Source organism: Parambassis ranga, chromosome 21 (assembly GCF_900634625.1).
Source record: "Parambassis ranga chromosome 21, fParRan2.1, whole genome shotgun sequence".
In the NCBI taxonomy this organism is placed as follows: Eukaryota; Metazoa; Chordata; class Actinopteri; family Ambassidae; genus Parambassis; species Parambassis ranga.
Window position 1 is genome coordinate 19489288 of NC_041041.1, and position 71720 is coordinate 19561007.

At 41.4% G+C, this 71720-nt stretch overlaps 5 protein-coding genes across 5 annotated transcripts; 4 read left to right on the plus strand and 1 right to left on the minus strand.

The window, feature by feature from the left end:
- The first annotated feature begins 276 nt into the window (after positions 1–276).
- On the plus strand, positions 277–23959 carry fn1a (fibronectin 1a). Its single transcript, XM_028433795.1, has 49 exons — positions 277–577; positions 1347–1472; positions 1571–1705; positions 2124–2255; positions 2438–2575; positions 2918–3076; positions 3475–3672; positions 3755–3937; positions 4016–4192; positions 5630–5785; positions 5963–6091; positions 6284–6427; positions 9309–9430; positions 9533–9701; positions 9800–9985; positions 10073–10201; positions 10364–10453; positions 10539–10733; positions 11861–12139; positions 12221–12484; positions 12562–12656; positions 12905–13073; positions 13161–13247; positions 13328–13519; positions 13875–14147; positions 14694–14808; positions 14893–14969; positions 15049–15138; positions 15240–15506; positions 15600–15716; positions 15804–15968; positions 16051–16206; positions 16288–16401; positions 16490–16759; positions 16874–17085; positions 17179–17266; positions 17356–17541; positions 17639–17728; positions 17845–18036; positions 18142–18231; positions 20217–20322; positions 20452–20671; positions 20757–20927; positions 21004–21142; positions 21234–21401; positions 22175–22300; positions 22387–22493; positions 22585–22704; positions 22802–23959. The coding sequence occupies exons 1-49, from the start codon at positions 448–450 to the stop codon at positions 22868–22870; spliced, it is 7512 nt and encodes a 2503-aa protein (XP_028289596.1). The 5' UTR covers positions 277–447; the 3' UTR covers positions 22871–23959.
- Positions 23960–24323: 364 nt separating this feature from the next.
- On the plus strand, positions 24324–29219 carry umps (uridine monophosphate synthetase). The gene is made up of 10 exons (XM_028394487.1): positions 24324–24473; positions 24892–25045; positions 25561–25685; positions 25782–25969; positions 26446–26537; positions 26607–26767; positions 26847–26964; positions 27166–27341; positions 27436–27550; positions 27833–29219. The coding sequence occupies exons 1-10, from the start codon at positions 24324–24326 to the stop codon at positions 28009–28011; spliced, it is 1458 nt and encodes a 485-aa protein (XP_028250288.1). The 3' UTR covers positions 28012–29219.
- An 8689-nt stretch (positions 29220–37908) lies between these two features.
- On the plus strand, positions 37909–40639 carry cryba2b (crystallin, beta A2b). Its single transcript, XM_028393522.1, is given in 6 exon segments — positions 37909–38047; positions 38050–38137; positions 38762–38977; positions 39633–39774; positions 39859–40001; positions 40255–40639. Coding segments are annotated over 6 exon segments (876 nt in total). The 3' UTR covers positions 40403–40639.
- A 3344-nt stretch (positions 40640–43983) lies between these two features.
- fev (FEV transcription factor, ETS family member) lies at positions 43984–46904 on the plus strand. Its single transcript, XM_028393555.1, has 3 exons — positions 43984–44091; positions 44643–44714; positions 45508–46904. Exons 1-3 carry the CDS (start codon positions 44043–44045, stop codon positions 46044–46046), a joined length of 660 nt encoding a protein of 219 aa, XP_028249356.1. The 5' UTR covers positions 43984–44042; the 3' UTR covers positions 46047–46904.
- A 7386-nt stretch (positions 46905–54290) lies between these two features.
- Positions 54291–56651, minus strand: LOC114426473 (cyclin-dependent kinase 5 activator 1-like). Its single transcript, XM_028393903.1, has one exon. The coding sequence runs from the start codon at positions 56394–56396 to the stop codon at positions 55491–55493; it is 906 nt and encodes a 301-aa protein (XP_028249704.1). The 5' UTR covers positions 56397–56651; the 3' UTR covers positions 54291–55490.
- Positions 56652–71720: the final 15069 nt, after the last annotated feature.

Below are 71720 nucleotides of genomic sequence, written 5' to 3' on the forward strand. Positions count from 1 at the left end.
CAAAGATCTTCTATAAAACAGATGTCTCACTCTGTTCTGATCGCCCACGTCATTGCGTGTTTGCGTATACACAAACATACATGTATAGTAGCATGATGGAAGGAGTGATGTGTGTGTGTGTGTGTGTGTGTGTGGGGGGGGGGGGGGGGGGGGTGCTCGGAGGGGGTCTCGCCCAGGGAGTAATTCAATGTAGAACCGCCACTGACTGCGGGGGTAGTGTCAACCTCACTTTGTTGGACCTCCCTCCGCCTGAATCTAAGCCGTGCCCAGATAAATCACTCCCAGCGCAGTGGTAACCTGCGCAGTGGGGCCGCAGACTGGAGAGAGTCAGGGTGAAGGAGAAGGCTACAGCGCGGCGTTAAAAAAAATCATTACAAAGAAAACTTTCCCGGTGGATCACCTGCAGCCACGTCCAGCAGCAACAGAGTGGCTCATTTTTTTAACACTATGTCCGGCAGCACTATAGCCAGTGTGCTGGTTGCTCTGTGCATCGGGAGCGCGGTGAACTGCATGCCCAGAGGGACGCACAGAAATCGGAGACAGGGACAGCAGTATCTCCCTACCTCGGTCTCTCAAGGTAAGCAGTTTTTCATTTAAGTCACAGATTACAAAACCAGTGTCCGGGGGACACAAGAATTAACCCATCAATTGAGATTTCCTTTTTATTTTGTAATCTAGATTAAATCCAATTTATATTTAGCCGAGGTAACATCTTTTGTTATAATCCTGTTGTGTCCGTGCATTTGCACATATTAAGTGATGCCTATTATGAGTTTGTACTGGACCCACAGGGCCAGTAAAACTGAATAACCTCTGATCTTGGGGGGGTCACTGGATTAACCTGAATTTCCCTCAGCTTTATTCATGTGAACACTCTGAGATCCAAGTTCACAGGGCAAACGAAAAGAAAAAGACTCTTGGCATCCTTTTGAAGGTTTGCAAGGTTAAAATAAGAGCAAGGAAGAAATGTTCATGCATGTGAAGTCATGAGATGTGAACAAAGAACTGCCTTAGTGGGAGAGAGAGAGAGAGAGAGAGAGTAAAAGTGGATAGCTATTATTCTCTGTGCAAATGATTTATCACTCAGCTTAGGGCCCCTTTGAAGTCAAGTTAACACATCCAGAGCCAATTTCACAGACATGGGTGAAGCCATGTCCTTCAATAGAATGTTTATTCCAATTTAGGCTTTGCTTGTTCTGCAGTGCAGCTCTATGTGTGCTGTGGTTAAGGGCTGGACCATTTTCCAGTGGCTGCGTTTGTCTTTCCAATTTGACAAACCTCCTGCTGCTATAGTCTATAAAGTCATTTTGTATATGTGTTTTCCTGCTCTCTTCCTGTCTGATCAGATGGTTGCACAGAGAATGGCCAATTGTATGGCGTCAATGACCAGTGGGAGCGTCAGTATTTGGGCAACACTCTGATCTGTACCTGCCATGGAGTCGCAGGAATCAAGTGCAAAAGCAAACCTCAAGGTTAGTCTGTGGGCACATCACATCCCTCTCTCTCTTTTTGCATTAATTGTTTTATTTCTCTTTAAAAACATCTTTTCCATCGGTTTGTTTTATCGTAGAGGAAAGGTGCTATGATAAAATCAACCAGCAGGAATACACTGTGGGAGAAACCTACGAGAGGCCCAAGGATGGCATGATCTGGGACTGTACCTGCATCGGATCGGGGAGGGGCAAGATCAGCTGCACCATTGCTAGTAAGTCGATGACTCTGTCACTGCCTGCTCCAGCTACACCATGCATGCCCCTTACGGTTAATTGTTCTAACCTCAGACCACACATCCAAGCTTTTGTATACCCTGGTCTGCCAGACTGATGGCAGTAAACGCTTTAATTTCCATATTCTCTGCAGCTGATTAACAACTGGTTCCATGCAGCTGTTTGCAGTTAGCTGGGGCGGTTAGATAATGGGAGAAACGTCTCAGTTGTTTCATTTCCTATGCTGTCTTAAGGCCTTTGTCCATAATTTAATCTGGCATTTGATGAAAACATTTAACCACACTGACTGTGATGTGTTTGCAATACAAATAAGACGTCCTCTTGCTCCTTTAAAGGAGAGATATTACATATTTTCTGTACAAAATCCAAACCTTTTTACCCCTTCTGTCTACTCAGACCGCTGCCATGAGGGCGGGGCTTCATATAAGATAGGTGACACCTGGAGGAGACCACACGAAACAGGAGGCTACATGTTAGAGTGCGTCTGTCTGGGTAACGGCAAGGGAGAGTGGACCTGCAAACCTGTGGGTGAGTCACGAAGCCAGCCGCTGACTAACACACTATTTACTGCACCTGGTTGGAAGACTGCAAGCAGAATGTTTTGCTACCGTTATGCCTGGAAATTTATGATAATTATATTTTATGTGCAACAGTCTATGCCAAATATTACTGTAGTATATGTTTGTAAGTCAAAAGTGTGTTTCCTCCAGCTGAGCGTTGCTATGACAATTCGGCGGGGACATCCTATGTTGTTGGGGAGACGTGGGAAAAGCCGTATCAGGGATGGATGGTAGTGGACTGCACATGTCTGGGAGAAGGAAGTGGACGCATCACGTGTACCTCCAGGAGTAAGAACTGAATCTTTTTGTTAGTCCTTGTATTAAAATCTGCTTAAAAATCATTGCCAACACATGCACAAAATCTAATGAATAGCTGCTGTTTTTTGCTTGTGATTTGCCGAGGATAAGTTTACCTGTTGTGCTGCCATAATAAACAACCCTGCATTAATTATTCTAACTGATGTAATGGATTGTGCTGACTGATATTGACCATTTGCTGCATGCAAGACTTCAGGGTGGCCTTGGAGCTTTTATCAGCAAACATGGAAACAGCTAGCAGCACTGCAGAACTTTGCACCAAAAGCCTCATAGCTGACTCACAGTTTCCATATTAAATTTCTCCTCCCTTAGATCGCTGCAATGACCAGGATACTCTTTCCTCCTACCGCATTGGAGACACTTGGACTAAGACAGATGCCCGAGGCCACCTGCTGCAGTGTCTGTGCACAGGCAACGGCAGAGGGGAGTGGAAGTGTGAACGCCATGCCTCCCTTCACACCACTGGACTGGGTGAGAACTGATAATATCCCCATCTGCCCCACTTTCTGTTCTGCTTTCTCACTCTCTGTGTGAAGAGAGGAATGTATTTCTGAGACAGATGTTGTGAGTAGGGGGAGAGATAAGAGGTGCCAAGTGTCCAAGTGATGAAGTGAGAAAGACACGTCCTGTAAACTCGTGACCCTGACCTCATGAGAGAGGGAGACAGACATGGCAAGATAGGAACAGTGAGAGAGAAATATGGGAATGTGTTTGAAGTGATTACGAGGTGTAACACAGAAACATATGCTCATTGTGATTCAGTAACAAGTCACATGCAAGTTATCCCAATATTTCTGCTCTTGCGCATTGGTTTAGTATATGCCATTATGCCGTACAATATCTGATTTGAGTCACGTGTTTCATTTTAGCCACTGGCTCTCGTGTGATCACAAACATCCAGCCTGCGGTGTACCAGCCGTCCACTGTGCCTGAGATTCCCCAGGAGGGACCCTGCCGGACGGATTCAGGACTGTCATACTTCAACGGCCAGCGCTGGATCAAGACTCAGGGAAATAAGCAAATGATCTGTACCTGCCTTGGCAATGGAATCAGCTGTGATCAGTGGGGTGAGAGATGGTTTTTTTCTGGTTTTCTTTACAAATTTTCAGCCTTGCCAAGACAAGTAACATTGTGTATTTTGTCATATAGATGGACCATCTCCAGTGTACGGTGGCAATTCCGGAGGGGAGCCCTGCGTGTTCCCTTTTGTCTACAAGGGGAAGACTTACCACTCATGCACGTCCGATGGCCGCAGCGACGGCCAGCTGTGGTGTTCCACCGCTTCCGACTTTGAGACTGACGAGAAATATTCTTTCTGTACAGAGAAGAATGGTGAGTAGAATTATTAAAAACCTAAATTGGATAGCTTACCTCACATTTCACCAACTTATGATTTTTTTTTCCCACCAGTGGTCGTGGCTACCCGAGGTGGAAACTCTAATGGTGCTCTGTGCCAGTTCCCTTTCCTGTACAATGGCCGGAACTATACTGACTGTACTGCAGATGGGCGCAGAGATGGCATGAAGTGGTGTGGCACCACAACAAACTATGATGGGGAACAGCATTTTGGTTTCTGTCCCATGGCTGGTAAGTGAAGAGAGGGAAAATATTAGGGCTCACCATGATGATAACTAATGTAATTAGAGGTGCTAATTGCAGAGTCCTTCCCAGTTTAAATGTATCTCCACCCCAGTCTACATCAAGATGCTTTGCATGACAGTGAAAAGGTCTGATAGGTAATCCTATATAATTAGCATTGAAGCCGGAGTCTGCCTTGATGACACAGACAAAATCTCATTTACAGCTCCGACACCTTTTATGGTGTGGCCACATTAAAGTCACCAACATGTGTTGTCCTACCTAGGTGTCAATTAGGGCTGTATGGGTAACAAAAGGAGGTGAAGCCAGTGAAACAGCAGGGGGGTTATTGACAGTGCACTAATGTCTGTGAGGGGGTGATGAAATGGTAATGATGATTCCATCAAGGAGGAATGCAAACTCCACTAATCTAATGAACGTATATACATCACTGCTGTTAAACACTCATATATTACAGTCATTTCATGATGGACCATAATATTTTAATGCCTACCTCCCTCCTGGGATCAATTGGGTTTATTAATGCACTCCAGTCGGGATCCAGGCCGTTTGTCCAGCAGCCATAGAAGCAGGGGGTCTTTCATATTGACATTAATGACTTCACCTGGATAGCCAAAACAAACACGGTTGTTGAGATGTTAATGGGGATGTTTCAGCTGGTTCACCTGAGGTTTATCTGCTGTCTGCCATGAGCCCTTGGGATGGTAGAGAAAAAAAAACAGTCTCCAGCTGTGACTCTTCATACAGGATTCAGCTCCAGAATCATTTACAATATTAGATCCACTACTAAAACGTATCAGCAGTGAATCAAATCAAAGTATAATCCCAATCCTATATTAATACTGCATATGGTGCCCACAGGATTAGGTATCAGACAATGGAGATGATCCATGGGTACACTCTATTAACTTCAATTCTGTTTTTAATGCAAGCCACGTCATGCACATGCAGCAAGCCAGTGCATATGTTAAAGGCATGAAGCCAATTGTCAGAACTGTAGGCTTCTATATGCCCTTTTTATACAAGATATAATACAAGGGTTATTATACTAGGGTTAACACAAACGAGGCTAAACTGAACTGAAAAGATGCTCTAGGTGTTTTGCTTACATCACACATAAAGACAGGTTTCTACTTGTCCCTCCCACTTTTGCAAACTTTATAGCTCTGATTAAAAACTGCTCACTGTGAACACACTAATTCAAACACACAAGGCAGCTGTTTCTAACTTTTAATCAAAGTGTTTTTTCCTATAGTCACAGGTGTTCTATGAGGGCTGTTTCCTCCACAGACTTATAATTGTAGGGCAGAGTCAGTGATTCCAAGCGGAACTGATGCCAACATGCTGTTTGTGTCACTAAGTAAATATGTGTGAGAATTATGAGTTGCGGTGAATCGACTAATGTTGTGTCTCTGTGTGTCCCAGCTCATGAGGAAGTCTGTACAACAAGTGAAGGTGTCATGTACCGTGTCGGCGATCAGTGGGACAAACGCCACGATGTCCTAGGTCACATGATGCGGTGTACATGCGTTGGAAATGGCAGAGGAGAGTGGAGCTGCGTTGCTTACTCCCAGCTCAAAGGTGTGTTTAACAGTGAGACTCAGAGCTTCAGTGTTTCCCCGTCTTTGTGTGTGGCACATAATTACAGGCAAATATTAGGATTCCTTGAGTGAAGAGGTCAGGCAGCACACCTGCATTGTATGGCCTTAGCTGCACCTGCACTGCGCACACATTCATCCATTTGTGTATCTGTTGCAGACCAGTGCATTGTGGATGGCCTGACCTATGAGGTCAACCAGACCTTTACTAAACAGCATGATGAAGGATACATGATGAACTGCACCTGCTTTGGACAGGGACGTGGTCGCTGGAAGTGTGACGCTATCGGTATGTTTAGCACTCAATGCTGTTTTCTGGGTCATACACACCTTTTTCCTGTGTAGTGCTAGTTAAAAAAATGTGATAATTCTTAACAGCTGCAGACTCGGACATATAAAAAATGATATTTTACAGGAGAGGCATTGGTGCCAGCACTTAAAGTCTTGTTGTTGAGCACTGTTTGACTGTTTCTGCCCTCAGACCAGTGCCAAGAGCCAGAGACCAGAGCTTTCCATCAGATTGGAGAGTCTTGGGATAAAGTCATCCATGGAATCATGTACAAGTGTTACTGCTATGGCAACGGTGTTGGAGAGCTTAGCTGCGAGCCCCAGCAATCATACTCTGGTAAGTTTACAAGACTTATTATGCAGTGTTGCCATATGAGGGTAAGTGTACAGCTGTGGAGCATACAAAGCCCTTCTTTATAGAATGGTGATCCCTGAGCATCCTTCTACATCTAAGGAATGAAGTGCTGATCTAAGGTTGCCAAATCAGGTGAACAAGTTCAAATCTGTACTCCTGGATGGCAGCCATCCACACTGTGGACCGTGCTGATTTGCATTTTTTTAATTACCAGACACATAATAACCACAATTGTTATTGACCTGAAATGCTGACCTGCATGTGCATGTAAGAGCTGTGTGACTCATGCTGCCTCAAGCTGCTAATATAGCAACAACCCCATGAATAGGCTTCCATTCATTATCAGATGTTTTGTGATATTATGGCGTCTTGGCAATTCAGACTGTTGTAACCATCACTTCATGATTTGACTTTGTTCTTGTATTTCCCAGTCGGACACCTTTTTGCATCCGTTTCCTAATTTCACAAATTGTGCTGCAACTCTTACGTGTTTGTTTTAGTCACCTCAAAAATGAGGTCCTTGACTTTGATGTTAAACAGGCCGAGTTAAGGGAGGGAGTGTCATTTCCTTTTTTTACAAGTACACCCCCCACTTTGAGCCTTTGTTCCTGCCAGCATGTGGTACATCCCCCCGGGTTGTTGCCACAGCTGTACAAAACACCACCATGAGTGTATAAAGAAGCCTGATACACACCAACGAGCTGCAAAGCTCATTGAACACCAGCTTTGTGGATTTTGATGATCACTTTAAATTAAATCTTGTTAGTGTTTAAGCCTATTAGACAGCATTATTTGGCACATAGTCGTGCTTTGGTGTATATAATGTAGCCTTAATTGTTTAGTTACTTTATTCTTAATGACTTGAGGCCGAGCTTGGTTAATGACAGACACTTGCACCAGTACGTTGGATTCATTGTTGTCATGGCAACATTGTGCTACCCAGAATGCAATTTATTTAAGTATTCATGCACAACTAAATGCATTCCACAGGTCTATTAGAAAGTAGTGATACACGTGTAAAGACTTTTGTGGTATATTTTTGGCATTTTGACATATGTGTAAATCCTGGTGAGGCTGTGCGAGCGTTAGGGTCACCTGGTCTTATGCAAAGGTTACTGCTTGTTTGCTCTGTATGTGAAGCAGGTTGACGGAAGACACAAAATGTAGGGCACTATTCTGCCGTAAGTGGCCATAATAGCTACCAGCTGTGAACTCGCTCTGAGTGTGTGTGTGTGTGTCTAGGCATACAAAATACAGCATGCAAAGATTTAAGGGCAGCCAGATCCAGACTCAGCTGGCTTACTGTGTGAAACACCATAAAAGGTAAAAATGGAAAGTCTTAACTGAAGGATTTTTAAAGGTTTTTGGATTTAGCACATACATCGATAAAATCTTGTAAGAAAAATGTTTTCTTGTCTGCTGTCTGTGTTTACCTCTCCTTGCCTGAGGTGTAATTGAATCTTTATTGTTAGGATGACTCACAACATGACTTCCCTTCCCTTTACTGTGGTCCTTATCACCACTTAGCTGTGCATGTATGTGTATCAAAAAAGAAGAATGTTATGTCTGCATGAAGCGATGTGAGCCATAGATGAACGTGCATGAACATGTTCATCTATATCCACTTCAGGCATGCATCCGTTTTCACCCCCCCCCTCCTCCTCCTCCCACATTTGATTCTACATAACCCTTACCCTCTCCAGTGGCCTGTGGCTCTGTAATAGGCAGTAATTGGTCCCAGATTGTTTTTGAGGTTTGTGTATCTGCTAGCAACTTCTGGTTAACCGAGCCACTTGCTCAGAAACTTTTATTACAGGTCTGCTATTTGGAAAAGCGGTTAGAAAACCTCAGTTCTTTATAGACGCTACCAGTTTCTATCAGCACAGCTTGTCAGGAGTCTGCTCGCCACATGACTTCTGTTTACATTAAAGATGACTTGATACCCTTTCTTGTCTGACAATTCTGCTTACATCATTTGTCTTCTTTTGTGTCTACTAAACTGCTAAGCCAACTATGTTCTCAGCACTTTTTTTGGAAACTCGTATGCTTCCAGTGGGTTGTCAGTTGGAGTAATGACCAACACAACCCACCACTGCAACTTCTAGCAAGGAGTCAGCTAACTGCTGACACTGATGAGATGGGACTCCTATTATTTTGTTTGGCAGCACATAGTGAGAAAAGGGTAATTAAGCAATGAAATCCATGTTTGTAGGATGGAAAAGCACAGTAAATTCTGTTATCAAGTTTTTTAGTATTGTTTTTTTGGGGGCTTTTAGTCACAACTATTTACTGGCTCTATCATTTTTATTTGTTTCAGCCTGCTTCTGGGCATCTTCTACTATCTAAATTAAAGGAAAAATGATGCCTGTTACGGAAAATTGTGCAACAATTAGGCGTTGAATCCAAGACAACAGCAAAGACTAGAAAACACGGTGGAAACACAGAAAGTCATAGGGAGTAGGGAAAGCAGAGTATAGGTTTTCTCCTCTCCAGCAGTTGAAATTTGTGGTGGAATCTCACAGGGACCTGCTATTTTTTCCTCTTCTCCTTCTGTGATCTGCACAGGAAAATACTTCTGCACACTCTCACCTCCAAGCAAGGTTATGGAAAGCTATAGATATTTGGAATTTGTTTTATTGTTAGTCAATAAGTGTGCTCTGAAACTGTGTGCCTCTATATTTGGCCATTTGTGTTACATTTTTTTACCGTAATGTTTTTGTGTTGTTCATTATTTAACCAGCTGTTACCCAACATTTTGATTGCTTTTCTGACTACTTCAAAAACAATATTTTTTTGGTTATCAACAAATGTAGTAACTCACCTGCTTACTCCTTGGCTTGTGTTATCTCTCTTTGTCTCAAAGGTGGTCAGCGCCCCGTCCAGGTGATCATAACAGAATCTGGAAACCAACCCAACTCCCACCCTATTCAGTGGAATGCCCCACCATCTGCTCACATCAGCCAGTACATCCTCAAATGGAGAGCGGTGAGTATTCTGTGTGAGCGACAAAGACATGATTATTTAGATACAGACATTTTTAACTGAAATCCTTTTTTTTTTTTTTTTTTACACCTCATCGCATTACAGAAAAACACTCATACACCGTGGAGGGAGGTGATTATTCCTGGCCATCTCAACTCCTACACCATCTCTGGTCTAAAACCAGGCATCACATACGAGGGTCAGCTAATCAGTGTTCTGCGCTTTGGACGCAGGGAAATCACACGTTTTGACTTCACCACCACGTATGGATCATGTGAGTTTTTTTCATACTGCCTTTTTCAGTGCTTCCAGGCATTATTTTATATGCAGCAAGTAGCCAACTCACTACATCTGTCACTGATTCTCCTTTAGTGGCCACATCTCAAGGGGAGACCACCCAGCCTCCACCCATGGTTGACATCTCAGAGTCTGTGACCGAAATTACCTCCAGCAGCTTTGTCATCTCATGGGTTTCTGCGTCCGACACAGTTTCTGGCTTCAGAGTGGAGTATGAGCTCAGTGAGCAGGGACAGGGGACTGGACAGCCCATTGTGCTAGGTAAGTGCAGATCAATACTTCGGTTTGGAGCCGGAGGAGTGTCAGAAATCACTTTTTTGTGTTAATATAAGATATTTTCCCTCTCAGAGCTGCCACGAACAGCTACCTCAGTGAACATCAATGAGCTCCTGCCTGGAAGGAAGTACACTGTTAACGTCTATGAGGTTACAGACAGCGGAGAAGACAACCTCATTCTTACTACTTCACAAACAACTGGTGAGCAGACACACACTCTCTCTCTCATATTTTATTTTAAAAATGACTGCTGCTGGACTGAAATATAGTTTTGAATCTGCGAGCTGAATATGTGCCAGAACTGCAAATCAAGTAACACAGCAAAAAAGTTCCATTCTTACTAACATCTCATTTGTGCCATAGCACCTGATGCTCCCCAGGAGCATGAAGTGGAGGAGGTGGGAGAAACCTCCATTGTAGTCAGCTGGGAAAAACCACTGGCTCCCATCACTGGTATGCACAACACTACAAAAAAAGTTTTACTATTTTATGTGTGTTTGAATTGTCTCTAATCCTAATGTTCTCCTCTTCCATGCAGGATATCGTGTTGTCTACACACCGTCAGTAGAAGGTGAAAGCACAGAGCTGACCCTCCCTGACACAGCCACATCTGTGACTCTGAGTGACCTTCGACCTGGGAAGATGTACAACATCAGTATCTACGCTGTGGAGGACAGCCTGGAGAGCGAGCCTATCTTTGTACAGGTCAACACCAGCGGAGACCCACTGCCAGGTACATTTGTAACCTGTGAACGTGTGTCACAGGCTGATAGTTACCAGAACTATGAAAAAACATGTTTCTTTCCTTTAATAAGCACCAGGGCACTGCTCCACTACATTTACATAAATCTTACTTGTCAACCTGCAAATCATCTTGTGGCCTATTTATGATTAATGCTGAAGTTTCTAATTCTTAATACTAGATGTCAGAAGAGTTTTCCAATGGAAACTGAAGTCACTGAGTTCACAGCTGTTGGGCTGTGATACTGCTTGACTGGAGTTCTGTAAAGACCTTCAGTCTGCCAGGTGGAACGTGCTTGTTGGGCCAGGGGTGCAGATGTTGGAGATGTGTGTATGATTGTTTGGACAGTTTGTGCGATGGGCTAAAGATGCATGGCCTAGTTGGGAATGTATGTGCTGTCATCTCTGGACACACAAGAGAACTCATCCACCACAAATTAGTGCAGTTGGAGCAGCACTTGCCACTGGGTTGTTTTCAAAAGTGCAATGTAAATGTACTAATACCATGTTATTTATATAAATGTCAAGCCCATGGCTGATATGTCAGATGCATCTGATGATTTTGAACAGTGATACTAATTATTTTGGCAGTTGAGCAGTCACTAAATGAAACCTGAAATTCAGAGCTACTGTGCAGACTTTGACCAGATTTTGTCATTATATATTTAAAATACTGAAGTCCAAAACCAAACATTCCCATGCTTGAAAAAAGTTCTTTTTAATTTTAATTTTTCGTCTTTTTTCCTTATTGCCTTCATCCTTCAGTTTCAAAATATTTTTACTGGCAATGCTAAAAAACTTGATTACATGATTTATGATTTACAATATAAATGCAAAAGCACTGAATGACTCGATCTCCTGCAAGACAAATCAAAGCCATGAGATCATGGAATTTAATTTGATTTCCGCGTACCTAACCTTGTTAAGCACACAGTATGGCAAATATGACTCAGTGGCTTTGCTATTTTCATTTCATTTTAATTGCCTAAGGCAATTAAAGGCATTATCTTCTATGTTAGGTCATATGGGACTTTACCATTCAATGTTTTTAACTAAATAGAGATTTGAAGATTGAATACTGAAAGACATTCATTTGAATTTTGTTTTCATCACTCACAGATCAAGTGATTTCCCCCACCGACCTGCAGTTCTTTGAGGTGTCCGATAAGAAAATCGCTCTGACATGGTCAGCCCCAGGAGGTGACGTTTCGGGTTACCGTGTCACTGTGGTCCCTCTTGACCAGTCTGGATCTCCTCAGACAGAGATGACTCTTCCTGTCACTCAAAACGCCTACATCGAACTGACGCATCTGCAGCCAGGCACACAGTACCGCTTCAATGTGTACTCCATTCACAATGGAGAGGAAAGTCTGCCACTTTCTGGAGAGCAGAATACAAGTGAGTGTGACAGTGTGGGCTCAGGTCTACAGTTACACTTCAATATTATATTATATCTAACAATTGACCTTTTCTTCTTAGAGCCTGATGCCCCCACTGACATCCACTTCAACAATGTGACTGAGGACAGTGCGGTGGTGCTGTGGTTTGCCCCACGTGCCAGAATCACCGGTTACCGTCTCTTCCTCACTGTTGAAGGCTCCACCCCCAAGCAGCTGCGCCTGCCTGCCCGCCTCACTCAGTACACCCTCCTGAACCTGAAGCCTGATACCGAGTACAAAGTGACACTGCACTCAGACCAGGACAACACTCTGAGTGAAGGGGAGACCGCTGTGTTTACCACCAGTGAGTGTAATAAACTCCCACACATAAACGCACTTTCTTGCCTGAAACTGAGCAGCTTTGCTTTGTGTGTTTTTCAGATCCACCAATGGGTAATGCTCCTCATTTCAACACTGATGTAACTGATACCTCCATTATAATCTCTTGGACTCCAACACCTCACATTGAATATAAGGTATGTCCATTGCTAATAATAATAAAAAGTTAGGAAGTGTGTATAGCTTGCTTATTTCAGCCCTTTCAGCAGACATGGGAATTTCAGACCTCACAGATAAATCTGATGGGTCATTCTATGTCAAGCCAGACATGAGAATATCCTGCTGTCCTCCATGTTCTTGGGAAAACACTGACCTCCAACCTTTACCTCTTGTATCCCCAGTCCACGTCACTCTCTCTCTAACTCTGTGTACATTCATCTTTCAGCTGACAGTACGGCCCAGTCAGGGTGGGGAAGCCCCGAGAGATGTAACCTCTGACTCAGGAAGTATTTACATTTCCGGTCTGACTCCAGGAGTGGAGTACACCTACAGTGTGCAGCCAGTCATTAACGGTCATGAGCAAGGAACAGCAATCACACGCCGTGTTGTCACACGTAGGTTTGACTCGTATCTATGTCTCTCCTACCACTTCTCTTTTTATTCCCTTTGTCTTACTCTGATGCACTCTTCTTCTTCTGTAGCTCTGTCTCCTCCCACTGATCTCAACCTGGAGTCGAACCCAGGCACCGGTGAGCTCACAGTCCAGTGGAATGGAGCTAGCACACCAGGTAAATACTCAAAAACAAACCCATGAAAACACAGCAAATATTCAATATGATCACAAAATCCAACTCCCTTGCCTTCTAAGACATCACTGGCTACAAAGTGACATGCACTCCCACCAATGGGCAACAAGGAAACAGCGTAGAGGAATTTGTGGAGGCAGGGCAGAACTCATGCACGTTGGAAAACCTCAGTCCAGGTGTGGAATACAATGTGAGCGTTGTCACGGTGAAGGATGACATGGAGAGTGTCCCTGTATCAACTACAATCACACCAGGTGGGTTTAAATTAAATCATAAAAAATAACATGCTTAGAGGGATGTTTATATTTTGTATAATAACACATTGACTTTTAACACTGAACACATACTTTCTCTTTTCTGGAGTGCAATACTAATGCCTCATTATCTGTTTATATATGAAGATTTTTTTTTTCAATGGAGACTCTTCATAGAACAGTATCAGAGGCAAACTTGCATTTAATCTTCCATCAGTGTGATGAAAGATTACTTTGCTCATCCTAACCACTGCTTCTTTTTTCCTTCTGTCCAAACCCTTTCTTTCACCTCCTGTTTCTGTGCTGTTTTTTGTGTTTTTGTCCCCCTCTTCCCTTCCTGTTTCCGCCCACGCAGAAATACCACAGCTGACCGACCTCAGCTTGGAGGATGTGAGCGACACCACCATCAGTCTCCGCTGGTCCCCAATCAACACCACTGCCATTACCGGATACAGGATCACAGTGGTTGCAGCTGGAGAGAGCATACCCATCTTCGAGGAATTGGTCCTGCCAACGACCGATCACTACACAGTGTATGGACTGGAGCCTGGCATCGACTACGACTTTAGCGTGATCACTGTGACAGAGAACGGCGAGAGTCCACCCACCACGCTCACTCAGCAGACCTGTAAGAGCCATGTCTTCAGCAAACAGACACAGATTCAATATAATAATAACAAAGCATCCTTCAGATAGCGAGACCTGCCTGTGCACAAATGCATTATATAACATAATAAGGTCCTTATTAACCCTGTGACACGGCTCTTCAAGCAAAAAGCTTTTAAGTTGTTGGTGTAATTGCTTAGCATGCTGAGTTGTCAGTGTAATAATCCTTTGTGCGCGTGGACCATCTGGTTTTAGTTGAGAGGTTTTATCATTCTGAGGCTCATTTTGCCCCCCAGTACAAACACTGCTTGTTCTTTCACTTTTAAGATGTCGTAAAAGCTTCAAGCATAGATTTACACTGACACACACATAAAACACTTTGTTTCTAAAAGGATGATAATGTAAACATTTCACTCTTTTAGTCATTTTATAATGTTTTGGTTTCTCTTATCAGTTTTACAGCTTTCCCATGCCTCCTCCTTCTGAAATAGAGTCATTGTATTCTTAACCATTTCTTTACAAGCAAAATCGTATACATGACCTCATACATACACTCTCTTTCTACTAGCTGTGCCAGCGCCTACTAATTTGGGCTTTGGTCAAGTTGGACCGGACAGCATGGAAGTCACCTGGGTCTCTCCCATTGTCCCAAATGCTGCTGACATTAACAGCTTCCTGATAAGGTACCAGAGGATACGGAATGTGTTCTTGAAGCTAAGTATTTTTGGCTTTGACTGAAATAACTCATTGTCGATGATGATTTTCAGGTATCACCCTATTGATGATGAAGATGACATCACAGAAACCAGCGTAGGCAGCGACACAAATCACGTGGTGCTAAGAAGTAAGTTGCCATAATGGCAGGTAATGGACAACAGCACAAATATGGCTATGTTTATTAACATTGTCTTTGCCATCTGCAGATTTGCTGCCTAACACAGAGTACCTTGTGAGCGTAGTGTGTCTCTATGAGCAGAGGGAGAGTTCACCCCTTGTCGGCACCAAGAAAACAGGTGAGACCTCTGATTTGAGGTGTTGATTTAAAAACAGCTGGTATCTTAAATAAACCACAACCTTAACCTGTTCTTCATCTGCTCCCTTTTCTTTTCTTAAGCTCTGGATTCACCAGTTGGCCTACGATTCTCTGAGATCTTCACCAACTCTTTCACCATCCACTGGCTCGCACCGCAGAGCAAAATCACTGGTTACCGCCTCCGTTACCAGATGGTCAGTGGTGGGAGGACCAAGGATGAGAGGTTGCCCCCATCCAGGAGCCACTTCACTCTGACAGGACTCAGCCCGGACACAGAGTACTTGGTCAACATCTACGCAGTGAGCGGGACACAGGAAAGCCTGCCACTCACCGGTCAACAGAAAACAAGTATGAATTTACTGGATGTAATTGAAATGTAAATTTTCCTATGACGTCATCACCAATATGTCTTTTACATATTTGTTTTTTGTTTTTCTTCAGTCTCTGACGCTCCCACTGATCTGGAAGTCCTGGACTCCAGCCCAACGAGCATCACCGTCCGCTGGACAGCTCCACCAGTCACTGTGCGCTACTATAGAATTACTCATGGCGAGTCAGGTAAATTGGTAACACGCTGATGTTATTTTCAAAAGTTTATGCTAAGAAAAACGTCTAATTTTTCTTCTTCTGCCTTCCTTTACCTAGGTGGTCACAGTAACCCTAAGGAGTTCACCGTGCCTGGCTCTCAGTCCACTGCCACAATCAACAACTTGAAACCTGGTACTGACTATACTGTCACTGTGTACGCTGTGACCGGAAGAGGAGACAGCCCCGCATCCAGCATTCCGATCTATGTTACACACAAGACAGGTACAAACCATACACAAACTGGACACTAATGAACCCATTTTACATTTGCAGACCATCTTAACCTTGCTGTCTCCTCTAATAGGCGTTGACTCACCCTCTGATATGGAGGTGACAGAAGTGAATGAGAACAGTGTCACAGTGAGGTGGACCCCTGCCCAGGGTCCAATCAAGGGATACAAGGTGACCGGGACTCCCAAAAATGGACTGGGTCCATCTTTCACTGAGGTGGTGGCTCCAGGTATGGTGCAGATTCAGTGTGTAGTCAATAATATTTATTATCTTTGCGCCATTTTCATCTAATTTTCCTTTTCTATTCCAGACCAGACAGAGATCACTTTCTCAGGTCTGATGCCTTCAGTAGAATATACTTTGAGTGTCTATGCTCTTGGACAAGATGGAGAGAGCTCCCCAGTGGTGGTGGAGGCTCTAACAAGTAAGGGTCGTCCCATTTTTGCAATATATTGTTTTATATATATTGTATTTTTACCATCTCTTTATCAATCCCCTCTCCTCACCTTTAGATGTAGACCGTCCTAAGGACCTGAGCTTTTCAGACATTGACTCCACCTCACTGAAGATCACCTGGGACAGTCCCGAGGGAATTGTCACATCCTACCGGGTCCTATATTCAAGTTCGGAGGAGGGAGAGAGAGAGCTGCGCCCTGCTCCCAGAGGTGATTCTGAGTCTGCCGTGATCTACGGTCTCCAACCTGGCACTGAATACACTGTGAAGGTCATAGCCATGCATGATGGCACATCCAGCACACCACTGATCGGAACACAAGCTACAGGTAAAATAGATTCAAAAAAGAAACAATGAAACTTTTCAGTTTTTTGACTGTGAAGCACCAGGAACCATGTAAGAGTTTAAGTGGACGACTTGTTTTTTTCTTTCCTCCTTCCAGCAATTGCTCCTCCTGTAAACCTCCAGTTCTCACAGGTTGGTCCCACCTCTTTCACTATGCAATGGGATGTGCCCGGTCTGGAAAATCGACTTAGTGGCCTCACAGGACTCACAGGCTACCGTGTGGTGGTGAACCCGAAGAACAAAAGCGGACCCACCAAAGAAATCAACCTGGCCCCAGACACCACTCAGGCGCACATCTCTGGACTCATGGTGTGTGTGAATAAAAAAAAAATAAAACTGTAATATAATTCTCTTCATAGAACTGTATTACAAGTGTAGAGACTGACATTTTTTCTCCTTTAGATTGCAACTACCTATGAAGTCCATGTTTATGCCTTGAAGAACTCCTTGACAAGCAGGCCAGTCCAAGCAGAGGTCACCACTTTGGAGAGTAAGTTTCAAACACCAAAAAATCTGACAAGTAAATTCATCATTAGAGATGTGGCATAACAGATTCTTTGATTTTGCCTCTGCTTCAAGATATCAGCCCACCTCGTCGCGTGCGCATCGCTGATGTTAACGATTCTTCCATCAATCTGACCTGGCGGACAAAGTCAGAAATTGTGTCTGGGTTCCTGATTGAAGCCACCCCCACCTCCTCCATTTCAGGCTATACACCCATTCAAAAAACCATCAGTGGTGACTCACGTTCATACAGCATAACAGGTACACGGAGATTAGAATAAGTCAAAATATGCTGCAGTTGAATTACTACCTTATTATGCTCAGACAGATATTAACCTTGTGTGTGTCTACAATAAAGGTCTGGAGCCTGGCACCACTTATAAGATCAATATCTATACACTGAAAGGCAATGGACGCAGTATTCCTCTCACACTCACTGCCACCACAGGTAACTAATACACGGGGGGTTCATGCCAGAACCATACTTTCGCCATTCAGAGATACAATATGTAGTACTCGATCATTTTCTTTTTTTGACTAATGAGTTCTTTGTTTCTCTTCCAGCTCAACCACCAGTCCTCCCACCCACCAATATTCGCTTCACCTCCCTGAATGCTAACAGCATTTCCTTCATGTGGGAGTCATCACACAGCCCAAAGGTCACAGGCTATTATGTCACATATGAGGAGGCTGGAGGTTTGCCTCGAGAGGTCATCCCTAGGCCCAGCGCTAACCAGGTCTATGCAACTGTTGATGGTGAGTGCACATGAGATTCAGTGCTGATTATGGACAGAACTGGTAAATGTTTATTCATTTTAAATTGTGACATATTCTTTATGATGTGTTTTTGTTTGATCACAGGCCTCAAGCCAGGAACAGAGTATGTCATTAAGATTGTAGCACTGCACAATGCTTTGAGGAGTACACCGTTAGTGGGCAAAGCCCGAACACGTAAGTAGAACCATGATCCACCTGCTAGTGTTTAGTCCTTGTCTAAACTGAGGATCGTTTTGCTTTAGAGATTACATATTTACATGCTATAGTCTTTTTAGAGCTGTGCTGCACTGCCCTCTACTGGCTGTCTACGCTAGTACAATACCAGTAAAGTCCAATCAGTACATGTTACTTATTAGGGCCCGAGCACCGAATGGTGCAAGAGCCCTATTGAAACCCTTAGGATTATTATTTTTCATTTTTTTTTTTTTTTCTTCCTTCCCCCCCTTAGATCGCATTTTTGGGGGCCTTAACATGCCCAAAAACTCACCAAACTTGGTAGAAAAATTCATTCGCCCGAAAAATTTTGAAATTTGCTGACTTTTGAAATGCACATATAAAAATGGCTCTATAGCGCCCCCAACGCGTAGCCCCTCTGGCCGGTTTGACACAGGATTATGAAAATTGGCACACATATGTATCACCTCAAGACGCACAAAAAAGTCTCTTGGACCCCCCCTCCAAACCCAACAGGAAGTCCGCCATTTGAAGGTTTGTGGCCATTTTTGGCGATGTGTGACCCTGCTGCCAAACTTTTCACGCCTCGCATACGTCATCGGATTGAGCTGAAATTCGCCGTGTCCACTCAGGACACCATAGGGAATAGACGCATTCCAAAACTCTTACAAAAGTCTGACGGTGTGGCCGGGGCGTGGCCTCAAAGTTTGACCATTTCTGAGGACACAGAAAGTCTCTATAACTTCTTCGTTTTCTGTCCGATCTGTACGAAATGTCACATGTATGATCAGAGTCTGACCCTAAACACATCTATACAACAATATTGAGGCTTTGACAGAGCGCCACCTACTGGCTACACAAAATGTTGTGTTTTCATAGGTTTTTCTGCCTGCCCCCCTTTCCTGTTTTGAGTAGGGTCATGAAAATTGGTACACATGTGTATCACCCCAAGATGCACAAAAAAGTCTCTTTGACCCCCCCTCCAAACCCAACAGGAAGTCCGCAATTTTGAAATTTCTGTTAATTTTTGGCGATTTGTGACCCTCCTACAAAACTTTTCACGCCTCGCATACTTCCTCCAAATGAGCTAAAACTCACTGTGTCCACTCAGGACACCATAGGGAATAGACGCATTCAAAAACTCTTACAAAAGTCTTACGGTGTGGCGGGGGCGTGGCCTCAAACTTGACCATTCGCCATTACAAAAGAACTCACTGTATTTATTGCCCTAATGCGTAGCCCCGCTGGCCAGTTTCACACAGGATCATGGGAATTAGCACACATGTGTATCACCCCAAGACGCACAAAAAACTCTCTTGGACCCCCCCTCCAAACCCAACAGGAAGTCCACCATTTTGACTTTTGTGGCCATTTTTTGCCTATTTGTGACCCTGCTTCAAAACTTTTCACGCCTCACATACTTCTTGCAATTGAGCTGAAATTCACTGTGTCCACTCAGGACACCATAGGGAATAGACGCATTCCAAAACTCTTTCAAAAGTATTACCGTGTGGCGGGGGAGTGGCCTCAAAGTTGACCATTCGCCATTACAAAGGAACTCGCTGTGTTTTATGCAGTACTACCCATATACTTTATGCAATGTGGACAAAATCTTACAGTACTGCCATGGAGCCGAGTCTAAACAGATATATATGCTAATAGGATGATACGGTCATAGCGCCACCTACTGGTAGCAGGAAAGTTTGGTTGTAAACATGTGTTTGTTGTATATCTGTGGAAATGAGAGGAGGAGAGCATAGCACAGGAGAGTATAGGAGATGCGAGCATAGGAGAGAAGACTGCGATGACCCCACGGATCGCAAGGTGCGCGAGGGCCCGCAATGCTGCTTGCAGCTTTAATTATTTGATTGATATTTATGTGCTTAACTTTCCAATAATAAACATTAGTAGTAAGAGGAAGCCATTTTACCTCATATGGTTCTTTGTAGGTCCAAACACCCAGCATGTATTTGTCTCTCTTCCAGAACCCGCACCAGATCACATACTGGTCCCTGAGTTGCCACAGCTTCCTGTTCCTCATCGGCCCAGCACTGACATCCTGGATGTTCCAGAGTCCTTCAATGACAAGATGTAAGCACCTGCATGAATCTGCAAATAATGTTTATATTGCCAAAAAGTACCGTTGTTTTTTCTACTTTGAGAAAACTAAAAACTAACTTTTTCTCATTTACATCTCTTTACCTTTAATCATTCCTCCAGTTTTGACTCCAACCATGTGCACCTGGCTGGTACTAGTGGCCAGAGCCAACCAGGCCAGCAGGGTCAGCATATCTACACAGAATATCAGAGCCTGGGCCCCAACAATGGACTTTATGGGCCCTTCAGTGGACCTAAAGAAGGCCAGAGACCCACCCTCAGAGAACCTCTGGTGTACATTCCTGTAGCAGGCCCTGATGGTAGCAGAGTACCCTTGGTCAAGGTGTGCAAGTGTTATATATTTATTGCTTACATTTAGTGCTTCAGTGTGACTTCATGTCCTGACTTCACATTGTTTGATGTTAAAGGTGAGCGAGGGCCCTCTGCCAGGTCTGGCATTTGGATTCCCTGACAATGAAACAGAACTTCCCCAAGAAGCCCAGACGGTCACAACCATCACCTGGCAAACCATCCCTCAGACCTCAGAGTATGAAGTGTCCTTCAATCCGCTTACACATGTGGAGGAAGGAGGCTTCCAGGTACACACAGATACACATTTCTCATGTTCACAACCAGAGAGATTCTTGCTCACTTAGTGTGTCTTTCTATATACAGATGCGTCTTCCTGGCACCTCCAGCAGTGCCACACTGATTGGACTGACATCTGGAGCTTCTTATAATGTCCTAGTGGAGGCCATGAGGGGTGGGGCTAAAGAGAAGGTTCTGGAGGAAGTCGTAAATGTTGCCAATGCTGGTACAGAGTCCATACTTTATACTATATTCTTTAAGGACATCCCCGAGTTACACAATGTTATTTAAAAACGTATTTTTTGTCCCTCTCTTAGTTCCAGGTGACATCCCCATTGCCACCAATCGGGATGTGTGTTACGACACATTCACACACACCTACCACGAAGTGGGTTCCGAGTGGGAGCGCATGTCTGAGACGGGCTTCAAGCTGTGGTGCCGCTGCCTGGGACTGGGCAGTGGTCACTTTAGGTGTGATTCATCCAGTGAGTGGCTTATTAACCCCATCCCATCATGCTTTGCACACCATGGAATTAAAACACTCCAATAATTCTATGTGTTTTACTCAGGAGGAATTTATAAGAGGAGATAACAAATATACAATATACTGAAAACTATTGTCAATTACACACTATTTTACATTATAAATTCCTTATCGGCGGTTCACAAGCCATAGAATCAGACATTTATCTTTCTATGTGCAGCAATATGCAGTAATAAAATATCAGCATGGGCAGACTTTTGTTTCATATATAAACAAATTCTGTGTCAGTACAGAATAATTTGTGTAATATTTTTTACACAAATGTCTGTAGTCAGCCCATGCTAATGTTACTGCTCATAGTTTGTGTAAAAAGCTAAGCTAACTGGTCTGCCTCTTCTCAGTTTGTTTGTATTGTCCATACCTGTCCAAAGCTAACTTGACAATACCAGAAACTGAGATCATCATCCAGCCACTTTACATCCGCTGTCATTACACTGTCTGAAAGTGTGTGTGTGTGTCTATGCTGGAAATTCTCAATGAGGCTTAGTGTCCTCAGTGGAGACATGTACACAAAAGTAAATGAATTCTGTGAAGGTTAAATCTCTGATAAAGTCTGTCTTTACATACCATTGCATTGATGAACTTCTCTCCATTCATATATTCACTTTATCCACTTCCAATTCACCCTCTTCACTGTTCCACATCTCTTCTCTCTTCCTTTCCTTTCTCTTCTCCTCTACTCTGCCCTCTGCCTCCTGCTTCTCCTTTTTACAGAGTGGTGCCATGACAGTGGTAACAACTACCGTATTGGGGAAAAGTGGGATCGCCATGCTGAGAACGGTCACATGATGAGCTGCACCTGTCTGGGCAATGGCAAGGGAGAATTCAAATGTGAACCTCGTGAGTACACACAGATATTAACACAAAACATGCATACATACAGGGTGATCCTTGGTGTAAAGAAATAAATAAATACTATTCTCCAGATGAGTCAACTTGTTATGATGATGGGAAAATGTACCAAGTTGGAAACCAGTGGCAAAAGGAATACCTCGGTGCTATCTGTACCTGCACCTGCTATGGAGGACAGCAGGTAAGATATATCATGTTCCTTTGTGTATAATGAATGTGTGGATTCAATTTTGTGAAAGATCCATCATACGTTAACTCTGCTTCTTCTTCAGGGCTGGCGATGTGAAAACTGTAGAAGACCAGGAGGACAGACCGATGTTGACGCAGACCTCCTGCACCCTGTTCATTCAGATGTCTTTGACCGGTACAGAGAAAATGCTCTACGGAAACTGGTCAGTATCACTGTGTTCTTAATACTTATTGCAGCACAATAACTTGGTGGATGCTGTCAATAACACTAAACACATCTTTTGCTTCTCCATCCTCCAGAACATCCAGTGTCCGATTGAATGTTTGAGGCCAGAGTTGCTCGCTGACGCTCACAGCCCCTCAGATTAAAAAAAGAAGAGATTAATAAATGGAGGACAATGAAGTGAAACCTCTTACACCACTACTTCAAGAAGAAAGCCTCCTCCTGGTTACATTAAAAAAAGACATTTTCATCAGATTTGTGCCTTGAAGGCATTCACCACATCAAATTGTAGTGCCTTAATAAGACTTTTTCTGCACCACTATCTGTGTCTTTTCGACAGTTTTATGTAGAGGACGTGATCTCTTCATTAACAGACAGAGAGTTCCTCATCAGATGATCTGTTTGAGCACAAATTCTGCTGCTTCACACCTTAAACCTGCCTACACCAAAAACACTGTACACACACACAAAGATGCAGTATTCAGTTAGTGTTACTTTAAGACTTTTGTTTATTTCAAAACATTCCAACAGTTCTCCTCCTCTGACCCAAACATTACGGAAATCTCTGTGTAACAAAAATCAGAAATGTTTATTGATTATTTTCCTTGACCTTTGGTCTATTGCCCATTATTTTTTTAACCTTCACTGTGATTAATATGTATTCATAGGAATGCATTTTGTGCCTGATGCATGTACGAATCAGACGTCCTCCAAAACAACTGTTACCAGCCTCAGTTTTACTGACCCAGGCAGCCACAATCAGATTTAAATCTGACTGTATCTCTGTGGTCAGTGTCATAATTCTGAGCAACTGATCGCTAATTTAGTCAAATAAACAAATAATTATTTCGAAAGATAAGCACTGTTACTTTAGAGGTGGTATAATATTGCCTAGCTAGTATTACTGTGTAGGCTCTTGTGGTTGTGTCATTTATAATGGGTGTGAGTGCAAAGTAGCACCTAAAATTGCTAAACCCAAAGCTGATTGACCAAAAGGTTAAACAGTTCAAAAATGAATTGGAAAAATTCACCATTATTTTTTAGGTGAAATACATTGTTAGTGTTTTTATTTTTATTCATTTCTTTTATTTATCCTGTTTTTTTTTTTAAGTAGGCATATTGTTTGATGATAATTTTGAGGTGTACACTTTATTTTTGATTAACTTGTTTTTATATTGTTGGTGCCAGACTCTGAACTACTGTGGACTGAATCTTTTTAATAAACTTAAAAAACACATTTGTTGGAACGTGTGATTTTGTTGTCTGTGCTGTGCAGGTATATAAATATAGAGTATGCACATTTTATTTACAATTCCTTGGCAATACTATATATCTTCACATGCGCAGTTGTAAACCTCCGGTTTGCATGAAATCATCAAGTTATGCAACAAAACTTACATTCATAATTTGTTGACAAAATGTCTATACTGCTTTCCAAGTCTTGCTTTGCTCTGCGCTGATGAGCAGCATTGTTTTCTAAAGGAACAGACGCGACGCTTTATTTTGAAAATCCTTGGCGGAAGTGCTCCCTTTTGCTGTCACTGAGCAAGCGCGCACAAGTTGGAGAGAAGTCCAGTTCAATCCTCAGGAAACGTAACAATGGCGGACATGTGTCTTGACAGTTTAATTTTGAAGCTCCACGATGTTAACGCGGTGAAGTTTGGAGAGTACAAGCTGAAGAGCGGCATGCTAACACCCATTTACATCGACCTGAGAGTCCTCGTGTCCTACCCAGCCCTCATGAACCAGGTACCCACGTGCTGCCATGTTTGTTGTGCTGTGTTCGGATTTCGGAACGATTAGTTTGACACAATTTAAAGCTACTATTTAGTGTATGATGTACAGATTTTACACTAACTTGAAATGTATCCGTTCCTCTCAGTGACGTAAAATTAGCACACACGTGGACGTACAACCCCGTTAAGTCCAACAGTCACACTATGGGGTTAAAACTATTGATTTGTGGGAGGTTAACTCGGCCATTCATGGCTGCCTTCATCAACCAATTGTTTATTCAGACTCTGTAATCATAATCGGATCACTGTCTGACACGATGTCAACAACTCAGTCATATTTACCACGCGTAGGCTAAATCATAAAGCTTTAGTCTATAATAACTATTTTCAAGTGAATTCCAACTTAAGTTAACTGTTTAAATCTTTTGTAGGTATCCACTCTCATCTACCAGCGAGTGCAGGACGAGGGGCTTCAGTTTGACTCTGTGTGCGGGGTCCCATACACAGCTTTGCCTTTAGCCACAATCATCTGCTCAAGACATGAGCTGCCCATGCTTATCAGGCGAAAGGAGGCCAAGGACTATGGTGAGTTTAAAGAGTGTAACTCTTACTTTGTTTGCAAATCGGTAAACAGTCCATGTTTCTTTCAGCTTATCCAAAGACAGGCCGTAGAGGCAGCCCTATTGACTAAGCACCATCACCTGAGAGATCCTGAGACATTCCTAAAACTGATTAGATATGCAGTTCTTCTGATTAAATCTTCCCTTCCTGTGCCTGGGCTTTGATTTCTTGTTTCTGCGTGCCCTCCTTGGCTCATTTCACTAAGATTAACATGATCATGGCGCTGTGAACCGTTCACAGTAAAACAGTGTTTGGAACAGTGTGGTTCAACATGCCAGCTCATGCGTTTGCACAGTCATCAGTTTAAATTGATTGCTATCTCTGCTGCAGGCTAACAAACACCACACAAGGTCCTGCCATTTAGTCGCTGCATGTTGTATACAAATTATTGAGACAGGGCTTTCAGTCTGGTCCTTTTCCTTTGGGCCTTCAGAAGAAGAGGCTGTTTGGACTGATCATTGTTCTTAATTACTCTCCAGGAACCAAGCGTCTGGTAGAGGGGTTATGTCGTCAAGGGGATATATGTCTGATCATTGAGGACACCGTAACAAGCGGCAGCAGCATCCTGGAGACTGCTGAAGTTCTCTACAAAGAAGGACTGAAGGTTAAACAGTTAACAGTAATAAAATGTATTTAGTAGATCACTGTAAGGGCTCCTGATAGAATGAGTTTCATAAGATTTTTTTTTTCATTATTCAAGGTGACAGATGCTGTTGTACTAATGGACAGAGAGCAAGGCGGTGTGGAGATGTTGGCCTCTAATGGTATCCGTCTCCATCCCATCATCTCGATGTCAAAGCTGCTCAACGTGCTGCTGGCAGCCGAGCGCATCGATGCTCAAACTGCACAGAATGTCCGCAAGTTCATCCAGGAGAACAACACTTTTATGTACGGTTTCATACTCAGTTTGTTATAATAATTAATTTTATATATTAGCCACTGTTTGTTATAGTTCTTGAAATTGAAATTGAAATTAGACGCATCATGCATTGCAGTCCCAACATGGCAGTCTGCAAACAGCAATTTTTTGCCATCCAACCAATGACACGCCCCCCTGCACACACTCTGCTTGCTGTGCATCAGTCTTGCCTAAATCCACTGCATTGCTAACACTATAGATTGTTTACATTTTAGCTTGAACTTGGATATATGTTAGCGACATGCCTGGTTAGTGATAACATGATGCTCTCAGGACTGAGTGCTAACATTAGTGATGTTTGGTTTTAAACATTCGTTATAACAACATGAGGTGTTTTCTTACAGTTGAATGACCCATAAGGAATCATTCAAATTTGTTCTATGAAGCACCAAAAGCGTTCCACAGCTCTAATGCATATGCTTGCAATAATTCTTCCTCCTACCAGGTCTAAGGAAAACGGCAACAGCATCCCTGCCAAGAAGCCATGTTTGGAACCAACCCTGCAACTGAGCTATGCAGACAGAGCCAAGCTACCAAGTATGTGATCTCACAGCTTTATTCAATGCCACAGCAGTGTGCAAAGCTACAACTGCCTTGTGTCTGCAGATGTGCACCCATTGGCATCAAGACTGCTGATGATCATGGAAGAGAAGAAGTCTAACCTCTGTGTGTCTGCGGATGTGACTGGCAGCGAGGAGCTCCTCCAGCTGGCGGAGTCCCTCGGCCCAAAGATCTGCATGCTTAAGACACATGTAGACATCCTTAAGGTACAAAGGGAATTAGTGTGTTTCCTGTGTCACTTTGTCAGGATAGAGGAACTGATCTTTACATTGTGTGTGCTAACAGGACTACACGACAGACTTTAGCCAGAAGCTGCAAGCCTTGGCAGAGAAACACAACTTCCTAATATTTGAAGATCGCAAATTTGCTGATATTGGGAACACAGTCAAACATCAGTATGAAGGTGAGATTGTGTAACAGGTTTCTACCCTGTGTCCTTATGCAATGTTAGGAACGCCTTAAAGCAGTTTCTGTTAAGTACACTGCAGCTTGACTTGTTGACTGTGAACACGTACATCCTTGTAGTAATTCTACTTTATTATTATTCTATTGTTACATGGTGTGAATGGTTTCCAAAGATGAGTCTTCTGCTCGTCTTCTCCAGGTGGCTTGTACCAGATCTCATCATGGTCCCATGTAGTGAATGCTCATGCGGTGCCAGGACCTGGAGTTGTGAAGGGTCTAAGTGCTGTAGGAAAGCCTCTTGGCCGTGGCGGTTTACTCATAGCACAGATGAGCTCCCAGGGGTCACTGGCTACTGGAGAATACACAAATGCAGTGGTAAGCATTTTCTTGGTTAAAGTTTTTTCAAATTGTATTGTCAGTCTTCCATGCCTGTCTCTTTAAAGCTCTTTGCATCCTTGTGTCTTTATAGCTGCAGATGGCAGAGGAGCACTCAGACTTTGTGATGGGATTTATCTGCGGCTCTAAGATTGCAAAGAGGCCAGAGTTCATCCACATGACCCCTGGGGTACAGATGCAGGCTGGAGGTAGAGTATATGGCATTTTGCCATTTAAATGCAAATTACATGTTATTATATATTATAAATATAATAATTTTGGAAGTTTACAGTTAGCTGGAACCTTACATGTGTTTAAAGTTTTAACATTTACATCTGTAATAAACGGTCTTTTATATTTAGATAAATGGTGCTGTCGATAAAGTTTTCTGCGTCATGACGCTTCTGTAACACAGGGTGGTGCTGTAACACAAAAAGTCTTCTCTCCAAACTCTCCTCCTCACCTGCATCTCCCATCCCCCCCCCTTACAGGAGACCAGCTGGGCCAGCAGTACACCACCCCAGAGGAAGTCATCTACAACAAAGGTTCTGATGTCATCATTGTGGGACGAGGTGTCTTGGAGGCCTCTGACAGGCTGAAAGCGGCAGAGTCATACAGAAAGTCGGGCTGGGATGCTTACACCAAAAGAGTGGCTCAGAATAGCCAATAGGAGCTCAGGAACGGCGTCAGTGTATCATTTCAATCTTAGGAGGACCTCTGCAGATGAACTCCTTTGGAACTCCAGTCAACACTCAACTGAGTACCCAACAACATTTTAGACGTGCACCCGCACATCAACATGCACACCTGTTCCTACACAACAACACCTTATTAACATTTGCAAAGGGATACCTGACACTTTACTGTTGAACATATGTAAACATGTTCTCTGTCCTATTGAGAAGCTGCTTTAAATAAGTTTTGATTCCTTTCTCAACAATTTGACCTGGTAGCTAACCTGCCATGGTACATTCAGCCAGGTTTACAGTATTCCTTGAAAATGAGTTGATTCCTCATGTTTACATAGAGCAGTACCTTAGAGATGGAGGGTAGTTTTTTTTTTTTTTAAATCAACCAATAAGTTTTACCCTGCACTATGAGATGGTAACTATTGATAATTTGTGTTGAATCAGGAAGTGTCATTAGTTAAGTCACCCGAAACTCTAGGTATATATGTAGATATATTTTTTTTTTCAAAAGGGTAACTCTTGATATATCAACTGCACAGTGATGGCATTTTGTTAGCAATGCAGATGAATAGTGGTTGACCTGCCTTTGTTCATCATACAATGTAAACTGAGTGATCAAAGATAAAGGGTCATCATCATTACCTCGACTAGTGTCTACCGTCCACGTCCATACAGTTTCATTTAAAATAAACATGTCATATTGTACAAGAGTACAGTTGGTTACTGTGAACAGAGACAAAGCTTGGACACACCTGCAGTGAAGCAGCTTCATGTGTGAGTCAGAGCTGAGTGGGCTTGTCCTTGTTTGGCCTTTCCCTCTGTGTAGTGTGCAGTGTCTTTGTAAGTGGGAACAAATAATGTTAAAAATTGATTTGTTAATTAGATCTATCTTAGAAACTGTTTTTCTGCTTTTGCAAGCTTATTTTTGTTACATTCAAGGTCTGACAGTGAACAGTTCAACACAAGATCTGAATAACTGAGGATCATCTCCACTGCTTTTGTATTTAAAAAGGCCAGAAACAAAGAAACTGTACTTTTAAACCTGTAAACAAACAATCACAACCCTACAACAGCCCAGTTGTTTGAAGAGACAAAATGTGTTTAGATGTGAATGAGAGAAAATCTGAAGCAATTTTACTACAACTACATCTTTGTTTTTCAAGCAAATAAAGTGCCAATATCATGTCAATTATCAACTCGGGTTTTGGTACACATGCATTTATACCAATTTTAACAAGGCGTGTTTATATATATATATATATATATATATATATATATAAACTGTTAAAGGTACTGCAAAGTATTACAAAATATTTTTGGGGTAATTTTGACATGGCTGTTTAAAATAAATTTATGTGTACTTTGTTTTACACTTTCACTTGTGTTTATTATTCTCTATCAATTCAAAATGCATCTGTAGAAGTAATTCACATGATTCAACTTAAAAATCTAACTTAAAATGTGAGTGGGCTCAACTTGAGGATAAGTTTTATTTAATCTAAATAATCTATTTAATTAAAAGTAGCTTACCTTAAACACATTTGCTGTTGCATTCCATTCCTGGCTGCTTCCAGAGTCTCACAGGCTTTCAAAAGCAAAGATGTGGCCATTTTTGTTTACATTCTCAAGATGCAATGACGGCAGGTTCCACTACCAAACGGGGGTCACAGATATAACCTAAAAATAAATCCCTTTATTTATTTTTTTTAATTTTTGATTTATTTTCTCATTTTATACAACCCAGTGGTGGACTGTCTACATGACAATTTGAGTAAAGTTCAACAGCAGTAAACTATGTCTGTTGCTACACTCTTTATGATTAATAAGCAACCACAACAACAAAAAAGTTGAAATCTGGACCTGCAGCATATCTGTCAAAATTAATAATAATAATAATAATAAATCAAAGCAGCAGAGCTTCTCTCATTATGTCCTGAATGACAAACAAATGTGTAGCAATTCAAATATTACAACAAACACTGTCTAATCTATGGTTGCATTATCCACTTACCTGTCTCACATGACAGTCCAAAATGTCTTTGAGCGACTGCTTCTTTCCAGTCACGGATGTTGCTATGTTCACTTCCAGCTGAGACCAGGCCATCAAGCCCATCCAGACAGGTTTCAAGGGGCCTTTGCTGACGATCCTCTTAAACTACGACCTAATCTGAAGAAGCACAGAAACATCATTACTAGATAACCCCAGATTTTATAATATACAGTATTACTTAACATGCTTAATGTCTGTGAAATACAATTGTGTGGTCTGACGGCCTGTTTCATGAAAAAGCTGGTCGTGTAAAAATGAGCTCAGTGATGAGTCCAAAATTCTGTGCTGGGACACAACCAAGTGTCCTGGTACTAACTAACAAACGTAAAACCCATTAGACACAACATTAACACAAGCATTCATTCCACATAAACCTATAGACAAACAGAAAGTTAATAGAATCCCGTTGGCAATGCACTGTTTAAATGTTTAAATATAGTTTCCTTAGTAATGTTAACAGGTGCCATCTAGTGGACTGAAACATATTGTCTGCGAGCTAGAGTTAACGAACAATTCATCTCATACAGAAAATAACCAAGACATGCAGGAAAAGACGCCATTAGACTTTCTCTCTTTCTGGCGACGCAACTTTGTCTTAAAGCTAGCAACTTACTTAAATGTGGAATAAAACAAACACGACCCTAAAAAACTAAGCACTCACAGCTTCGCTATAAATCCCACTTATCGGTAGTTTCTCGCTCTTGTTGTCAAATCCAAATGAGTAATATAATATTTTCCGCTGTGAGCCCTTTGAATAGATAGCTAACATAGCGTCAGTCGCCTTTTTCCTCTCCTGTCCTGTATTTTTTTAGCAGCGTGAGTTTGAGCTGACCACAAGCAATGCATGAAAGATACTTTAATTGTTTTAACACAGTACCTTAAATCCTGAAATGCCCTCAAATCCTCAGATTCTGACTCTGGTAGGAGTTTGGCACACATGTGGGGTTAGCTAACTGTTGTTCAGACGCCCTGACACACACAGGGCACCACTTAAGCTAGTTTACCTATTTTTTTAACGACATGTCCTAAACTACAACAACCTGCTATTGTAAATATCAACGTGACACTGTTTTATGTCGCTATGACTTCGACAGTTGACTACTTTATGATATCAGAGGGCTGAGTTAAAGCATCCATTCACCTCTGCTGGTTTCCTTCGTCCATTGCATGACCCAAATAAACATGGCACGCTGTTAGGTCACGTTCAGCGGCCTCGCTGTAAAAACGTATTCTTCCGCCGCTTGGATTAGCTCTTCTTCTTCTTTTACATTAAATTACGATCGGGGGAGCATTATCGCCATCTGCTGACGTGGTTTTATTTTCTAGTTAAAAAGATCTCGTTTGTGAAAGCATGAGTAGAGAACAAAGTTTAGGGACTACGTATCGTTTGTATTAATATTTACACGCGCAGTTACCGAATGGTGAATACTACAAGCTCTCTGATTGGCCAGTTTTCTTTAAATGTGTCTTTATTTCTATAAATCCGTGTAATTTCCTGTTATAGGCTAAATATTACGACGTAAGTGTTTCTTCTTGTTTCCCTTCATCACATCTCATCTAAGCCAGAATTTACAGGGAGCCTATTCCCTTCAAACTTGTCTAACAAGGCGAGCCGCCCAGCAGCAGGAGGTCATTTGCAAGGCATATGATATGAAAATGATGCCCGAACACACGCTGAAGAAGACACATTGAGCCGGTGGGTGGGTAGCTACGATACAATGAGCCTTTTTCTTTACAGTTCAGTGCGGGCACAAAGGTCAGACACGTTGCTTGGCACAGGGGAGGAGAGCAGGGAGCGCGCATTGGATGGGGTTGGTTAGAATAATTCATTTAATGCGTGCGCGCGCGCGCGTGTGTACGCAACACTCTCCCCGCACACACACGCACAAACATACATACACACCAGCACTCCTCCCCCTTTATGTCAATATTAGAACAGAGCAACGCACCCCGCGCGACAGGTGTCTGTGCGCGCCCAGAGGATCCATCCACTTCAGGGGGGTGGGGGCAGATGAAGGGTGGGAGGGAGGGAGGAGAGAGAGAGAGAGAGAGTAGAGGTATAAAAGGTGTATACCTGTCACAAGCAGCACATTATGCGCGTAAAAGGTGAGGAGCGTCCAAGATTGCGCATGTTGCGCTTCTCCTACAGGTAGGCCACACAGTTGATTTTTTTTATAAAAAAATTCTTTCAATTTCATTCAAAGCATCCACTCTCACAACTTTTACTTGTTTCTATAAACTTTTCCTAATCTTTTCTCAAAGGTTGACGGCAGAGGCGCCAGCTGTTACGCGCCCCGCACAGCCCCTCTCTGCACCATGGTCGCAACAAGGCCGTTCTGTGACTTTTCCCCGTTTGTCTGTATTTGCTTTACGTTGAGCCTCACGTACAATACCTGAAGACGAAGTTTTGTTCGTTCGGCTCGCGTTATGCAGGTACGGGTTGGCAACAGGAAAAGACACCAACTTTATCTGTCTTAGAGAAGAAGCTCACTGCTGTGAATACTCGTCAGTATTTAAATTAAATGGAGGCTTCAATGCCGGCTTATGAGACACTATGAGAAAAATACACCAACAACGAAGGAGTATCTCCATCATGATAATACCAGTTTCAGTAACACCAGGTGTGCTGTGTATGTCTCTGAATAGGTAGATTGTCTTATTTGCATACAGCTGGCTGCAGGCAACGCTCTAAAGAAAGACACTGAAGCCTCGGATCTGCAGCCACACTCATTGATCCAAAGTTTAAAGATTCTGAGCAATGTATGGAAAGTAAAAAAAAATGGCTTGATAGGCAGCGGTTTAAATCCACCATCTGAACCTTTTATGTTGCAGAGTGAAAGATTTACAATCCCAGTCACATTTATACATTTTATGCTCAGCAGACACACCTGTGTGTTCAGGCCAGTACTGATAGTGACACTGTGCTTGTACCTATCTTGTTTGAGGATCATGTGTTCCTAAAAGGTTGACATTTACAATGGCAGGGATGATGATCTCCGTATCTGTCTTTTAAAGTGTTGTTGTATGTTCCCCTTTATTGGCCCACTCATGATGACAGTGTTCATTTTCCACTGTGGGTCTGTTCATCACCACCCGTATCCTACGTCATGATGTGAGACCTCAGGCGAGCACAAAAGAGCGGGGAGATGGGCTTAATGGGAGGTTGTGTTAATCATTAACTAAGCATTAACAACACACAAACACACACACACACACACCAGACATCTGATACAAGCCATCTGTCATTTAGATACTGCAATGCAGTGTCCAGCCATCGCACTTATACCATTCATTTTTTGCATTGATTTTATGTGTAAGTTAAACATGCAATGGTGTTTTCTGTTCATTCAACAAGTTGTCATAACAATAAAGTAATGATCCTGATCCAAAACTTAGTTTTCTGCTATTTTTCAGTTTCTAGTTTCTAAGACATAAGAGGAAAATGCAACTATGGTCAACCTTTAGCCATTAAAAATGATTACAAATCATCTTTATATGTCCTTCTGGATCAGAGAAAGCATTAGTAGCATTGTCATCAGTACTCACATTCAAATATAATGTATTTTTAAAGCTTCTGGCCTTTATGTATATTACCTCCACATTGGCTCTGTGTCCCCATCACTCTTCATCATCTCCAAAAAACAAAAGAACCCTAACATCACCTTACAAGCCACATCATGAGCCAGCCTGTACCTGAGAGCCTATTTGCTTCTGCTTAAATCTTTAGTCAATATTTGTTTAAAGCCAGAGGAAGGGAAAGCTCACACTCCTCTGTATCCTGGTTACCTTGCTCCCATTTAGAATGACTGTCCCAACTGGTCCTGCTGTTGTTACACCCATCCTGCCGGCTCAAGCAGCTTCATTAGCTTGGAGGTCATTTGTATAGGATTTAACATGAACACTTAGCCACTTATCTGGACGTCTGCTTAAGACATATCGGTGTGTGTGTGTGGCTTGAGAATGTGTTGATGCTATTATTTCCAATTAGAAACACCTTTAGATTTTTAATAATGATTTTATAGCATCTCAAAATAAAGCAGCTATACACACACTCATAGTTTGAAAAATTAAAGCATAACTCAAATGTAACAAATTATGGCTTATATTGCACTAGAACATGAGTCTCGATACTAAGTTGTAAAAACATGACATTCTAACCTGTTTTCAGTATTCAGAACAGCAACTGACACACATCCACACAACACAGAGGATCATAACAAAATAAAAAGCAGGTATATACAACAGCCAAGTGTAAAGAGCCAGAATATAGTGGGATCTGAACAACATACAGTACCAGTACAAATCAAATATGAAGTAATTCGATCATAGAAAATACAGCCTCATGTCATAGTTTACCCTCTGACTGCTCAGCATTCAGCAGTCTAATAGTTGAATTTTGTGTAGTATACAGCAGTGTATCTCCATCCTCTTGATGTTCCTTCTCCGCTCTCCTTATATGATCATTTCAAGACAAATCATTAGTTTAATGACAGAAGATGTTGCACTGTGTATATAAAAAACTAGTTCATGCATATTTTCTTGGCTTAATGGATGAAACTGACATAAACCTGACTACACTTAACTCCTCTGTGACCCTATAAACTCTGCTCACTATCATTATGCCCACCGGTTGCATCTGTACAGCAGGAGGATGATTACATTTAGGGTGCCTGTCAAACTGTTTGGTTCTATCTGTAAATGGTACAGAGGAGTGAACGCTTCCCAGAGGCTGTGTGTGTGTGTGTGTGCATGCACTGCCTGTAGGCTGTGTGCTGTTTCCTCTGACAGTTACTGATAATGAAGAATCATGCAAATGCCCAAAGGCCTGTTTCCCTGTCTCAGTTGGTTGTTCTTTGCTCTCTGGCTTTCTGATGGGTGGAAAAAGCTACTGAAAGTCAACATTTGGCCAAAGTTAGCCTAATAAGCTGTGGGGGTTTGATTTTGAAACTTTAAGGGAAGATTTTGTTGCTATGGTACCTTGTCCATTACACAACTGCAGTGTGTGCATGCCTATCATCACAGTATAATCTGCCTGCTGACCTCAACAATGATTGTTATACCACATAAGATGTCACAAAAATTCCTATATTTTTGTTTCTTCAGGTAGATCCAGCTGCTTGGGTGTTTAGTCAGAGAGCAGCAGGGACAAGCGGTACGAGCAGATGTTCTGCTCACATCGTCCCTACCTGGATTAGTCTCCATGGTAACGTTCCACCTGAAGGAGGGCATTTATTCAGGACAATCTACGTGTCAGCGTGCATGTTGTCATGCAGATATACAAACAGTGTATGTGTGTGTGTTTGTGTTTGCATGTAGTCACGTTTGTGTGTGTGTGGGTGGGTGGATTCACTAACTATTCAAATAGCTCAGACTCACACTGACCCAGAAAACAAGCAATGTTACTGCACTTCCTTTGCAATCTGTACAGCATATATCTGGGCATATAGTTATCATAAAGTGTGTATATTAATCTATATTTTTCCATTGGGTCAAACTGTAAAGTAAATAGCAGGCCACGAGGTGTGATTGGGCGCAGTACAACACATAAAATGTTGGAATATATGTATTTCAACACATTATGTTATGACCACTTTCCCAATCTTTTTTTTTCCTGAACTTTTGACCTGCACTGTGCCCATGTTGCTGAGGTGGTAGCCTTAGCAACAGGTCCTTGTGTTACCACTCAAAACACACAGAGAGACACAGTGAATAACAATTTATGATGTACCTCTCAAGTTGTTACTGAATTTAAGAAACTGTGTGACAGCTATATGCAAGTATTTGAGGTTATAGTACAGTAGAAAATATTACCTACATGGATAGATCAGTCATACAGCCAGATAAGGATTCAAAGTAGAACTGCGCTGTACGGCACTACACTGCCCCTCACATGTATGCAAATTCCCCTCAGCTGTATTTAACAGGGAAATGATGTGTGCATGTCAGTTTGTGAATGAGTATGCGTATGTGGATTAACAGCTGACTCCTCTTATCATGCCTGGTGAAAAAAAGATGGCAGACAAACAACACAGTTACAGTTTGCCATACTTCAAAAGATATTATATCAAATTTCATGCCACGCTGTGGGGCTTTTTCCAAAAAAGATGGAGAGGGCGAGAAGTCCTCCCACAGTGACTGTATAAACACACATATGTCCCCACTACATCAGTTAGACAAGGACACACACACACACAGACGGACCCCACACACAACATCTGTGTCTATACAACCCTTCCTTTCACCTGCCCATCACCTGCTCTGGGGGCAAGCAGGGTGACACTCACTAATGCACACACATGTAAACAATGAATGGGTTAACAGGAGACAATGAGAAAGCTGTTCATACAAGTAAACAGCACACATGGCCCACAGGTGGAACGCACACACACACACACACACACACCCACTGAATGTGTCTTTTACTGTATGTTTAGTGTTGATAGAAAGACAGTAACCCAACATTATCCTCTGTGCTCCACACATGGCTGATATTAGAAAGCAGCCAGTCCAATGGATTGGTGGATACATGTTACAGCAGTGTATTATTATATTTAAACTGGCACTGTGAGGGTAAAACAATTGAAATGGTTGAAAGACATAGTTTTTTTTATTTATTTAAATTCAAAGGGCACTTACAGACAGTCAAATAACTGTCTGGGCTCTGCCATTAATTTATAAGTCTGCTTCATGTGAGCCTGTTTGTAATAAAAACTTTTGCCACCAGATGTCACCGATGATGAAGAAATCATCACAAAAGTCAACAGTTTCTTACTGGACATGACACTGGGGATATTATGGTTAGCCTGATGTGTTCACAATGTACACAATGTCACCAAAATCATTTACCAAATCAGAATATGACACACAGTCAAAGGACTTTAAATCTGTACTGTCGAACAGGCCAATATTATCAGGACTTATTCAAATAAAATGTTATATTTGTTTTTTAATAAAATGTGAACCTATGCATCAAATCACATAAAAGATGACATGTAATATGTATACGAGCAGGGAGGTGGCTACACCAAAAGACTAAACATAAAGCCAAGACTACAAAAGAACAATATCATATCATGACATGGCCTTCATTGCTGATGTTCAACACCTGTTATGAACACTACAATTCAAAACTGTTAACACTGTTATTTCTTAAAATCAAAACTGCTAAAAGTCTGTTCATTATAGGGAGATTTAAGATATCGATTTTTAGCTATTTTTCCTGAATTTCTTGGAAGCAGCTATGTGAAATTGAAAAAAGAATTATTACTGTATTAAACATGTACACACATGTTTAATACAGTAGTAACAAAGACCTGAAATATAAAACAGGCTTTCAGACACTTTAATTCTTTTATACCATCTCCAACAAAATAGGTCCTACCTTATTGTGTAATTGCACTATATGATCAGAGCACTGGCATAGGTTGATTTTTTGTATACAGTGATATCTATGATCCTTTAATATTATGTAACGTATTGTATTTTGCCTTCTTTATGTGGACCAATCTGTGTTTCAAGACAGTTTTTTTTTTGACTGCCGCTTGATCTCGATGACTCTTTCCAGATCCACTGGAAAGATACAAGTATGCCCCTCTGGATGATATTGGCATGTATCTCCACTATGCGCGGTGCCTTGGAGCATTTCCCTACCTCTGGTTTAGCATTAAGTTTACCTACAGTTAAGAGAGAGAGAGAGAGAGAGAGAGAGAGAGGGGATCAGCTCCCAGAATGTGTCTATTATCCTGCACCACCAATCAAACTGTTGTGTCAGTGCGTTACCATTGTATAGTCCTTGGTCAGTTTGCCACTGACCATGGCTGCCATATTGATGACTAAGTCAGTTTGGGGCTCTGTGGACAATGGTGCTCTGGAGCCTCCACAAAGCGCCAGGCTAATGCATCCCTTTCAGCCGGCCTGCTCAGCTGCTGAGTGTGCAAGGCTGCTGGGCAAATGGAGTGGCTCAGGTCCAGGGGGCCTGGCCCTATAAAAACGCAGGCGAGGGTCTCTTCCCCGACATTGATTATACTGGATCTGTCCCACCTCAGTACCGTCTGTAAGTATACCAACAACACTGGCTCAGACTTAGCTGCAATCAGGGGAAGACAGCTAGCTCCATGTACTGGGGTGGAGCCCAACAGCCACCAAGATGCTCCCCATACAGTACATTTGATTGATAGGTTGTGTTTGCGTGCATAATAATACAAAGAAGTCACTTCATACTTCTGTTTAGGGTGGCTGGTTTCGATGGCAGAAATGATGCCTTGTTGGTGTGCTTGTGTTTGGCCTGTAAACATCACACAAGCATTTTCCTCTTATGTGTTATTTATTTGACATCACAAAGAAGGAAATGATTTTCTTATTTGTGTGCTTTTAGACCTTTACTTGTGGTTTGTTTTCCTTTGCAATTTACATCTACACAGTACAGTGTATCAGCTGGATGCTGTCTATGGTTTATTATTGAACCTGCTGGATGAAAACAGACAAATCTGTGCTGTAAGCTAATGGAAAGATGATGGATGAGCGGACTTTTTCACATCTTGCGACACCTTTGGAGACAGATTTTGGTTTTACCTGTATCACTACTCCATTTTTTTAAAGCTAAAATACAAAGATAGTCATTGGAAGAGCATATTTTTTGACTTGATGCAATCCCAGGACAGTGTTCTTCATCTGTTTATAAGTGAATATTTTTTTTTCTTCATTCTTCAGAGAGTAACCCCTAAGGGAGAAGAAGCAGCCATGAACACTCAACAGATGGAGCAGATGGGCCAGTACAGGATTACAGTCTGGGAGGAGGAGAACTTCCAGGGAAAGCGCTGTGAGTTCATGCTGGAATGCCCCAACATCATGGAGAGGGGCTTCTGCAAGATCCGCTCCATCAAGGTTGAGAATGGACCGTAAGTCAACACCAGTGGTGTGTTTCTCTACATCCTTTTTTTGGGTTTGGTTTGTGCTTTTATTTTGAAGTGAAAAACCTTTAAAAGGAAGTACCTCATTTGGCAGTGTTCCTCAGAGATTCTATGAAACATTGCTGAAGCAGAATTGCTGTAGCACATTCATATTGTTGACTTTTTTTTAATTTTATCTGCCTGAAAAAGCTCACAAGCAACATTGACTCTAATCCACAAGAAAGAATAATTTATAAATTTCAATCTGCAGCTTTATTACATTACTAGTTGCCATGTGTCGTTCGCATGTGTGTGTGCGTGCATCCAAGTGTGACCCTGTTGTTGATATGAGTTGGCTGTGTACAGCTGCTGGCTGTGAGCCAGAGTGGGTGGCTGGCTGGCTGGCTGACTGACTGACTGGCGATCAGATAAAAAAAGGCCTGGGTGCAGCAGCAGCAGCAGCAGCAGGAGCAGCAGCAGTTTTTCAGTGTTTGCTTTGTGCCTCCCACTAACAAAAGAAGCAGCGTGTTGTTTTCACTTGAGGCCATTCTGCAGCCGTTGGACTCTGCTGTTCAGGATTATGACAGTTTCAGTGCATTAGAAGTCACTTTGTGTGTGCTTTTGAGATTCATTATGTGTTTCTGTTGTCATTTGTCTCCTCCAGTTGGGTTGGTTATGAGTACCCAGAGTTCCAGGGACAGCAGTTTATCCTTGAGAAGGGAGACTATCCTCGCTACGAGGCCTGGAGTGGAAACAGCAGCTACAGAACCGAGCACATGCTTTCCTTCAGGCCCATCAAGTGCGCTGTGAGTTCCCCCATCCTGCCCCTCTGTAAGCACCTCCACCCCATCACCTACACCTTTACTAAGTCTCTGTCACCTTCTCTGCAGAACCACAGTGACAGCAAGGTGACCCTGTACGAGTGTGAGGACTTCCAGGGCCGTAAGTTCGAGATGTGCGATGACTACCCCTCCCTACAGGCCATGGGCTGGTGCAGCAAGGAGGTGCCCTCTATCAAAGTCAACTCTGGAGCGTAAGTTTCACACCTGCCTCGTTTTCATTCGGGTTTTTATCTGTTTATTATGCTTCAGTCTGATCTCTGCTTTTCAGCATATCTTAGCAATTTCACATTTGGCTTAATGTGAGTGACATGTATTTTAGGCTATATAAGATAATCATTGCAGACAACCCTATGGTTCCTCCAAATCAGCACTATCTTTCCTAAATGATTTATTGAATCTGACCTTGACTGACTCCTCCTCCTCCTCCGCCTCCCCTCCTTACAGCTGGGTGGCCTACCAGTTCCCTGGTTACCGTGGCTACCAGTATATCCTGGAGAGAGACAGACACCAAGGCGAGTACAGACACTACAACGAGTACAGCACCCAGGCTCACACCAACCAGGTGCAGTCCATTCGTAGGATCCAGCACTAAGCCTTCCTTCTGCCTGCCTGTCACGACCTGATAAAAAGAAAAAGAAAAAACTCTCCCCCCTTCTCTAATCGCTTCCTCGACTTGATCCCTGGTCAGACCGCTGTCACAGAACAGTAGATGGACAAACTCTTTCTATCTCTCTGTGGCTCTGCATGTATGGATATCTAAGTACCTACTTCTTCTACCATGCTAAAGCATGTTCTTGAAATAGGAAATAAAGGCTTTTCTTCAAAACTAGTCTGTTTGTTGGAATTCTTTTTTTTTACATTACTTTATGAACCAATTTAAAACCAAACACTCAGAGATCTAATAATTGGCTATACAGAGCTCATGGGATTGAGCATCGCAAAGTCAGAGCCCATTTAGTTTGATATGAAGGCTGATAGATTTTGCTTTGTTTTTATTTAAATTAGCCTTTTAGTGAACATACATGGAAAGATTTGATTCTGTTAGGCTTTAGGATGTGTAACATTGTTCTTGTCAGACTGTATTCTTATTACCAATAAACAAGAGCACCAGTTCCAGTGGCCAATCTCTTGCTTGCTTTTCCTCTGAGATGTGTGCAGCCCTTACATTAAGGTGGACACAGTAGCAACCATAGCTTGCATTTTGCTTTTAAATATTTCTCTCCAAGTTGTTCAGAAGAGGCCAGCAGTGACAAAATATCATCTATATTTTGAAAGATTCATGCAAGGTAGGATTATATGCACAGTTTATGGTCCCTAATCCCAAATTTGGATTACGTCTATATTGATTATCTGTACCAGGATAACCACTATTAGCTGCCATAAGGGGTTGTACAGAAGCAGATCCGTTGTTAAATGAGATCAATACACTGCAGCTTAACAGGAAATTGCAAATTACCACCAAATTAGAATCTTTATAAATTTGACAAATACTCACACAACACAAAAGTGAGCAAATAATAGAATAATGGCAAAAAGAAATGCTGCAGGGACCCTATAAGTGACAGACCTTTCGTCTTATTTCAACTTCCCTGTGCATATTTTTAGCATGTTAAGTGCAACATAATGGATTCATGCTTTTCAGGACACCAGGAACCATTTGTGTTGTGAGTTTCTGCTTTTGTTTGCGAGAATATCATGTTGAGTATTTCAAACGCATCTGTTCTCAATGTGATAAAGATTTTATTTTATTTGTTGGTGTTGTGTTTAGTGGCATATTTTTTATTAAGCTGCAGTGCTTTGAGCAGCTACTAATGCACAACATTAATAAGGCACTATCGCTGATGTAGAAGAATACAGGTGTACAAATACACACAAATATATAACATATGCTACAAAAAAGCAGTTAAAGTAGTGAAAAATATATCCCTACTATAACCTTGCTCATAAGAGTCTTGGCTCTTAGCGTTTGTTTGTTTATTCTAATATGACACCACCATGTTTATCCTGCTGTCACACACTGGGATCCTGGTGTGTGTTTACCTACACAAACACACACACACACTCCTCCTGTTAGTCCAGGACGTAGGATTCCGTGTCACACACCCACGAGCCTGCACCGGCTCACAGTCCCACACCCAAAAAAGCAGGATCTTTGAATAAATGTGTAACTATGCACACACACCTTTCTCAAATATACATTCCTCCACAGGCTGATTAAAGCAGCTACACTGTGGCTCGCAGAGTAGTAGAGAGACTTGAGTAGTGGTGTAGGTGTAAGGGTTCTAAGGCTGGGGGTACTATGGACATAGAACAGAGCACCAAGGTAAGTGCACTTAATCTTAATAACAGATATTCTTTAGTAGTGATTATAGTTGGTGGTGAATTGTGTGTCAGACATTTATCTTTAATTTAACAGCTATCAAAATGACCACAGTGCTTGCTGCAGGGTTACATTTGCCGCAGTTAATGTATATAAATGTACTAAGAATGATGCTTTTAGGCAGCTACTAGCAGCAGTTTTCATCTCAATCATAAAGGAGAAAATACAAGTAATTTTCCTAACTCTGATTTTTTTATTTTATTTTGTTTTTTGTTAACCCTCCTGTATATTTGTGGCCTCATGCTGATCACTGGCCAAATGCCACTTGCCCCTTTTCACCACCACGTCATCAAAGGACACAGTCTAGCTTTCGAGGCTTGTTTTAAGTTGCCTGCGACGCTTACTTGTACACAGGCAGCTAAAGCAAGTCTGGGACGCCAGAGACACACCTGCCAGGACTGCCAGAAGACCGCCCAGCAGAAGATGGAACATGTAGAGGAAAATATTTTTTTTTTGTACATGTATGACCAATTTATGAACATTTACCCCTGTTTGTATGGAGAAAACATCCTTGGAATTAAACGTAACAATGAAATTATCTCTTCGATTATTACTGTGTAAACTCATGTATATTTATAGGCATATCCATTATGTAACTTACAAATAAAGAGCTTTGTATTAAAAGCATTTCTTCTTCTGTGTGTGCACACAGTTCATTCAGGTGATTAATGATTAGCAAAGCATTCACTTTCAAGTATACAGGGATGGATAATTTCCTTTTTACATGAGGAAGATTGATCTTCAACAGGATTGGATGATATAGCATCATAGATATGAGGAAGACTTTATGTTAATTATTCAAATTTGTTTGAAAAAAATGACCATGTCCCTACAATTAGTTTGCATTTCATTCTCAGCCACCTCTGTTGGCTCTATATGACAATAGCCACTGTAAATGTTAATTACTGCTAATTAATGCTAAGAATAAAATGTGCAATGATTGAGGAAGTGTCAGGGTGTTTACATGTTTATAGTTTAGATGCTTAATAATTGAATTTTGTAAGGCTTTGCATTGAATTAGATCATTTTAATGTTAGATAAATGGATGTAGATAAGAATGTAAAAAAAATGATTGTTTTAATAGAAATGTGTCTTTATGCCTCCACTTCTTAAGGTTTTCACAATAAAAGCACATTTCTAAAACAAATACGGACTATTTAAATGGAAAAGAAAGTCATTATAATGTTGATAACCACAAAAGCCGTTATAGAGTTAAAAATAAAGACAAGAACAGGCCAAAGCTTTTAAAATAACAACATACTAAAACCCATATAAGGCCAGTGAGCGTCAGAAGGCATGGCTTTAAAGTTACGACCTTATTACCCTGAAGCCATATAACCTTAAACCCACAGAGAGGAGGGTGGGAAGCATGAAATGTTCTTGTTTTCCGGTGCGCACTGAAGCGTGTTTTTCAAGGTAAATATTCTCTGCCCAACATGAAATAGGTCTTTGTTGTTTGCCGAGAGGTAAAGAGGCGGAAAAGTGAGGAGGATCTGAACTGGTTTCCATGTCAAACACTTCAATTCACCATAGAAACTCAGATCTTAACGCGGAAACTTTATTAAACTGTGATGGTGGATTGATAAGGGCCGAATTTCTATCGGCCTCTTTTTATTGTGGGCACCAGGCGGGCTGACAGAGGTAAATTGCTCTTTTAATTAAAGCAATGCACCAGGGGAAATTGCTGTCTGAATATTGTCTCAGAGATGGGGGCCAGTGACAGTTGCCTGGAAACTTCAATCTGTCCACCCGCATTTATTCCAGATCACAGTTATGAGATAAAGTTTAATAAAAATCTTTTCCTCCGCCACCAACGAAATGAAATCCAACCCTTTCTGAACAACTGAACACAATGAGACAGGACTGCGGAGGAAACCTCATGTTCAACATGTATCTCTCAGGTTCGTCTTTTCTGTCCCGCTCACAACTATAGGATCAGACTATTATCATATCATTTTTGTGAAATTTTGCCTGGGTGCCTGTCTCCTGCGGCCGATGATGCTCCGTTTCCAGGGCACAGCATTGTTCAGCCTTTTTCAATCTGAAAGCCCGTCTGCTCTTTTGTCGGAAATCGGAAATCCTTTTTCCTGGACGCGTTTCCTGGCTTCCAGCGGAGGAGACCGCAAAGGCGACATGCTTCACGCATTAGACTGCAACTAGACCAGGATGCAATTAGGATTTTAATCTATTTTGCTTCCAAATTTGTGGTTTTCATATTTTTTTTAGCTTGACAGATTTTTAAGCATCTTCTAAACAATAATTCTTTGCAGATTTTAAGAACCCAGCATCCACAGTTTTATAACCACTGCATTTATTAGAACATGCTTCCAGAATATTCTGGATATGAGGAGATTTTTCTAATCCCAGAAAATTCAGATCCAATTACTAACATATTGATGAATACTTTCGATATAAGGCAAAGATGCTGACAGTGTGTCTGCTTTGATTTCAGATCCAACTGAAAATCTCCTGAAAGACAGCAAAGGAACATCATGGGGTCCAATAAACACAGGAGTACAAAAAGGTAAGAGAAGGAGCTGAAAGGTCTCTTACTGACACATGATAAATCACTCTTCTATCACTTTAATATTATATTTAGAATATATGGTATTAATGAAATAATTTTATAGTAAAAATAAATCAGAATAAGTTTTAAACCCCTAAAAAATCTCTCTCTGATGAATTTGGGATTTTATAATTTGATTTAATAACAGTTTATTTCTATTTTAATTCTAAAATGTTGCTTATTTAAAGCAGGATTATTATGCGTTATTTGTCTGACCTCTACTGCGCTTAAAGCCTCTGCACCTTCTGCAGGACATTTTTTAATCTCCAAATATGTAAAATAAATAATAAAAAATAATAAAATAGTTCTATAGTAAGATATTCTCCTAATTTCTGTCTAAATAAGATAAATAACTAAATCTAAAATCCATTAGTTATTTATCAACGTGACGATATATCAGCCGCTCTTTCAAAACGCGTGCAAAGGCAAAAGTAAATCAGTTTAAAACTCGAATTTACTACATTACATTTGAAATAGATCATACAGGAATGAGTATGAGGTACACAGGATGATGTAATTTATTAAAATAAAATAAACCTGCTGACGATGCTATGAAACATTCAATGGGCTATAAACTGAACCAAATCAGAATATTTAAATGTATCTTTTTTATTAAGGAAAGCTGCAGCTATCACAACAAAAAAAAAATAAAGACTTGATGTCAAATCACCTGAAATGTTTTTTTTTTAAGTCTTCTTGGTATATTGCGACACTAAATCCTTCTTTGTTTTAATCAATTGCGTTCACTCAGGGAGTGGGCAGATCCAGCTGTGGCAGTTCCTGCTGGAGCTGCTCTCTGACAGCACCAACATGTCATGCATCGCCTGGGAGGGCACCAACGGCGAGTTCAAGCTCATCGACCCAGACGAGGTGGCCCGGCGCTGGGGGGAGCGCAAAAGCAAACCCAACATGAACTACGATAAGCTGAGCCGGGCTCTGCGCTACTACTATGACAAAAACATCATGACTAAAGTCCACGGCAAGAGATATGCCTATAAGTTTGATTTCCACGGCTTGGCGCAGGTGTGCCAGCCGTCCACCACGGAGCAGGCTATCTACAAGTTTCAGGGTAACTTCTCTCCGATTCCCTTCTCCGGGATTTCTAAACTGAACCTCGTGGCTCCCGGCGTGGGGCCCTCGGGTTTCTCCTATTGGCCTGGTTCACCTTCGGCTCTGTATCACAACCACAACCTCCAGCCTCCGGGGCCATTTGGCACAGTGTCTCCATCCCACATCAGCTGTGTCAACAACATCAACAGCCTCAGCAACATCAATACTCATTACAACTGACTCCTTCTGCAGATAAAGGGGGAAATGTAGACACCATAATGAAAGAGGAGTGATGACAAAGAGCCCATAAGATCGGGTTAGGCGAGCGTTTTTAAAAATTCGGTGTAAAATTAATTTTTCCAACCACACGCGAGGATTTTTTTCCACGGACCACAAATTGTTTTAAAACGTGTAATTATGTCCTGTAGACAGAAGCTGCTGGAAGCACTGATGTAAGTAAGCAACCCGTGTAAAATCTGTAATTTAACGCACAAAAAATAGCATAGGCTGTACGTCAGAATATAAAATTACGCGCAATGATTTGTACTTTTACGCACGGTATTTGAACAATTACATAGTTACTCTGTTAATAAATCACAAAAAAATCTACCATCAGCCATAACATGTGACACACAGGGGCGCTGTTTTTTGAAAGAAAATATAGGCTATTTAAAAATACAGTATACCTCTACTATATCTATCAGCTTTCATCCATTTGGGCTCCTTTGCCGTCTCTCATCCCCCTCCTTGGAGTTCTGGATAAATTTACGCCTATTTAGAAGCAAAGTGCCAGACTATTATTAGGCTACTGGCGCCATCTCGTGGTTTTGAAATGTCATAGCTTCATCATACTGACTAAAAAAACTCACGTTGATTGGAAATGAAATATTTTAAATCTTTCATAATCCATATTCAAACCAAAACCAATATAAAGGCACTTGTGATGATATTTTGTGTGAAAAAGGCTGAATGGAAACTGTGACTTGATAAATCTGTAAATACTGCTGCTTTTTAGTCTTTTTTGTGGAATTAGATTGCATTGAACAGCTTCATACTGTGGCTAAATGAACTGTACCAATGAAAAACAAATAAAACTGTTATGACGCTGTCAATGTCTGTTTGCTATGGATCACAACAATACCACAGCATCGGCAGATGCCACTGACATTTATGCCACATGACACACTGCAAATTCAGCCTTTGGAATTATATATATATATATATATATATATATATATATATATATATATATATATATATATATATATATATATATATATGACATTATGAGCAGCTACAATTACTAGTATAATGGCTGCAGAATCAAATTACTGTAATAACTGTATGTATCTTTTTTAAATTTTAAATTACATTTAAAAGTTTTAGGGACATATCCATTTTGGTCCATACAGATCACTAATGGTGCTCCATAGAAATGGAAAAGCAGATGTTGTGCAGATGTGCCTTGATTCTTATTAATTTTGAATTATTCACGTAATTGCTTATAAAAGCCAGATTAATAGTAAATCAATAAAAATTGTGGAGAACCTGGCTAAAAAGTCTATTCGTGGTGACCAAACAGTTACTCTATCAACCATTTGGGGGCGCCATAACTCTTCCAACAACAGCACTCACAGTTTACATAACTATAAACGAGCTGCTCCAATAAAGAACATAAAAGCATTTGCAAAGAGCAGATTAACCCCGAAACTGCTTTTATGACAGTGAGAGGTTTAAGTACGGCTGGACTGAGCACTATCTGAAAATGGACTCAACATAGTGTTATGACTTTACATGTAAAAGACATATCACAAAGTGTAAACAAAAAAGAAAGACAATTTCAAAGATTTCAAAGAAAACAGATTTTCCTCAATATTTAATAATGCTAAGACAATTGTAAAATTAACAACTATAAAGAATTCAGTGTGTGCAAGACAGAGTACAGGCAGAGGATAGAAAGAGTGGGTCACTCATTCACAACAACACTGTTTGTGTGTGTGACCTGAATATCAATAAGAAAGACATGGAGTCACTATTGACAACTGAATCTCTCTCTCTCACACACAGACAAAAGACCTGTGGCACTCACACACACTCAGACAGAGAGAGAGAGCGAGAGAGAGGTGTATCCCTGGTGTGTTCACCCACTGAATACGATGTGCTTCTTATGACAACATACTGAAAACTCCACAGGGACTGAGTCACTTCCACAACACTGCCGTCGTCACCAGCTCCTCTGCCAACTGCTCGGTCGCTAATCTGCTGTGCCTATTGTTACTGATCCTCATCCTCTCTCTCTCTCTCTTCTTGCATAACAAACTAGGTGGGTGTTTTCCTGCAGGCCACAGGATTAGCAGTGTGAATGCAGAGGAGTAGGAGGAGTAGAAGAAAACAAACGAAGGAGGAAGAGGAGGAGAGGGAAAAACATATTTGAAATTATGTTTGTATTTTAACTTTTTTTTCCAGTTGATTTTGGCAGTTTCATACATTATTACTCTTTAAGATCATGTTCCTTGATGCAGAAATAACTTGACACATGTATCAGATTTGCCTATAAGCATAGAGGTCTGTGGGAGGGATCTGACACTGACCTTGGCAGTTTTTCTAAAAAATGCTTTATATTTGCAAAAAAAACCATTGTACCATTCTGACAGGTGTACCCATGAGTCACATCGGTATTGAGTAAGAATAACAATCAGGTCCCTCTGTCCCGACAATACTAGAGAAGACAGAGCAAGCTGACAGTCAGTGGGCCTCGTGTGGCTTTGTGTGAGGTGACTCATTCTTTCAGATAGAGAAAGTGGTAATGAAGGCTCAGCTAATTTAGAGCAGCACACCTACATGGTGCCGAAATAGACCTGAGAATAAGAGGGTGAGAGAGAGAGTCAGAGAGCGGAGGGAAGGAGAAATAAGACAGGTAGGAGAAAGCAGGCCAGACTGAGGCACTATATTTATGCCCTTTTCTAAGCAGATTATGTCACTGAATTAGACCCCATGAAGACTCATCAGCACGTACACATGCAGTACTGCAAAAGCATTATACAGTATATGACCAAAAGTAAACGGACAACGTCTATTTTTATGTAGGAAGTTTTAACACTGCAGTCTGCTGATGGCTGTTTTTCATTATTTATAAGGAATCAATGTTTCCAGTCTAACAGGCTCTAAACTTCCATTTACTGAGTATTTAGATGATAGCTTTGTATGATTGTGCCCTTTCTATTTCAACAGGTAAAAAAAAGCTTCAAGAAATCATATTCACAGTTTGGTGTGGAAATACCTGCCTGTCCTGACTCCATCCCCCTTTACCAGACCTCACAAATGCTCAACACATGCAGACAACCAGAAGCACAGAGGTGGCAAAGCACATACTGGTGGCTGGCTGTTCACTTACTTTTGTCCATATAGTGTAAATTAAATCAACATCACATTGAGCTAAATTAAAAGAAGTAGCCTGGATTACTTAACAGAATGTATTATTAAAGGTAGGGTAGGAGATTTTGAAAACTCAGTGAGAGTCAGCCAGATTTTAAAAGTAAACACACGCCCCTTTCTCTTTTAGCTCACCCCGAAGCCACGCCTCCCAATCACGAGCTTTGCACCATTACCTGCAAAGTGATGTAAGGGCATCACCACTGGAGTACCACCACTGGAGTAATTATTAGCAATCCTTGTTAAAAGGTACACTGTAAAATGTAATTATTTGACTCTATAGCTGATATAAATCTGTTCAAGTGGAATGTGCAACTTCATTGCAGAAACTTGAGACCGCAATAGCTGAAAAATACGCTCAGAACATTCCGATTGAATTCTCAGAGGATGAGTTTAGAATGGAGTCAGTCAGGAGAGGCTAGACTGTCTTCAGGAATAACTGTCAGCACTGTCACATCGCAATGAAGATGTGGGACATAGGAACTATGGTTCTTTGTCATTGCAACTACCACAAGAGGCTGATGAGCAAACTACCAACATAGTGCAGGTACGTGTTCTCCTACATGTCTACTCGCCAGCCTCTTGTGACAGTAAGTAAGCACATACCTAAGAGCATCTGCAATAAATTGGGAAGTTGGAGAATAAAGCTGCTTTAACTAAACTTTATTTGGTCATAGAAAACACAGATCACTCCAAAATGGTCCACAGCATACAGATCTGTATACATGGTGCAGGTGCCTTCTTATACTCCCCAAACAATTTTTGCAGCATCTTACCTTACGTTACATGGCAGGCCGGAAGCTTTCTTCCCGCATTCACTTTGACGTACGGCCATTACCAAGCATGTCATCAAGAAATACTGTGCATGTCCATTAGCCAAATGCTGCCACCTACCGTTGCGCATGTTTCTGTAACGAAACTCTTAGGTGACGATTACTTTCTTCACCAGGAAGGTTTATTACCCAAGTGTAACTGATGAGAGTCAGCAAAGTAAGCACATATAAGTTATCACGTCACATATCAGATAACGTTATATTTTAGGTAATAATAGCATTAACAATTTACAGTGTAAAAAACGTAACAAGAAAAAGGCGTATAAAGGACAAAGGGCTGTAAGTTGCCACAATACGAATGTCTATATTAAATATTAAAGCTCCAGCACAGGGAACATGTAAGTGTTCACTTCAGATGTTAATTCATCAATTTAGATAATGGTGAAGGACTGGAGAACATCTATACTTCAAAACCCCAGGGTCGGTTTTTGGCTGTTACATAAAACTAAATGGATGAATAATCATGCAGATTCATGCACCGTGAGATGATTCACTGAGAAAATAACAATAGTCTGTGTAGGTGTGTGCTGAATGAAGGAATTAGTGCACTACACTGTACAACAACTTCAAATATTAACAGAGCCACATAAACACATCTTTACGTAACATGTGTTCCCATATGACCTGGACAATGACGTGAATGAAGTCTCTCCTCTCCATGTGACCTCACCCTACATACGTAATAGTGGCGACCAGGTGCTTGCCAGTGCAACCCAGTGCTGGAGTAATCTGGTTAAAGAGCTTAGCAGCAGAAGGACAGCAAAATAGACATAATCCCTATAGGGTGTTGCCTCAGGTGGTCTAGATTTGTCTGTGAAGATGGGTAATGTAGGGGCAGAGAGGAGTCCATTGGGAATAAAGCTATTAGACAATGTAAACAGAGACAGTCCAGTTGACCTTTATTTATTACACTGGCAATCTTAAGAAAGGTCAAATGTTCAGAAGCATTTTGGATCACTAAATAAGATAAGAATAAAGACCTTCACAAAACGTTCATAAAATTGAAAGCTGTATTGAATTGAGCGATAAAAGCCTTTGTGTGATTAGGCTAACCTCCTTGGCCTTGTTTTTAGCTGTAAAGGTGAGAATCTTCATGCTGCAGTCCACTAGAGCTGCAGCTGAGGACTGTGTGCATTATTGATTGATTGTCACAACACTGATTAATCAATACACAGGTTTTGACATTTAATGGACAAACAACTGTGGTGCCGTCTTCTGGGGTGGACGCCCGTTGCAGCAGCTTCCGTCACGTTTTTTTGTACCTTTATCTTATCTAGCTTATATCGCCATCTCAAATTGAACACTTGTTTTTGTACCTATGTTTTATATTCTTATTTGCTGTAAATAATGTTTATACTGTTTCATTTCTACCGTTATAGGTATATTTTTAGTGTGCTGAGTGCCTGTATATTGCTGCTGCAATAACGAAATTTCCCAGCTTGGGCAGACTAATAGTTCCAAATGTCCATTCAATGACTAATTGTTGCAGTTTTAGAACATCATTTTGTAAATAATTTTTATATAACATTTTTTTATCATGATGATGTAGCAGAAAGACTGGATAATTGTACTTGTCTTTGACAAGTACTGATCACAGGGAAAGAAAAAGCTTCAACAGCAAACACTGAAATTAAAACTGTCCATAGAGACCAATTGAGGACTGAAGACCAGTCAAGCAAAACAGTAAACACAGCAGAGGTGGCACAGAAAATGATAGTGGCTGGATGTGATGGAGTCAACATGCCTGCACTGACAGACAGACTGTGTCTGTGTGTTTTATATTGATCACTGCAGAGTGTATGTTTTCTGCAGTGGTTCACCCACGCTCAGCACCACACACAGCTCACTTTGCCCAGCTCTCATTTACTTACCTACCCGTTACTATAGAGACACAGTGGAGAAGAATGCAGAAAGCAGGCTGGCAGACAGATATGCTGAAGACCTGGGTTGAATCTTAATAACAAAAAGAAGGCTCACAACACGGAGCTGGGAGAATGTTACATAATGCTGCTGTAGGATTCTGCCCTGAAGTCAAGTGATTGAAAAGAAGAAATCTATACAAAGAAATCTATTTTCTCCATTGTGACGTGTTGTTCCTCCGTTGATTCACTGCATGCTATGCTGCAGTGATTTCTGAGTTCATATGAATGTTGTTAACTGTGTGAATGACATATAGGGCTGGAATCTAAAAACATATCAACAAGCTCCTTATAGTGTTTATGTCATGTTACAGATACACTAATGGAAGAGCTGATTGAAACCTTCATAGCCTAAGGGTAGGCTGATTTCACCTTTTAATTTCAGCATTGTTCCCTATACAGCATTTCTTGTAAAAGCTGGAATTCCTATAGCTTATCTTTGTCAAAATATAAGCATATTTACTATCTTGGAGAAGCTGTAGACAGGTTTAAATCCACATTCCTGCAACTTTGCCACCAGAAGAATGTTCAGCATGAGAAGATTCTCAGTCATCTAGCTGTATGTTACATATGCTGCAGAAATCTTTTGGGATACGTCTGAAAAATAACACATGTTGAAGGGGATAACTTTGATAACGAACCGCTGTCAAGATTATGTCATGGAATGTATCGATGGTCTCTGGGCATGGCGAACAACCTTCCAGGTGCTCTCTGCTACATTTGAATAAGGTAGCCCACTAAGGCAGCAGCCATGTATTCATGGACCTCCTGACTTGAAAACAGAACTCAATCTTTCTCAAATCATGTAGAATATGTTAATTTATAGTGAAATGCTTTTTTTTATTGTAAAGACAAAATCACTAAATGATTTATGCTTGATTATTACCACCAAGGTAATACTAGATGGCAGTAGGTAAATGAAATGGAAACCTGTGTCTAATCTCTGTTGTCATGTGTGTGTGTGTGTGTGTGCCCCCCCTTTTAAATCCCTTTCCACTCTCTCTAGCACTCATCCCTTCAAACTGATCCTCATCTTCTTTTCCCCATTTTCTCAAGTTTTGTTCTCTAAATAGACACACTATGTCCCTGTAAGAGAGAGAGACAGAGAGAGACAGAGAGAGAGTCACAGACAGTTCTGAGACTGCAGCAGATTCTAACCAATCACATGAAGCAACCCTCCAGCCCACGTGGTTTATTCATAAATACAGGAGGAAACCCTGATCAATTCAGCTCCGTTCTTTCACACTGTAAATTCACAATGCAGCCTTGAACCGAAGACTTCCCCTTTTATGCATTGGACTAATGTATATCTCATTACACACACACATATATATTACATTTTTCTTGGCAGCATATATATATAAAACCATGCAGCAAATTGTGAGACTGAGTGAGTGAGTGCAGACAGACTCCTCTGTTTTGAAGGTTGTACCGTGTCTTACTGTTCATGTGCCAGTGTTCTCATTTCAGTACGTGGCCCCGATTGCAGTACCCAGGACACCCAGATAGGATACCAAAAATATCCCCTATATGTGTCAGCAGGCTTTTGTCGTCCTAACTGCAAAAAAGCAGAGAACAACTGCAACATACTGAAGGATACAACACATCTCTGGCTAAACTTTTTCCATGCCTGAATTCTAGTTTCATGGCAACGAACGATCTCTCATGAGTTTCAGTCTCCTATGGTAACATCCACAGCACATCCCTGTAAGCGTGTTCGTCATGGACTTATTTCTATTGCATAACCGTGTCTCAAGGGTTCCCTGCAAATCAAGGATTAGTGGGTGGTGTGCGTAGATAAGGTGCTGTCCAAGTTAATTACTGTTACTGCAAAAACTGCAACGTCTGAACACATGTGTACAAAGTTAGACGTAATGTTACGCCGACAAAACAAGAAGGGAGACAAGATGTCCTACATAACTTGGTTTTATTTTATTATGGTCACCATAAACAATATTGACCATTTATTAACATGTATAGAGAGAAACAGAGAGAGAGAGTGAATGCCACTGTGGTGAAAGACCACAGGTAACATACGTACACCTAAATATCACTTTCCATAGATGACATATAGGAAAAAAATGAGCTGTACAAAAACAGATGAATATGCTGAGGTGATTTCATGGCAAACGTGGAAACACTGTCCATCACCATCACCTTATACCACTGTGCAAAACATTGACGCTTTGTTCACAGCTGTGCAAAATAGCAGCGTTTATACTTCACTTTTCCAAGCAATGGATTCACAACACGACACAACAGAAGGACAGCAGCGTCCTGTACTTGTACGTTTGGTTTAATAGTTGGAATCAAATCACTTTTATATAGCTTATAGGAAACTGCAATGTGCAAATGTCACTTAAATATGATATTTTTATATTTATATGTTGATGAATCCCAACTTGAAGCCTGGTAAAACTGAGGCCCACAGCACAATACAAAGATCACTTTTAAGCTCTATTTGTTTATGTAACGCTCGCACTATACAGCCACCTTTAAAACAGGCAGAGGAGGAGAGGAGAAAAAAAAATAAGTTTCATATATATGGGATATGTACATGTAAACCATGTGGTTTTATAGTTGGCACGTGAGAGATTTAAAAACTGTACATTCCATTCTAATTGACCCCTGCAATGTGTTGCAAAAACAGTGCATCACAGGGGTCAACGCGTACACATAACAGAGGCCTTGGGTTGATAGTCTTGCTGTGTGGCCATTTATTGGCCCTTTTTTCTAGTGCAAATGGTCACATTCAATTCATTATGTTTACATTTCTGCCCCTCATGTTGAGCCAACACGCACATTATTACAGAATCACACAGTTATGACAGATATTTTTTTCTCACATAACAGGAGCTGATATCAACCACGTTTTGAAGCAGCCGTACATACAGCATTGAGGATGGATCCTAGCTTTTCAGTCATGTTGACCTCTGCTATCTGTTGCATGTCCAACAGCTTACTGCTGTACACTAACTTTATTTACGAGGCTTAGGCTTATGTGCTGAAATTGTACTCTTAAGCCACCCTGTTGTTGTTGTTGTTGGAAAAAAAAGACAGAAATAGCAGGGAGGAGTGGAGAAAAAAAATGGCCGCACAGGTCAGCACCTCGGACAGCTCCACCTCTCCGTTCGCCCTCACATCTATTCCGGTCCCTGGCCTGTGACCTCAGCTCACTGCGACATTCATTCACTTACTCTGAATCTAGGCTAATCATGAATGAAATGGGGATTTGAGTGTCACTGAAAATGTGTTTGTACCACAGAGTCAATCCCTGCGTCACTTCAGGGGACAAGACAGAAGAGGACAATATACCATTGGCATGCACTTATAAAATCTCCTACACCGTATAGTCTAAACACCATAGTGTAACATCATGAAAGACATATTCAGCCCAGACTGAGAGGAGCCTCACTTTCCATTCAAAACCACCTCTGTGTGATTTTGCACTTTTACATTCAGCTTTAAATATATACCAGAGTCCTAGTTCATTTTACGCATCAGCGGTCCAGGTTTGCTTCGCTGGTGTCGCGTTGGTTTTTGAGGTCCTGGAAGACCTCGGTGAAAAAGTGCGGGTCTGCATTCAGCTGAAGCATTTTGGCACTCATCCTGTTGATGATCCGGAGGGACATCTCCCAGAAAACGTCTTTGTTCGATTCGATCATGAACGGCTTAAGAGGGTAGGAGATCTCGTTGCCCATGTAAGAGTAGGCGAGGTAGAGGCAAGTCTGAAAGGTGCCCTGCAGCTCGGCCGGGTTGTCGATGCTGTCCTCTATCGTGTCTTCGCACAGCAGGTACACGAACACTACGTTGGCCGGCGTGATGAAGCCTTGGTCCTGCCAGCCCTGCAGCAAAAGAGTCCGGTCAATGTTTCGGAACCAGAGAATCACCTCTCCGCTGTTTAACTCTTTCAGTTTGAAACAACGGCGGCACATGAAGTCCCCCAAACAGCGCAGCAGCTCCCCGGTGGAAGCCTGGATGACTATCCGCCTGGGCGACACCAGAGACCACCTGCTGGGTTGTTTCTGCACCGATGAAAGCCTCCCGTTTGGGACGACAGCCTCGCTGTTTTGCGTGGGGGCCGTGGGGGCTGTGGGGACCGTGGGCACCGGGACTGGGATGGGCGCTTTGGGTTTCTTCTCTTCGTTTTGGTTCGTTTTCCTGATGTTCTCGTTGTTGAGCTGCGCCACCTGACTGGATGGGAGCTCCCGGCTCGGCAGCGGGTTCGGGGTGACTTTCTTTGCGCTCTTCTTGGCCGAATTCGCCACCAGCTTCTTCCAAGACAGAGACACAAACATCGAGTGCTTCTTAAGGCTCTTGTCGTTTTTCAGTCCATCCCCTGCGCTATCAGCGTCCATGATAGACGCCTTCTTCGTCGCGGGAGATATGGAGAGGACGGTTCCCATGTCTGCGGAGGAGAGAGCTGCGGTGGTATGGATGCTGCTGCAACTTCAGCGCAGATTCTTCTGCAGAGTGAGAGGCGGCGAGCAACAGTCACGACAACGATTGGAACTCCATTTACACGTCTGTTTACCCGGGCTGTGCTTTCCTTATCTGAGGTGAATGAAGATGAGAATGTTTGTTTTTTGTCCCCGCTGAATGAAATGTATTCCAGCAGATGCTCTCTTCTAGCGCCTCTGCACGGAGACGCTGCGACACAATCCTATAGTCTGTCCCTTAAAGGAAGATAAGACGCTATGCGTAAAAACCATGGCTTAAACGAACCAGCAAGTGCACCTCCCGACTGACAGAGGAGCCGGCCAATGAGAGGACGAATCGATGAGCCAATCACTGGGCGTGTTGTTTTTAGGTCCAGGTTTTCATTGATAGCAGACGACGCGCACTTCTTTGGTTCAAGTGCTATTCTCCACTAGTCCAGTTAGTGTACTTTGGAAAATAGGGGCTATTTTTAAATGAGAACAGTTACCTCTTAGTCTGTCAGCCGTCAAAGAGACAGGATCTGACCAACACAGGTGAATGAGAGGCGCTCAGCAGCTTCTATAAGGACATTTGTTAGATTGAGGCCTGACTGTATGAATGAATGTATTTGTATGCACACTTACTGTAAAGACTTTGTAATTTGTAATAAATTATCTTTTTTAATTAAACAGATGATTGTTTTTGGTTAATAAGTAGGCTTTTAATAGTATTAAATAAATAAATCTGGTTTTTATGCATTTAACAAGACAGAAAGTCTGAACACTTGTTAGGTTTCTGTAGTCAAACAAAAGTTACTGAAGCATTTCTGAGCTGCTTATAAAATATTTGAAAACCACACAAGCATGTCATTCTCTCTAATAACTGTTGGAGAAATCTGTACAAAGTGTTTGGGCCAACTCTGGGCAGAGTAATGTTGAAATATTTTCTGAACTCTGCATACTTGCTTTTCTGCTTCTATCCATACACAAGAAAAAAAATCAAAACAAAACATAACCTGCACCTGTTCAGCTAGTAATTACACTCATGTCTAATTCCAAAATCAAGTCAGTGTAGAAGTTCCCTGCAGTGGGACACACTTTTCCCTGCAGTGGGACACACTTTTAATCCTACATGCAGACTGCATAGCACGTCTTAGTGTCCGATTGGGTCCTCAGGATGATCCAATTAACCTCAGCAGGACTGGAACCCATCCAATGACTTACATGATTACTGTCTGACTCTCCCATTCAGCTCACAGTGGAAACAGATACAAATAGCACTGTAACTAATGCAGTGGAGTCCTCAGAATGGACTTTTCCTTTCAGCTGAAGTGTACAGGGATTATGTGATGTGTACTACTGTAACAGTAACTTGTTGTTGTGATGTTAAGCTTTTAAAAGGTGTTAAAGATTCACACTTTTTTTTAGGCTGGAGCCTATTCCAGCTATCTATGGGTGAGAGGCAGAGTACGCCCTGGACAGATGGCTATGACATTCAGTCAGCAATGCCTACATACTGTTTTGCAGTTGCATGCTGAAATTAGAAGTGCAATACTACTTTATACCACCAGATAAGCTAGTGACGCAGCCTCAAAACAAGATAATGTCTGTATGTAATTAGGTGATGCTGTCAAGATAGTCCAGAATGAATACAAGTCCATTAGATATGTAAATGTATGTAAATTAATGTATGCATTCATAGAGTTTAAAGGGGTTAAATCACTAAAGTTTAAGTTATATATGAATAATTTTACTTACTTTTCAAATCTTGAAAAATAGTCATAAATTAGTGATGTCATGCACCATGAAGCATCGTAACACATTTGCCATTTACAATATCTAATGGGCAGCATCACGTGTGCACTGTATATCTAAGGATTAAGTATTAAGGCTCATAAAGAATAATCTGAGGAATATGGCAGAATGCTAGTATCTTCAAAATTGCCTCAGCTGTAAGAAAGACTGAAGGACACGAGGCTCTTCAGTTATGTTGTGATATATAATCAATACTGAATTACCCAAAGGATCAAATCAAATGTGAGCGTCTTGTCCACAAACCCATGTAAATAATTATTTGAACTACCTCACAGCACCCTCTTGGTGATTTGCAGCCACTTATGTACAGGGAGTAGTGCTCCTCTGATAGTAAAATGGTTTGATTTGGGCCACTGCTGTTCATATCTAATATAAAATACAGCCTACTTGAATTAGGACTTGCTGGATGAGCTATGTCATCTCAGCCTGCTTTTAATGGAACAGATCACCATGGTTACTCATGCCACACATCTAACCATTCCCAGATTCTCAGGTCGGTGCAAGCATTTATACACATCTAGCAATATGGTATTACAACCAACGTAACCTAATTATTAAAAGTGTTATTTTTATTGCTTTGGAAAAAACCTAAAATTATACAAAAAATGCATACACGTGACTTGTGACATGACTCATTTTAAATGGTCTTGGAGGCATTACTTTAAATATAATCTCTTCAAAAAATGTCCCTCAAACAAATAATTCTTATTAAATTAGAAAAATAAAGGAACATTAATGTACACAACATTTACTATGATGAAATATAATCATGCAGCTATAATACAAAGTCCAAAATATTATATACTGAATATGGGTTATACTAAAAAAATATATATATTATATGGTGCATAGCTGCAAATACATATATGTGTTGTCCTGTACCTGTGTAGAGCAAGACATCAGAGGTGATGAGAGATGATCTATGGCATGTTTCTCCACACGCTCACTCCTGATTTTTTCTTCTCCTTTTTTCTGAATACTTAGCTGCTTTAACACTACGATGATGTAACCAATCATTTAAAGTACAGAAATATTCCACACAACTCCTATTATAATAATCTCATCATCATTGTTCAGTCTGCAGCTGAAATTGTCAACAAAAACAACTGCGGCGAGCCAAACTTAGCAAAATCAGATGAAAGAAGGCTAATGTTTCCAAACTGTGAAGTGCTACCTGTTTTCACACAAACTCTTTTGATCGTGCAGGCGTTTGATCCAACATTATAAATCAGACGCCGAACAAAAGCAACTCTTTCATCGCAAATCAAACAGAATGCAACAGGATGTGTCAGAGGAATAATCTCAATGTATTAGACATGAAACATTTTGCTTTTCCTGCTCTAATACAAAAACAAACTAAATAAATCTCACAGGATGGTGAGAGGAAGCAGTTAGATCTTTATTTGCATTTTCTGGTACACACATTGCAACATGTATTTTGACTTTTCTTTAAGGAATTGCTGTCACAAGAACTAAGACTGACAAGTTCTATGTTTTGGTGGCTACAATGTAAACACCTAATAAATTCAATATTATTGAACCGAGCTATGATTTTATCTTTATGCCTATTTTTTTTTTAGATAGACATATTGGAACATCTCAATTTTGTGGGTCAAAGGTCAAAGTCTGGTGCTCACCACCACAAAACATGTTTTCTTCACACTGATATGTGTGTTTCTCATGTGTAGTAATATTTGCAGCTATAATAGAGTAATGCCAAACTATGACAACCCATTAGAATAATACTGCATTACATTTTACTGAAAAACTGTATAGTAATGTCATCATGGGCAGAATAAACGAAGAAGACAAATAAAAATATATAATTTTATAAAGTGTGTCTGCCACAGTTACCCATTAGCTGCCTGATATAAAACACAACTTGACTATATTTGTCAGGCAGAAACAAACAGCATGGGGCACATTCTCAGAAAAGTGTGCATTATGGTAGAATTCTTTTATGTGATGAGTTCGGTTATATTAATTATTCAAACCAAATTTTTGTCAGTTTTTTGCAGGACTCTGAATTACACAAGTTTAAGGATGTGTGAAGAACATGTGGTGGAAAAGATGGCTCATTGAGGAAGGTGTGGGAGGAAGACAAAATGCACTCCTCTGCTTCTCTGATCATTAATAATGAAATCTGTAAATCTGTAAAAAATGAAGTCACTGCAGTATATGAATATGAATACAAAGAGGTTTTCAACACACGTTTCAATATATTTTATGTATTAAATCGCAGAAAAGATTTATTTCTAAATGTCTCAAGTGCATTAAGACTTTTTAATTGTCTATATTTTTTCAGGATGTTGCATAAGAGCAACATCAAACCAGATATCTATGCTGCACTGATGTGCTTATCAAAGTCTGCTGCTGACAGGGTTGAAAGTATAAAGAGAAACACATCATCAAAAAATTCAGCTGCTGTGTGCACATTCTGGATTATGCAAGAAGTTGCTTTAAGGGAGAACATCATGTGTCTGTGACAAGTGTGCCTCCTGGTGGTGGTGTTCAAGTGAAACTATGGTACCTGGGTTTTTTAATCTTCTGTATTACCCTTACATTATGATTCTAAAAATACAACCGCATGTTTTGTTTATGGAAATTAACCCTTGACCTGCTCAGGAGTACAGATAACGTTGTTAAAGGTGATAATATATTGCTGCATATGTTTGAATTCATATTTTAAAATCATTATTTACATTAAATACAACATTTATATTGTATAATGGATGAGACTAGAACCTTTTTTTGTCTTTTTCTTTACTTAATTATTATCTATGGAGGCAGGTGTACATCAGCCAGCAGGGCTCTAACAAACTCTACCTGAGATTGACCACTGGAGGGCAGTCACACGCAGCTGACTGTGAATCAACGCAGTCCCTGAATTGGAAATAGTTGTCCTGCAGGGAGGACTCAGCGGTGACATTTCCTGTCAGCAGACATCTTCGCCACCTCATTCTAACATTTAATTAGTTCTACTGAAACTGTGGAAGGACATATCAGGCACAGAGAGACTGAAAAATGAGGAGGAGTGAGACCTCTGACTAATATTTGCTTTAGTGACAGAATTCCCCCATCAACTAACTGATCATGTGCCAGAGCAGCGGGAGCGAGAGAGGGTGGTGGGAAGCACACGAAGCACTGACAGGGAGAAGATACACGCAGTGCTTCAGATGCTTTGAGCATTAATGTTTTACACTTATACTATACAGCGATTATACATCACGGTTAAAGGTGTCATTTTTTTATACCCTCATTACTATTCGTATATAACCAGTGTTATATAACAAACAAGATGATTCATCCATGAATCAATATGGCTAACATGAGGGTATGAGCACTATTATATGTATGTGTATAATTTATATATATATATATATATATATATATATATATATATATATATATATATATATATATATATATATATATATATATATATATAAATAAATAATCTGGCAATTGAATGAAAAAATGTGATAAACAAAGAAATTAAATATTTATCTTAGAGATGCATTTTAGTCTGCATCCTAAGATCATAAAAGAAGAATCCATCTATGTGTGTATGTCAGTGTGTGTCTTTGTGTGGCTTTGTGTGCTGGACAGATCAAACAGCAGTAAGGGGATCAGGTGTCGTGTCTTATCGAAGTCATGTCTGTCAAAGCGGGTGGGAGGGATTAGCACGGCTGACACAGGCAGGTGGAGACTAAATACAATCTAGAAAGAGGACAGTGAGACAGGTGGGATCGCACAAACAGACACACACTCCTACACACAAACAGGTGGGTCACTGTGAATGTCGCAGAATTGTAAAAGAGCTGCCTCTGTCTCTCATCCACCTGTCTGCAGCTGCATGGACAAGGGGTTGCACGTGCACAGACACACACACACACACACACACACAAAACCCTATTTCTTTTCTTTCTTTCTCTTTCTTTTCCAGAAGCACAGGAGAGCCACCGCCTCGCAGGATTCAATGATTTCTCTACACCTTAAAGACAGCGGTCTCTCCTTTAAAGATAAGAATGTCCACATTCTAGTCGGAGAGGACAGATGGTTTGAAAGAGGAGTCAAAGAAGCCATCTATGTGGAATTGGTAAAACCCCTTCTGTAAACAGAGGCGGAGGGCTGAGGCATCAGCTCTCACCTGTCCTTTCATCTGTGCACAGCAGGTTTCATCTAAAACCGATTGATGGGCCCTTAACTAGTCCTGCACATGGTCCAGACACAGTTTCTGGTCGTGAACTGACCATTGACCAACTAGAGGGACCTTAGTCGTGTAAGTTTCACTAAAGATCCTCCCACAGAGGTCCTGAGCACATCAAATTACAGATTTCCCACCAGAACAGCAGGAGAACTGAAGAAGCAACTCAGGGGAGTAGTGAAACATCATTAAAAAAAATAAATCCAGTTGCCTCGATTTAAACTCTTGGACATATTTGTATATTTTTTCCATCCAGGACAAAGAGTTATCGTCTCATTGAGAAATATACAGCTAATTAGTATGACTTTCAAGCAACCTCATGAAAGCTCTTTGTTGTAATATTTGGTCCAGAGTTCAAAATTAAAAGTGTTTGTAGCAGAATTCAAATTGTACTTGTTATCTATTCATAAATATGTGCTTCTCAATTGCAAAAAATGGGGAAAAACATTTAGATTGAAGTGTGTGTTCAAATCTTTAGGATGTAGAGTGTGGAAAGAGTCCTCTAGGGTTCTTGCAGCAATTTCAAATTTACACTCCAACTTTAACCAGTCAGCGCCCGAGTGGTGGCCTGTCCCTGCTTCTCACCAACTGACAGCTGGGGTTAGCTGCAGCCCCCCTATGACCCTGTAGTACAGGAAAAATTGAGTTAAAATGAGTAGATGTGTTCAAGACCAAGCCTCATTCCAGCTACCAAATGTGCCTACAAAGGTTTGTCTGACCCCTCTATTTCCTCTCCCCTCTTTCATTAAAGTAACCTAAAAGGGGTCAAGGGTCTGAAGCTTGCTGTGAACATGCTGTGATGTGACCCCTCAGTCCCAGTTCCTCCCCAATTCCTGCCTCTCATTCAATAGACTTATTCCCAATTTAGCCTGGACTTGTGCACAAACAAAAACAGAATGCAACAACAACGCCCTTGTAGATTGAGAAGTGTTGTAAATTAGATGTCGTGGTGTGTATTTCCCAGCAGTGCTAGCATGGTACAGTACGGCTTTAAAGCTTCAACTCACAAAGCTAATCTGACCACCCTGCTGAGACATATGTAACATGTAACAACACAAAAGCAACATCTGGTGTTAAGCAGCCCCGCCTGCTTCTTCCTATTGAATTATGAAACAAAAGACAAAAAAAGAACCATATCAAAACAAGGCTTTAAACAGTGTATCATTTCAATCACAGGCAGCCAGGTGATCAAAGGCTACAATCTCCCTCTAACATCCACATGGAGTTACAGCTGGATCAGGCTGTAGGTCTTTCCTCTCATATAAAACCAGCCTGCCCCCGTACTGTTGTGGCTCACTGCTATAATTAGAGCAAGAGATGATAAGCATTCAAATGCTTTGATGTTCTTATCTGAAGCAGCCAAAAGGCGGATGGGGACATGCACACAGTTAAAGCTTCAGACTCTCCACAGACACACACACACACACACATTGGGGTATAAAGACATTTAATACCCTTACGTAAGGAAGGGATATATTCACACACACAACAGGCACAGACATATGTAGACAATTATATATATATATTTGAGTTAGCACTTCTAATATACAATCTGTTTTTATAGTATGATAACATTACATTTATTATTAGAACTATTAGGACGATGTGTGGTTCTTCTATAGTTGTCTTTAAACACATTTTATAAATAAACTTGATTTTGATAATATAGCTAGGCTTGAATTATTCCAAGCAAGCTACTCAGGTAAATAGCATTTTCATCAAAAGCTGCCTTTTTTTAATTTATCACAAGATATCACCCGTTGCAGAATTGTAATCTGTGTTGTAGAACTCCTGCAAAATGCATAAAAATGAGTAAGAATTGTGGCACTACCATGGAGGTCCACCAGGCTGTGCCCTTGCCTGGCAGTTGTGCAATAAAGTGTAGGCCTGTATTTAAAAATAAATACATCCAGGGCCCTCTCCTTGTCAGGCAGAGTGCACAGTCAATAAAAGTGCCAATGTACATAAAATCTCAACACCCTCGCTTTATTCCTGCAGGCTCACTCTGTGCTTGTCATCAGTCTCTGCCTTTGATGACATAGTGTCTAGTCCTTCTAACCCCTCTTAGTTCTTCCAAAACAAACCCCTTCTCTCCTCCTAATTCTTGTTCTCTCTTTTGTAGCCACACCCTGTTCCACATCTAGAAAAGTAGCTGTCTCAAATGAAGAAATGTAATATATCTCTGTAATACTTTATTTAATACTTAATGCTATCGCTATGTGTTTGTCACAAATGTTAATAACCGGCTTTATATTCATATTATTATGTACTCTGCCATCTAATGTTGGGTTATTTTGAAGCATTAGATAACACTTTTTGTGTTGTGCCTTTTGTGATTATGTCAACAACAAAAAGCACCACATTTGGTCGATTACACACCCCTAGAAAGGACACGTTGTGTATCTGCTAATGGAACATATGGACATATTGCCCGATACACATTATCATACTGGCCAACGTCATCCAAACATGGGACCGATAAAGCTGCAAGTCTTAGTACAAAGGTAGGTAGGGGCCATTGGATGGGTATAAAGACTTTTGTCTCTGACGTCCAAGGTTTGAGTCCCCTAACATCGCCAGCGCCTGTGTTTTCACCTATTCTTAAGTTTTGTTGTGTGGTAAACAAAATAGTTAACGTTAGGAGTTAAAAACAGAGTAAGGGTCTAGTTAACAATCATCTTAAAACACACAAACATAAAAACATTGTACATTGTACAGGATGAGTCCCCTTTCCTATGAACAAGACCAGAATCCACCAGAAAATATGTTCACATATCTGTTTTCAAGGACTGAAATATCGACCCTTGTGTTATATTTATATATTTATGTACTCCGCCATGCTGAGGTCAGGCTGATTTATGTTGTGGTGGCCCTCTTTCAGCCACCGTAGATTTGCCACCATTGCAAAGATGTTTTATAACGATGATGCTCCAACTGATTATTCCATACATAAAAAGCGGGATCAATACACATGCCGTCTTAGAAAATACACTGTGCTTTTTACCCATGAAGGTAAACTAGACCCCAAACAAGATAAACGTCTTTCCACCTACGCCCCAATTTCCCTCTGGCTGAATGATTCAGCATGGATGTTGAGGTTCACACGCAGGTTCAAATCCAATCTGTTTCTCAGTTGGAAAGGACTGCAGCGATGTTTACACAGTAGGGAGATTCCTGCTCCATAGGAACAGACTGCGGAGGCTTTGATGCTCAATAGGAGCTACTGAAAGAGAGCAGGAGGAGGACAGAGAATATACAGAGAAAGAGAGGGAAATGATGATGACCTTCTTAGAGTAACCTTGGATTGCTCCTCTTGGAAGGACACACAAAATATGGGTAACAGATGTGTTATGTTTTTGTCTGTGGGCTTATCATACCCACAGGGCAGAGGCATTGGGATCGGGGATATCCTGGTTTTAGGGATTTGGTGTGAAGATAAAAAGAAGACACAAAGAAACTTTGCATTTTCCTGTTTAAGCAAATGTCACTGAGGTGGCTATAACTTGGGTAACAAAGTGCAGGTATGAATCCTACACACAAAACAGTAAACCATCCCTCACTACTCCTCTGTGAGCTGTCAACAATACAAAGAGTACAATCTCCATATCCATTGTGACTGCAACAAAACTCAACGGCCCTGGAAGCCTCAATGCAAATAGACCCCTTTCAGTCCCCCTCTCGCCTCTGGCTGTTGTATTTTCTCTGAGCCAGATATCAGGGTGAGCTCCACAGTGCTGCGGCTTCTGGCCAGCTGGCTGATACATTTCTATCAACTGGTGGCTATCTAACTTCCCCTCCCTTTCACATCCTCCTTCCTTCCCTTCTTTTTGCTGTCATATTAACACAAAAACATGAAAGTTCGTGTTGACAAATGACTGATGATGTCTAATACAGTAAATGCCTGCATCAGTGAATATGCAGCCAAGGATTGCACCCAGTTTGGGTGTATAATTGTTATTGTAAAATGACAATAAAGATTCTTTTATATTCTATTCTAGTTTAAAGTTTGTTGGCCCCCTGGCCCCCCTAAGGGCCCCAAGCCTCTGCCTGGTAAAGCAGCATCTTTGCCTACCATTCATCCATTAGTCAGAAAATGAGTTCTCAGCCTGCAACTTTTCCAGACCTCTAAAACAAGCTGTACGTCAGAGCGCCAAAATCAATTGGAGGGGACATTAAATGGACTTTATCCTGCCAGATCCCCAGTACAAAGTCAGTGTTATGTTGATTGAAGACCTGTGTGAACAGAACAGGTAATTGCCCGGAGAATCCACAGCGAGCTGGTGTACGTGCTGATGTGCGTCATGTCCTATGTCTTGTACCCAGGCTGCCTAAACCAAACTCCAGTATTACTGTTTGACATGGACAATCTCTTGCATGTGTGAAAGGGCAACAAAAGGGCATGCTGTTGCACAGCACTACCAGTGATGAGCAGTAATGCATCTCCGAGGAGTAGTACGAGGGATTAGAAAGGGAAATTTGCCTCTCAGAAGTCTAATCACATATCATTAAGCAGATTCACAATTAGAAATATAATGTTGTATGGCTTGCTTGTGAATGTTACAATATCTGTACAAAGTGAGTTTGTGTGTGCCAGTGAGGAAGTCAGTAAATCACATGGGTTCCCTCTACAAAAAGTCAATGGGTCATTTTTCTACACTACAAATGCCCAGTCCCAGATATGTGGTTCAAGACATGTAGAAACAAAAAAGATCATTAGTGAGGTATTTGCCAGTGTTTATTCCTGTAAACTGGCCATTGGTATATTCCTTCAGAGCTGCTTATTGCATGTCTTCTGTATTGCTATATGTGTTAGGTAAACATGACATGTATGTGTGGAGGTTTCAGAGTTTTCCTTACAAAAGATAACATAAGCCATGGAGACAGGGATAGAATATAAATAGAACATTGATCACCAGTCACTATATTATAGAAAAGAGTTTCTCCACTTCACTCAAGTCATATTCATGTCTGAGTCGACAACAGAGGGCAGCATTGCATCCCGGATTTGTCTTCCTCTGTGCATTGGTGTGTCTGTCTTTCCCTTGCTGGTCTTAAAGCTGGAACACATGACATCAACCCCTGCATTCTCCCATGTGAATTACCAGAGTCTTCACCCAGGGGTAAGGAGTCATCCAAGGAAAACAAACCAAAGCAACCAAATGGCTCTATTACTGGAATGTGGGTTTGTTACACCCACAGCGGTCTGCCATCTCCTCAACAGGTGCTGAAAATATGTGCAAGAAAGTTTTCATTAGCTTTATTATTTTTTTCAACTTAGAATCCCAGCTCTTAGCTCCTGTAAGGTCAACTATTTGGCCTGATTAAATGATTAAACGTCCTTAACTATAAGACACTTAAATGCCTCACAGCTCTCTAGGTGACCCAGACCCCTGAACTTTCCCGTACAGGAGATGAGTGATTCAGACAGCAAAGATTTCAAAAACATGTGGACAAATCACATGTTAAAAGTTGTATTACACAGGTAAACGTGTCCGATCCAATCATGTTTGACTTCATGTAGCGCAGTAGCATCTAACCACCGTAGGCATCAACACGGAAAGATCACACGGCTGCTGCTAATGTGGATCTTGTTATTGCAAGGGCACCCAGAGGATTTGGGAGCATTTTAGCCCCACAGCAGGCCTCCCTCGCCGGGCCACTATCATCCCACATCAGCCCCGGGCTCCTTGATGTGGTTTGGGAGGACATGACGGGGCCGAGCGGGGCCCAAAGTGATCAGTCGTGCAGCAACATCTGAAACCCATTTCCCCACAATTAAAGAGAGAGAGAAACTTTCAGGACCAAACATCGCCCGTTTCCACGGCATCGAGTCAAACATTTGCATGTGTGTGTGTGTGTGTGCTGTACCTACTCACCACAATCACTCCCAGACACACACCCTAAACAGACACCAAATGTGTTTACTTACTGAGAAAACCACTTGCCACTAAAAAAATGAGATTTATTAAGACTGATAAATAAAAACAGACATGTAAAGCAGGAAAAAAGATTACGATCTCAAGTAAAACAGGTAAACACCTGTGCTGTCAGACGTGTAGGTGATACAGAAACAGCGTTTTTTACTTTAATGATGCCCTGTTTGAGACTCCTCCGCATCGTGTGTGTGCGTGTTTGTGTATGCTAGCAAGTTATGCCTGGTGAGTTCCTCCGTCTGGATGCTCATCGAACATCAAACACAATAAAGCAGCGAGTGGAATGGAGCTGATTGCTATCTCCAAATGTAATCAAACCAATTCAGCTCACTAAAATGCAGGCACATACTCTCCCGCTGCTCTCCCGCCTTCACACACACACACACACACACACACACACACACACACACACACACACACACTCGATCCTAGTCCAAACCCAGAGTAAAGGCCACACTCTTCCACTCATTTCTCAGTGCCTCCTCTTTGGTTCAGATCATTGGTCATGATGTGCTCACCATGTTCTTGGCCTGTGATGCACGGCACAGTCACTGAGTGCTTCTCTTTACTGTGGTATCAGTGGTCGGCCATTTTACAAACATCCTCCAAGAGAACCTGTCAGTAAAGTTCCTATCCGGTGGAGCCAAGAGCTACAGCTTCCCATGACCCTCAGCTTTCATGGGTTGGGTTGACCTACAGTAAACCCGGAGACGACCTTTAGGAACAGCACAGGGTTTTTGATCAGCTTGTCTGTTATGAATGAGGCATGAATATGATAATATCAGGCCACGTTAAAGGCTACTTATCATGCTCTGGAGAGCTTTCTGTATGACCTCGGCCCTCTGAGTGGATTAGAGAGATGCAAAAAAGGGAGTGACAGAACCTGAAAGAGATAACTTCAGGAAAATGTGGATGGTATCTTACACTAGATGCCAGTTTGTGGTCTGAGAAAAGTTGATTCAGGGAGGTTCATTTCAGATCTCCTTGTAGTGCTCCGATTGTATTAGAATTACCAAATTACGTGTGGTGGCCTTTGTGTGTGTGGAGGGTGGGAGGACATGCTTGGTCTTAAGTAAGTGATGTTTTGTTGGCCCGCGTGTGGTTGTAGACCACTTTAGACATAAATGATGTGGGAGAAAGGACAGAGACACAGGGATGAAGCCAGGGGGAGACAGAGATAAACCAGAGCTGAAGACGCGTTGACAATTCAGAGAGAGCACCAAGACACAACCTTAAGAGGGGAAGGAAAGAGGCAAACAGACAGAGAGCCAAATCACCACTGTTGTGATTCCTCGCTAAGACAAGCATGCTCTAAGTATCCAGGAGTGAGCAGTACTTTTGCTGGCCTTTCTCTGAAAACACCGTCACAGGGAGAAGCATTCCTTAACCCTTCACCTTTTGTAACTTGGCAACAACCAGCTATCATCTCCTATTGCTGTCCTCAGGAGACGGGAGGGGAGCTGACGAGCATGACATCAATTTGTGGCTGGGGAGAATCAAAGTTCTGAAAACAGTGAACCACAATTATTGTGGATTAGAATGGATTAAAGTAAACATAATGATGAAGATATACTATAACCAGAAATAAGCTTACTGTATAATAATTAAATCACTTAATTTTCCACTCCACAAGGGCAACATCGCCAATCTGCAACAAGCTTCCTACCCATTTTCTTGCCTATCAAATCTCACCACAGCTGCCATGGAAACAATTTAAAGGACTAAAGTTTGGCACATAGCTATGTAAACACTAGCTGTTGAACCATATTCTAATATACAATGGTGTTTTTTTTCTTGGAGATACATCTAAAAAAAAAAAAAACAGGATCTTGGCTTACATGTCAATAACAACAGGCAGCAAAACTAGAGTGCCTCTTCTCTGCCCCAGTAAAAAGTGCCAGGGGACTGCAGTGTGGTTAGTGACAAAGCGGAGTCATCAAACAAATTTCAAGCTGTCAAAAAATACAGTGTCAGAGTGAAATGTTAGAAGATCAGGAGCCCAAGAAGACAGTCTAACAGTCAAACCTGAGTCAACTGCAGTCCTAAAAGTAGCCTGTGTCAATGAGGGGCTGCTCAAAACCTGAGCTGTCATCCAGCTGAAGGCTCTGGATATCACCAAAACACTGATCATACCCACCAGTAAAGCCAGTCATGGCTGCTGAGGAAGACTGATGTAACAAAATGGATTATGAAAATATGTAATACTGTATGGAAATGAGGATCATCTTGTCTTAAATACTTTAAGTAGTGTTTTTCTGTTGACTTAGTTCACTGAGTGAAATACTGAGGTAGCAATGAATCAGTAAATTGTATGCTTAACTTCCACAACGTTAACTTCCACAACTGTGCTGCGTTCTTGATTCAGACTAGTTTAGACGTGAATGAGTCATTTATAGGATAATTTTCTCCGAGCATGGTGTTCCACCTTTGGTGTTAACCTTTGCACAGTCATATGAAACAGATTTACCTGACCAGAGCAGGGAATGCAGATAGGGATAGAAAGAACGAGACAGAGGAGGAGAGGAGGAGGAGGAGAGAGAAAGAATGAGGGCGAGGGAAGATCCTCTGAGGGCAGCAGCTCTGGTTTCAGCCAGGCACTGATGCTGACTGGCAGCCATGTCAAAAGCTAAGAAGTCAAACGATGCTGATTCTCAAGTTCATCTTTAGGGCATGACGAACTGAAGCCTGTTATGCAGGAGCCTGGAATGTGCAACTACACGTATTGATGAACTCCGAGCAAAACACGCACACAGACCTCCGGGCATGTTTTTCAAAAAATATGAGCCGTTTGTGCTTATGCTCTCACACACACACACACGCACGCACACACACACACACACACACACTATTCATTACCATAGGATTTTGACAGTCAGTATTTAATGAGCAGCCAAACCTTTTAGGGTTATCACCCACACATACTAGAGAGTGGATTAACATCATTACTGCTGAGAAGTCTTCATCTGGAGATTATCTCTGTGATGTACAGTGAAGATGTCAGGCTTAAACCTTTATTAGGACACGAGTCTCATACATTACTGATCATAGCACAGGAAGGACAATCACATGCCTTTTGTTTTTTTTCCTTTGTGTTCAGGCCATGTGTGACATTTACAGGTCATATGTATGAAATGTTGACTTTGGTTCCTTCAAACATAGTTTGAGAACTTTAGTTGAATGAAAAACAACATCAAAAAGAATTCAGAAATCAGAATATACTGGATATTTTCAGTAGAGGGGTTAGTGTGACTACAGGTTCATATGATGACTTTGATGAATATGGAATAAAGCTGTAATGTTGCTAGACCTCTAGAGTATATTTCAGCAACTGTGGGGTGTATTTGAAAAATTATGTGA

Excerpts from the sequence above, each read along its gene's own strand:
- fn1a (XM_028433795.1), top strand. The coding sequence starts at position 448 with ATGTCCGGCAGCACTATAGCCAGTGTGCTGGTTGCTCTGTGCATCGGG. Across the intron at positions 6,092-6,283 it reads CTGGAAGTGTGACGCTATCG|ACCAGTGCCAAGAGCCAGAG; the intron begins GTATGTTTAGCA and ends TTCTGCCCTCAG. Across the intron at positions 12,657-12,904 it reads CACCTCACATTGAATATAAG|CTGACAGTACGGCCCAGTCA; the intron begins GTATGTCCATTG and ends TTCATCTTTCAG.
- umps (XM_028394487.1), top strand. The coding sequence starts at position 24,324 with ATGGCGGACATGTGTCTTGACAGTTTAATTTTGAAGCTCCACGATGTT. Across the intron at positions 25,046-25,560 it reads AAAGGAGGCCAAGGACTATG|GAACCAAGCGTCTGGTAGAG; the intron begins GTGAGTTTAAAG and ends ATTACTCTCCAG. Across the intron at positions 25,686-25,781 it reads TCTACAAAGAAGGACTGAAG|GTGACAGATGCTGTTGTACT; the intron begins GTTAAACAGTTA and ends TCATTATTCAAG.
- fev (XM_028393555.1), top strand. The coding sequence starts at position 44,043 with ATGAGACAGGACTGCGGAGGAAACCTCATGTTCAACATGTATCTCTCA. Across the intron at positions 44,092-44,642 it reads GTTCAACATGTATCTCTCAG|ATCCAACTGAAAATCTCCTG; the intron begins GTTCGTCTTTTC and ends CTTTGATTTCAG. Across the intron at positions 44,715-45,507 it reads AAACACAGGAGTACAAAAAG|GGAGTGGGCAGATCCAGCTG; the intron begins GTAAGAGAAGGA and ends GCGTTCACTCAG.
- LOC114426473 (XM_028393903.1), bottom strand. The coding sequence starts at position 56,396 with ATGGGAACCGTCCTCTCCATATCTCCCGCGACGAAGAAGGCGTCTATC.